At 41.6% G+C, this 62,297-nt stretch overlaps 1 protein-coding gene across 1 annotated transcript; it reads right to left on the bottom strand.

Moving 5' to 3' along the window:
* Positions 1-2,227: 2,227 nt before the first annotated feature.
* On the bottom strand, positions 2,228-53,547 carry LOC119913363 (NACHT and WD repeat domain-containing protein 2). The gene is made up of 7 exons (XM_038732774.1): positions 53,287-53,547; positions 44,521-44,609; positions 33,664-33,780; positions 22,080-22,283; positions 21,181-21,331; positions 16,023-16,612; positions 2,228-8,893 (listed from the first exon to the last, which is right to left on the bottom strand). Exons 1-7 carry the CDS (start codon positions 53,435-53,437, stop codon positions 4,997-4,999), a joined length of 5,199 nt encoding a protein of 1,732 aa, XP_038588702.1. The 5' UTR covers positions 53,438-53,547; the 3' UTR covers positions 2,228-4,996.
* Between the last annotated feature and the right edge of the window lie 8,750 nt (positions 53,548-62,297).

Genomic DNA, 62,297 nt, shown 5'->3' with positions numbered 1-62,297 from the left:
ATGATCTTCATCATCAGATGGAGTTTGCCAAATCACTAAATTGTAGCTATTAAAAAGTCTTCTGGTTCCTGTTTATGTTGGCTTGGATGGTGAAGCTCAAAGTTTGACTGAAAGCTCCAGAGTAGCTACTAAATGGACCTTGTGGTTTGGTTGTTTTCTGTTTCTGTTTTCTGTTTCCAAGAGTTGAACTTTCTAAAAAAAAGTTTACAGCTAAATAAATGTTATGTGATCAGGGATAAAGGGGATCATTGAAAACAACAAGCAACAGTTTTCATGGGCGTGTAATCAGAGCAAATCCTGTTTGCCACCTTTGTCACTTTAATGACTCTTCATACCAAAAAAAAGCCCGGCCTTTAATTCAGTGTCAGACATTGTTGAATATCCTCATTATTGGCATTCAGTGGTGACGTGTCAGTCGGCAGAAAAATAAATGGACTTTGGTCTGCACTGAGTCATTGCTGGACCGGTGCCATTGAAAATGGTCTCACTCTCTAAAAATAGAAATAAAAATAACTTATTTAATGTGTAGTTAAGGATAATACATTGGATCAAACATTTTAAGCTATTGTCTGCAACCCTCATCAGTGTCATGTCCTCCACAGTCCTGCGCGCACAGACAAAAAATATAAACGCAGCAGCGCAGAGTGGACGCTGTAATCTCTTCAACCTATCAGAGGCAAACAGCTCTTTTAACATCTCCCATCTCCCACTGTTCACCTGAAATCAAAATAGAGCAACAGAGTCAGAGAAGGCAGCCTTCACATATCAGTGTCTCTCCTCCCAGCATGCTTCAGAGGAATTGGGTCAGGGCTTGTTGTTAGCTATCTTTCCAAACCGGGGTCTATAGTGTGGAGACAGTGGGGAAATGTGGGGAACGAATGAGAGATGAAAGGGATGAAATGAGCCCTGATCTTTAGCTGTTGTGTTCCAGCGATTGAATTTGTTACACCTCGCCTCACAGACTCATAGGCACTTTGTCTTTGGGCGGCCCGTAATTGGTGTGATTTCCCTGTGCAAACACGCCATATTTGGTGAAAGGCTTTTAGTTAGTCAAACACAGGCACTCAAACAGGAGGATTTGGGGTATTTTTTTTGAGCTTATACTGGGCAGGGTTTTGCTTCTACTTAAATTTCAGCTGCCAATAAGGTTAAAGCGTTTAGTCGTGGCTGGTTTATCTGGTCTGCCAGAGAGTAGAACAGGGAGGGAGATACATATGGGTGACTTATAGGCTTCCCCACTGCTGAAAATAGAGGCTACAGTTGACAAAATACAAGGATGACAAAAGGAGGGCCCTGGCTTATAAGGTAAACGCAGCTGACAACCAAGAGGCTATTTTAAGACTGAGAAAATAAGAGGCAATGTCATACTGTACCTACTGTAGGAAACACACACACACACACACATACACACACACACACTGCATGACCTGTGGAGACCTCCTTTTCAACAAACATGTGGTGTAATTATATGCCTGCATGGCACTGCAGGTGGAATGTGCTAGCGATAGTCAAGCCCTTGTTGTCATAAGGACTGGAAGCAGCCCCAATAGCCAACAGACATGAGCTCATCATCATTACAATGAGAGGCGTGGCCAAGCCCTTCGCTGCTGTGGACCTGATGTTGCCGTGGAGACAGGACACACACACACACACACAAACTTGCACACACAGTGACACCACTGGGAAATTAAAATGGTAGCCCAAAGCAACAGGCTTTTATTGGCCAATCACAGCTTGATCCTGGATGTGTTTGCCTTGCAAGTTTGTGTGTGTGTGTGTGTGTGTGTGGGTTTGGTGCAGGGCTCCACACAGGTGCACAGCACAAGCATTGCCTAATTATAATGACAATGTCAGCCAGTGTTGGAGAAATATTCACCACGCTTGTCTTGCATTCGGCATCAAGAGCACAAGAGCAATTACTGGCCTATCAAATCATTTTACAGCTCTGTTGTGTGTGTGTGTGTGTGTGTGTGTGAGAGAGAGAGAGGTTGTCAGCACTATCAGTGTTTTCTGACTCTGGGTAACAAGACAAAGAAAGCCCCATGAATTACATGTCTCACATGCTGCTCCGCAACTTATAGCTACCGGTACGTCAGGAGTCATCTGTCATTGTCTTCTCTAGAATCAAAGGCTGTAAAAAAAAAACTTTTGTGTGTAAAAGCAGAAACATGATCACAATGTCTTGTAGCAGCCTCTAATTACAGTGAAAAGCCTGAGGCGGTGCAGCGGAGGCAAAAAGTGAACCATTTTATTACATTAAAATGTTTCATACAAACAACGCATACACACTAGTTTCATATTGCTTCAGACATACGTTGCTTTTCTGTTTGAATTCCAGTTAAACAACTCTGTAACAAAATGTAAGTACAACATTTATGAAAATATAAATCTCTAAACAGTTAAGTCAGTCCTGACAATACAAAGAATACCATAGAAACATTCATTATACCAGTATGTCAACTATAAGTTGCAAACATTTAAGTTATTAAAAGTCATTCAAGTTACTTAACATACAATAATACCAATTACTGGCTTCCATATGGACACATTCAAATATACTCTTTATCTGGCATTCCAATATATTTTGTAAGAGGACTCTTTTTAAACTTTTTAGCAAAGATAGCACATTTTTCTCTATCATAAACATACACAGTTGAACACTGAAACAGTTTGGTAACAATATAATTACAGTACAAGCCCAAAAAAACAAATGAGACAGTCAACATAATGAAACACAAACTATAATCAGGACTTTGGCAATTACATAGTAGATTTTTTTTTAATTTAGAAACTCGAGTTGTAGGGAAATAAAGTATTTTAAAGCTTGGTGCTGCTAGCCGGTTTGAAATTATCCAAGGGCCATTGTCTCAACAGTTCAGAACTAGTAAACATACAATAAGATGGAATAGCCCTTAAAAAGTATATGTCAGTGTGTGGTTTTCAATCATGCCTGGCAGATGATTGGTCTTGTCATAGCTCCAAACAGCGTTTTAGGTTATTACAGACATGCTTAAAAAGGCGATCACGGTACCTGCAAGGTGCAACATCATAGAATAGCTCATACATAACTCTACTATTCTTTTAGACTGTCAGCAATCCAGATCATAACAGCTTTTATTTAAGCCTGACACAATGTTACCAGAGTCAGATTTCTGGGAGATCACAAAAGGGTCAAAACGATTTAGAGCTTGTGAAATAATGTTACGAAAGAATTTCAAACCCTGCGGCTGTATGAAAGCCATGGGAGCGTAAAACACTGCCTGAGAAATTCAAATGTTTGAATGTAAAAAGATTTGTATTTGTAGAAAAAAAACTCTGAATGTCTGAATAAGATTTGTGCAAAAATAATATAGTTAACTCAAAGACTAAGAAAAAAGAACTGCTTTTGTGAACATCTTAGTGCAGATTCAAAGTAGAAAGATTAAAGACAAGTAAATCTGAAAAAAAGTAAAAGTGTAAAGTTTGACCATGATTCTGTCTGTAAAAGCAGGGCCAAAATTCATATTTGTAACTTAAACGTCAGTTAATCTGTAATTTTTTGTTTTGACCATTATCTGCTTTTCCGCTGATACAATTTGTGGGCGCATTTTTTTTGGTCTCAGATTTTCTTTGTAACTACTTTTTTTCCTGCACATTCAGAATCTTGACTTTTTCTTTAAGTTTTTCACATGTTTACAAAAGCTGATATACAACCAAATGTTTTTAAATTAATATTTCACAAGCTCAAAAACGTATAGATCCTTATTTAATCTTTGCTGCAAGTTGTTAAAATGACGACATCTTAATTAAGTACTGACACCAGGTGTATATAGAGACTGAAGCGTTCAAGTGAGTTAGCTGTAGCCTGCAAGTACCTGGATGGCCCTGTGTATTTTTGTAGGCAAATCCAACACCTATTATAAGACAACTCTAAATTAGACTTTAAACAATTTATACAATGTTTCATATGAATACATCTACTAATTTCTCACAAACCACCCATAAAGTGCTTCCACCTACAGTCTAAACCTCTAAATAAATTCACATGGCCACGTTGTTTCAATGAAACACTGGGCTAATCACTCTGCCCTTTTCTACTGGAACGTTTGAACCATTAAATCCTAAAGCAAGTACACTGGTTAAGGCGTGAATGTGTATGGTGCTATGCTACACTGTATGCTCAATAGTGGTGTTTCCCTTAACACAAACAACACACACATTGATGGAACGGCAGGTAAATTCACGTAAACTGTTTCAAAAAATTTCAACGACTATCATTGCAACATCAGAGCAATGCCATCGACCTCCCGTGTTGTTGACTGGATTTCAGTGCACTGATCGTTAAGATCAACGCAAGTATCATGTTACTGTGTGTATACTGTGTTTACAAATTCCCTGCATTTTCACAAATCTGCACATAAAGAACATTTTAAATTCCAGGCACTCACTTTGATTGCATTAAGCACAACATAACATTTTTAAGGAGTTGCACAAATTGCAGCAGCCAAGAAAGGGTTATGTACATATGTTCATAGTTCATCCTTTTTGTACAGTACCGACTGATGTTGAAACAAACATAAATACACTCTTTTTTTAAAGAACAACATTATGGCTTAATGTGAACAATGTAAATAAAGATAGTGTACAATGAAAACATCACTGGAATGGCTTTGAGAATGTTTGACCAAGACATTTGAATAATAACTTTGTTCTTCAAATGCAAAAGGACACATAATGGCAAACTAATACCTCACAGAATTTTTCTTTCTTTTCAAAAACAGTATTTTTCTAACAGTCTTTGTGTGTAAAACAAAGAGACACTATATCATAAGTTGGAAGTAAGTAATACATCATTGGAGTGCAGCGTTAAAATGGTCGGCCCGTTAACTACCCAGAGGGCTGACATCTGCAGCTGAATCACGTGGCTGTAAACAAGAATCAACTGCGACCCCAGAGATTCGTCACCTTTCTTCACCTGCCTCTCGTAACTCCTACCCCCATCTCTGATCTCCAACTATCACTGCAGCAGTTCAGTCTTTTTCGTAGGTGTGGTCGACTCACCTTCACCAGAGTCAGACACGTTGATAGGGCTGTCCCTGGAGAAGACCTCTGTTGACTCCCTCCAAATGCAGTCGGCGACGCTCTTAAAGGAATGGTTGCCACATTTGGGCCGCACCTTCTGCGAGGCATTGTTGACAATCTGTCGGCTGTTGGAGGTGGCTATCTTTATCTTGAGGGCAGCATCCACCCGATCCACTACTGTGTAAGTGCCGATGCTGCCGTCTTCAAAGCCAATGATGATGTTTAGTGCTCGCTGGCAGAGAGACAGGTAGGTGGGTGTCTTGTATAGGGAGCATGTGCCGATGCTCTTACCATCAGCGAGCCGCATCACGATCAGATTGGACACAACACCAGCCTCGTCGTCTTCATCAGAGTTCCGGAAACAGATATACACTAGATAACGTCCATCTCTTGATAACTTCTGACGCCAAATGATACCAGCAGCATGGACAAGCCTCAGCTTCCCACTGTGAAGATCCAGGACATTAATATTTTCGTCACCTTTGGAGACAATTCCTAGTTTCCCATTGGGTGAGATCTGGAAGTCCTCTAGATTTTTGAGGAAGTTGGTTGGCAGCTGGACTCGCCTGCAAACTGACTCATCTGCCACACTCCAGATGAAGACAGTCTCTGTGGAGGTGATAAACACCACACAGTCAGGGCAGTCAGGAATGAGCTTGAAGTTGACGATGCTAATGCCATCATCACAGACAAACTTCTTGGATACACTGCCTGACCACAGGCTGACAGCAAGGAGCTTGTTTTTGGTGGTTCCCACAAGGAAAGTGTTTGCTGTGGTGATCAATGCACTCTGGAGGGTGACTAAAATGTTGCACACTTTGTGCCCAGTCGCGAGCCTCCAGACTCTGGAGGCATTTTGCTCACAGAGGGACACCACAAACTGGTCATTGTGGGTGATAAGCAGCTGTGATATTTTCTGTCCATTGATGCGGAAGATATTTTCTCCAGTAGTAGTTTGCCAGATGTACTGACTGGACTTGTCATCTGAAGTCACCATGAGATCCCCTGAGGAGGTTAGGACACAGTTCTCCACTATGCCCTCGTGCTTAAAGACTGTCTCAATAAAGCCAGTGCTGAAGTTCCACTTGTGAACAGCTTCTGAACCGTCCATGGTAAACACATAATCTTCTCGGCCAGACAGCTGCAAGATCTGGATCTTCTTCCCTGTTTTGTCAATATTGGACATGGCGGTGATAATATCAATGTCCCAAACAGACAGGACTCCACTGCTGGCAACAGAAAGGAGCAGGTTGTGATGGGCTGATTTAATGAGTTTGACGATAGCCCCTGAGATCTCAATCAGGCTAGCCATGCACTGTCCACTGTCCCTCCTCCATACAAAGATGGAGGAGGTGTTCTCCATGGAGGCCACGATGCTTTGTCCATTCTTGGAGAGAACAGCAGCCACAAAGCGTTCAGTACGTTTGGCTTTGAACTTCTCGACCATTTTCCATACTTTAGTGTCGAGAACCTCAATGCTTCTGGCTTTGCAAAGGAGAATGGAGCGCTGGTCTTCAGATAACTCAATGCCCACCACTTCACTATCATCCCCTCTACAATCATAATCCTCCATCAGCCGTGGGTTGGTGATCTCTTTGGTGTTCCACACTGACAAACTGCCTTCATTGTCAATCATCACCATTTGGTTAAGAGTGTCCAGAACTAGAATGGACTTTACAAATCCCCCCGAAAACTCGGAGGTCACAGTGGCCAACTTGTCCCCATTTCCCAGATGAAAGATGGATGCAGTGTTGAGGTACTGGCCACAGAAGGCATACATTCCATCTGGAGAGCACTGGACACAAGTCACCTCATACCAGCAATGGAACTGGTAAAGGGGCCAACCGTAGAGAAGGTCAATAACGTTGACATCTTTACTAGCCTCAAGCCAAGCCAAAGCATGGTGGGTGGACAAAGTAAAGCCATTGATGAAGGTCACCCCACCAGTGACACCACCATGCTTGGACCCCTTGATTTCAACCTCAGATAAAAGGCAGGACTTGTGATTATCATATATGAGCAGCGTGTTTTTGGTTGTGGCCACTACCAGATACTTTTCATCGGTGGTTAGCCTGATTCCCAGCACGACGGATCTGGCTGTGTCAATCTGTCTTAGAAGTTGTCTGCTCTCTACATCCCAGGTGCTAACAGACCCATCTTCCAGGGCTACAAGGACTATGTTTGGAGCTAAAGTAGGCAGGATCTCCACAATTTGCATGTAGCTGGAGCACAGAGGAAGCCTCTCTGGACTGTAGGTGACGTCCATAGAGGAGTGGAGAGGCACAATGGAGCAGTACTTCGGGCCATCTTTGTCACACTCCAAGAGGAGGTGTCTGAGCTTGGGAAGGGAGGTGACAACTGGCAGAAGCCTTTGCTGCAGTTCTGCAGACAGCGATGCTGGGTTCTTTAGCACTTTGACCTTGATGCTACGAAGAGTGGCGGCCAGGAACTTCAGTTCTTTTTCCTGGGTGTAGCTGTAAGCTAGATCAATGTCTGTTAAAGCCTTTTCAAACTGGCCAATCTTGATCATTGTGTACAGCCAGCTGAAGTTCATGATGACACCAAACATGAGGTCATCAGTGCGCCCACTCCTGGTTAGGTGGTACACCAGCTCTGTCATCTTCCTGTGGTTGACAAAGAAAATGTCGGGCTCCAAAAGGTTGCACTGGAACACCCAAGGCTGTTCAGGAGTCTGCCTGTCATACGAGTACTTGTCAGAGGACGTTTTTTCATGGCCTTGCTGTTGGTGGGGATTTTTGTGATGAGATATATTCAGGGAGGTGAAATGGTTGTTATCGTAAGTGAAGATCTTCTTCCTGCCACCTGACCATGCCCCCAGGAAGTACTCAGCTAGGAGGCTGTGCATTTGATGGACGTCCTCCTCATTGCTAAGATATAGCTTCTGAGCAATGAGATGCAGGTGTCTGTTGGCCCAGACCATCAAGGTGACGTTGCGTACCTGACGTTCCACCAGATAACCATCCAGCTCCTCTTTGAGCCTGGCAACTAAATCATAAGAGATCCTCAAGGGGTTTTTGAGGTAGGTTGCCACAATGACATCACCGAGGACTATATTATCAAGGGACAGAATATCTTCCAGTTCGACCTCAGTTAGCCCAGCCTTGGCCATGGTGATATAACCTAAGGCTCTGAAGACAAATCGTTGGCCCAACTTGTTCTCCACTGAGTAGAACAGCTGTTCTATGCTTTCATGCACTGTGGAGCACAGGGACCTGTCATCCACATCTTTGTGAGACCTCCAATGAACTACTTCTCTGTAGATGAGGTTGACAAACATTGGCAACGTACACTTAGCAAGTGCCTCATTGACATAGATCTGCTGGCCTGAGGTGACCTTTCTCTTCACCCCCAGCAACTGCTGTTTTAATGTTTGGCTGCAGACCTTGCGATCCCTCTGGACTAATTCGACATAATACCTCTCATCATGGATGAGGTGTCTAAGCTTCTGCAGGATGCCATGTTTATTGGGTAATGTTGAGACTACAATGCGGACTGTCCGAGGCAGGTGTATGGGGAGCCACCACAGCTTGCGAACGTCATCGCCATCTGAGAGCTGCTCCAGGGCATCCAGGACAATTACCAAGGGCCTGTGGAATGAAGATTCCCCTAGAAGGTTGATCAACAGTTCCTTCATCTCCTGGATCTTGTTAGGCAAAAAGTGAATCAGGCAGCGGTAGTTTAGTGCAATCTGTTCACAAATGCTCTGGAGGAGGGTGCGTAGGTCTATGGAGAGCGGGCTGGAGCCAATAAAACGGACAATGACCACTGGGTCGGTTTCAGGGCCCATTTCTTTCTGCAGCCATGTGTAGGCCTGAAAAACAGCATTGAGAGATGATTGTTAGAATATATAGAGCACAGTTTGGAAATTGAAATGTTCTTTAAACAGTCCATATTGTATCGACACATAGGGTTATAAACTGAATCAAATCAAAAACAAATTGTAAAATAAAAACATTTTCAGACAATTGTTTATATTTACTGAGTGAAATGTACTTTTTCTATTCTGTTTGGTCTGGTCAGAGAAACACAGTCCAACAACAAAAATAACCAAAGCTCTAGAGTGGAGGTCAGAGGGATTTAATTAATTGTTATTCAGTAACAAATTGAGCACTAGCACAGCAACAAGGAGATGTTTACTACATTTTTACCTCATGACAAGATATCAAATTTCAAACTTTTATTAGACAAAGAACAACTGCAGTTATTCTATGTCTAAGATGTCTAATACAGTTCATTTTGAATGCCCTCAAAGATTCAACATGCATAGTCATATATGAAAACTTTCTTCATGAGAGACATTCTATGAATGAGGAGTACTCCAAAATTGAGGCTTTGTTGTTATAATAATTAATTCATAAATTCATGAAATGGCCCAGCTGAGATTTTGGGAGACATCAAGATGTTATTTGACACTTTTAGGGCAGTGATGACGCCTACTCCGCATTTAGCTGTGTGTGAGAGAGAGAGAGAAAGAGAGAGACACGGAATCTGTCTGTAGAGTATTTACAATGTTAATGGGTTTTTTTTGTGTGTATGACTGAAATTATAAAACTCTATGAATATTAAAGACCATAAACTGTCACTGCTACTGTACTATAATACATCACATGTTAGACTGAATACAGCTGGAGAACAGGAAGGTAAGGATCAGAGATATACACTGCTCAAAAAAATAAAGGGAACACTAAAATAACACATCCTAGATCTGAATGAATGAAATAATCTCATTAAATACTCCTTTCTTTACATAGTTGAATGTGCTGACAACAAAATCACACAAAAATTATCAATGGAAATCAACCCATGGAGGTCTGGATTTGGAGTCACACTCAAAATCAAAGTGGAAAACCACACTACAGGCCGATCCAACTTTGATGTAATGTCCTTAAAACAAGTCAAAATGAGGCTCAGTAGAGTGTGTGGCCTCCACGTGCCTGTATGACCTCCCTACAACGCCTGGGCATGCTCCTGATGAGGTGGCGGATGGTCTCCTGAGGGATCTCCTCCCAGAACTGGACTAAAGCATCCGCCAACTCCTGGACAGTCTGTTGTGCAACATGGCGTTGGTGGATGGAGCGAGACATGATGTCCCAGATGTGCTCAATTGGATTCCGGTCTGGGGAACGGGCGGGCCAGTCCATAGCATCAATGGCTTCCTCTTGCAGGAACGGCTGACACACTCCAGCCACATGAGGTCTAGTATTGTCTCGCATTAGGAGGAACCCAGGGTCAACCGTACCAGCATATGGTCTCACAAGGGGTCTGAGGATCTCATCTCGGTACCTAATGGCAGTCAGGCTACCTCTGGCGAGCACATGGAGGGCTGTGCTGCCCCCCAAAGAAATGCCACCCCACACCATTACTGACCCACCGCCAAACTGGTCATGCTGGAGGATGTTGCAGGCAGCAGAACGTTCTCCACGGCGTCTCCAGACTCTGTCACGTCTGTCACATGTGCTCAGTGTGAACCTGCTTTCATCTGTGAAGAGTGGCAAATTTGCCAATCTTGGTGTTCTCTGGCAAATGCCAAACGTCCTGCACAGTGTTGGGCTGTAAGCACAACCCCCACTTGTGGACGTCGAGCCCTCATACCACCCTTATGGAATCTGTTTCTGACCGTTTGAGCAGACACATGCACATTTGTGGCTTGCTGGAGGTCATTTTGCAGGGCTCTGGCAGTGCTCCTCCTGCTCCTCCTTGCACAAAGGTGGAGGTAGCGGTACTACTGCTGGGTTGTTGCCCTCCTACGGCCTCCTCCATGTCTCCTGATGTACTGTCTCCTGGTAGCGCCTCCATGCTCTGGACACTACGCTGACAGACACTGCAAACCTTCTTGCCACAGCTCGCATTGATGTGCCATCCTGGATGAGCTGCACTCCTGGATGAGCTGCACTACCTGAGCCACTTGTGTGGGTTGTAGACTCCGTCTCATGCTGCCAGTAGAGTGAACAGCACTACCAGCATTCAAAAGTGACCAAAACATCAGCCAGGAAGCATAGGAACTGAGAAGTGGTCTGTGGTCACCACCTGCAGAACCACTCCTTTATTGGGGGTGTCTTGCTAATTGCCTATAATTTCCACCTGTTGTCTATTCCATTTGCACAACAGCATGTGAAATTGATTGTCAATCAGTGTTGCTTCCTAAGTGGACAGTTTGATTTCACAGGAGTGTGATTGACTTGGAATTACATTGTGTTGTTTAAGTGTTCCCTTTATTTTTTTGAGCAGTGTATTATATTTAGACAAAAATGTCCAGGTTGCATTTGTGAATCTGTATGCACAGGCCTGTCGCACTTTGCTCCTCTGACCCTCTCTTCAGCCACAGTCTCATCAGGACATATTCTTTCCCTTAACTTTCCCAGACCTGCCATCCTCAAGCTGTCCACCAGATGCCCTCCGACTCTAACTGACTGACTGCCCCGCCCATCTACACACCTGTCCCCACTTCTCTCCTCAGCCCTGCAGTTACCTGCCTTACTCCACCCACTCATTACCTGCAACGCATTCCCTCATGAGCCACTCACCATATATACCAGTTCACGTCCCTTCTTCATTGCCAGTTTATTGAAGTTGCCATGCTGCGAACTCATTTTGGTCATATAAATAAACTGCATCTGTCTGTCTGTTTTGTGCATTTGGATCCAATCCCTGTAGTCCCGGCAAACCCACCACCCAGGCCTAATACCCACTATTACCATGAACCAAAATGAAAGTCTATATAAGTTTAATTAACCTGATTCTTGCATAGAGTAAATACCAGCCATTTTCATGGGCCAGAGTCTCAGAAGCCTCATTCCTGCATAGGAAATATTCTCTAATTATGCCAAAGCACCCATTGCACTGTTAGGAACCCATTACAGCCAGCTGTATTTCATGTTGTAATTGTATATTTAACAACCAGTGTAATCAATCCATCATTTGATATGTTCTTTTGCAACTGTGGATTATTTGCAACCTTACGCACCTGATTTTAATCACAAAACCCTACTACACTAGTTAATTCAAGAGGTTAAATCTCCAAATAAAAAATCTCCATAATTCCCTTGACATTATTCTTCTCTTTGCCACTTTGTTATATATATATATATAATGTGGGAATGTGCAATCTCTTTTTATAAATCCAGTTTTGTCAGAAAGATGTGAAAGTATAGTTCTTTGTTAGACATAAACAGGTTTGTTTCTTGCTTGAATCCAAGTTTTAGACTGAGGCTCTGAGGCCCTAAGTCCCACACAGGTAAGACATTTTGACCTGGATTCCTCTCGTCTCAGTGGACTGGACTTAAATTTTAGTGTTTTGCGCATGTTTGTATGCGCAAAACACTACTATGCTACTCCAATGATAATATTAATTTCTAATGTCACATAATCACATTTTCAGGTTTGCCTCACAGGTAATTACTATGTGCACAAATTATAGTTACCTATACTTGCATACGTTTTCTCTGCCAGATACACTATTTGCACATGTAACCACGGGCTTTTCTTAATCATAGATACAAGAAATAGAAGGATATAATACTTCCTGTACTATTGCACGACGAGGAAAATGGCAGCTATGATCAAAAGATTACTAAAGATGAATTTGTCCAATTTTTAGCTTTAATTTGCACATATCTGCATCAGAGAAACTGCGGTGTTCTCTTTTGTGTTACACTACAAACAACCGCAGCTCAGTCCACTCAGGAATACAGGACCTTTTTGTTTTCCGTGTAGTCTGAGCTCAAAAGTGAAAATACTCCAGGGGTTAGGTGTGAATTACACCTTGTGGACTCGAGCACAGAGCAGTGGCACAGTGGCCCCAGAACACTTCTGTCTGTATTCTGCACCTCTACGACTGGTTTTCCTAAACTACGACTGTCGTACTAAAGCTGTGATCACATCAAGCACCTGAGTGATACTACATCTATTTAGCTCTTGGAACACATTTTATGGTCCAATCCTCTTTCAGCCTTTAACTAAATAATTAGGTGTACAGTTTCAACACCGCTGAAACACAGGCAGAACACATGTGAACAGGACACACATAATACTCGTGCCATTGCATGGTGTGATAAATCAGTAGGTTAATCTGTGTGGACAGTAATAGTTTAAAAATACTGTATGTTATTTGTGATGAAATCTGTACAATCATTTAAATGAATAGGCAAATCCTCCAATTATTTCACTTTGAGAATTACTAGTCAGTGTTAAGCAGTTAAAAGTTGATATCTAGCTTTTTGTGAATTTCTAAAAACTTTTCTTATGATTTAAGGAAGCAGATTTTCGCTTTTCTGTTTCCAAAGCAAACAAACACACAAAAGCTTGTTTTCACTTGAGGACACAGTGCGGCTGTCATCGAAGCTTGTGAAGGATCCGCCTGGTATTGAAAACATGAAAGAACAAAGATGTTTGAAAATGTTGTGGCACAGAAATCAGGACAGGCTCTAAGAAAACAGGTAAACTCCCCTGATGGAGACTAGACACATGGTTCTAATGCAGTGAAGCAGCAGGATTCATTTGCAGCAGACATGACAACTACAACTAACAATCAACTTTGCGTTTTTGCAATTATCTCGAAAATGGCTTTTTGTTTAGAGTTTCTTTTCTCTAAAACCTATTTTTGGCCCAGACGGTTTCACCAATCGACCTGAAACTTTGGTTGATTGATACGTCAATCTGTTTTTTTTTTTCATAAATTTTTACTTTTGTGTCTTTATGTACAATTTTACATAAATGCCCGTAAATCAAAATTGGCTTAAGCTATTGTAACCAAACTCGACACGTCTGTTAAGATACTTGGCCCGAGCTCTTCCACTAGGTGGCGCTACACTTGCAAAAAGTTTATACCTCGCAGTTCACTGGATGTATTCGTACGAAATTTGGTTTGTACGATCTTGCGTCCCTACTCAGTAGATGTAAAAAATTTGGTTATGATTGCGCAAAGTGGGCGTGGCTTATTACAAGAAATGTAGATTTATTAGACATTTCTCATTCCTAACTTCAAAAAATCTAAGAAAATCATCTGTATGTCCTAGAGAGCTGAAATCTTTTCAGCACATCCACTAATTGTGCTGTGTGATGGAACTGTACATTTTCGAGTGGCCTTTTATTGTGGCCAGTCTAAGGCACACCTGCGCAATACCCAGGCTGTCTGATCAGCATCTTGATATGCCACACCTGTGAGGTGGATGGATTATCTCGGCAAAGGAGAAGTCCTCACTAACACAGATTCTGACAGATTTGTGAACAATATTTGAGAGAAATAGGCCTTTTGTGTACATAGAGAAAGTCTTAGATCTTTGAGTTTAGCTCACGATGAATGGGGGCAAAAACAAAAGTGTTGCGTTTTTCAATATGTTCAGTGTATATCTGAATGAGAGAAGAGTGAAATAGTTTAGTGACCAAATAAGTTGTGGGAAATTAATTTAAGGTATTTCTTTGATACGTGTGTTGAAAGTAATTAACAGAAAATTATTTTGTTAACTTTCAATCAATAAACTGAATTGAAAGATCTCTGCTAGTGGTTTTTCCTTTATTGGGAAGTTGCAAACCTCCTCCAAAAACAACAGTCACAAGTAGAAGTCTGTTTAAACTAGTCACTTAACTACACTAAAGACTAACAAACAGAGGAAAAGAGAGGGTGCAGCCCAGCCGATCAAACCAACTACATCTGATATCAGCTGCAGCCACAGGCTCCGTGAGGTGATCGCTGTTGCTCAACAAAAGCTTTTAATTAATGTGATGGAACGCAGAGATCGAACAGTGACAAGTGATGAATAGCAAATAAAAATGTACAGAGAAGTGTTAAATGATAGCAGAAGATGAAACCAACGGAAAGCCAAGCTTGTGGTGATAAAATTGCAGCAGTGACGAACATGCTTGAGACTGTAGCCGAAGGTGAGCAGTTGTTAAAATCACGCATGGGCTCCGCGTGCAGGCATTTTTTTATACCGTCTAAGGTGCAGGCACATAAGGAAAAAGGCGTGCTCTTCTCTTTCTTTCTGTGTGTTGTTTGGCTGCAAGCAAAACCATACAAATTAATTTTTTGCCGTGATCAGGTTGCAAAAAGTATGCCTAGGTATCAATTGAAGTACTGGTTTGACTGGAGACTTTTTTATTTTACTCAATACCGGGCTGTTTCAGTCGATACCATAAAAGGTATCGAGTAGCGATACCCATCCCTTATGGACCTTTTTATGGAGCCACAAGTTTCATATTCTTTTCTTACATCAACCCCTGTAATCTTTAACACTAAATTTTAGGCTTTAATCATTCATTTGTTGCTGTTTTATAGCACTTTGTAACATTTTTATTCCACTGTACACTGAACTTGGATGATATGAATGGCGCTTAGAATAAATGAGTGTGTCAATGTGACAGTTATTTGCAATGGTTGGACATGAGGAGTAGATCTGTGGGTGTGTGCTGTGTGATCTTGGCTATGGTGTGAGCCTAACGTAGCTGGGCGGCCAGATGGCACGCACAAAGAGAGTGAACAGAGGATATGGTGTGTGTGTGTGTGTGCGCAAAAACACAGACCCGCATGCACACACATTTCACTTTAGGACACAAACCTACGAATGTTCATACATGCTAAAAAAAGCAGACCAATGCACGCCTATAAAAGTCATATGAGTGTACAGGTGCACACACACACACACATACACACGGTTTCACAGGAAATTAGAGACATGTGCAGGGAAATGAACTGCTTCTTGGCAGACACACAGATGGTCAAGCAAGTGCTTGATGAGAAGAGACAAACAGTTGCACGCCCCCTCGTACTCTGTCGTACAAAGATGGACACATGCTCAGATCAGACAGACAAATGAGCATGAGCGTGAACACGCTGCGAGAGCCGGCCAAAATGAGCGGCCAAAATGAGAGAGAAAGAGGGGCGGGGATGACACAAAAGGAGAAAGATAACACCATACATTTTTAAACTATCTCTCACATCTCACCTGTTTGGCCACCTCAGACAGCAGCAGTGTCTTCCCAGTGCAAGGTCCCCCGTACACCACCAGAGGGCTCGTTCTGCTCCCCTTGGATGGCAGAAGATACTCCTGTATGTAATCCAACGACTCGGTCTTGAACTCGTAAAGCGTTGCGTAGCTTTTACAGAGGGACAGGTGCTGCAGGATCTCATCGTACAGCGGGTCGCTTTCCGTGTCAAAGTTCTGCTGGACCGTGGCTTGGATGATATCCACCATGTCCTCGTAGAACTGTTTACACAGACCTTCTACATAGTGGCTCTCCACTTCTTGGGAGTAGCCCGACTTCATGTCGCAGTGGGTGACTGAAGAGTAGACACGGAGGTTGGAGGCAGCGACGACTGTGGGGATGAATTCGTCCCGGACCTTCAGAAGGCGTTCGTAGGCTTCCTGGTTGCGCATGACGCGATCACCACTAACCACGATGTCCATATATCGGCCCATATCAGGGAGTTTGGCGAAGCGGTCAAAGTTGGAGATCTTGCGAATGTAGCAGACACATTTCCTGAGAAAGGCCGGAGTTTGTTTCCCAAGGGCAAAGTCTAATTCATCCTCCAAGGCTGCAATAAAAGAAAAACACAACATTTGTTAGGTGATCAGTAAGAAGTCTTCCTCAGCTTCGTATAACTTTTAAAAGCTTCAATTATAGCATTGTGTTTGGTACGTGCTAAAATGGCATAATGTTGATAAGGACCACCGCTGGATTAAACTGTACAACTTGCAAAGATAAGCGTCTAACAGATTTCTGTCAGGAAGCTGAACAGATTTTAGAAGCCTTTAGCCTCTGATTATACAGATTTCTCTTGAGCCTTATTTAAGAAGATACAAAGTTGATAAAATCACATAAGCCAGCACCACTGAACTGTGTCACAGGCTCCCCACAAAGCTGACTGAATTTCTGCCAGCATCTCCTGTGTAGTTCTGCTCACACGGTCGCCTACTAATTAGGTGGGAGAGAGAAAAGTGTGAAAGGAAAGTTGGGAGTTCCAGGAGACGGCACAACTTCCTCTATACCGCAAAATCAAGCACCGCTTAAAGCCCATTGTGCTCAATTAAAGAGCAGGAAAACTGCAGTTTCCTGACACAAAAGAGGTGCTTCCTCCTTTTCATTTGAAGTTATAAAATTTGAATGTCAGTTTCTTAATTAGCCTGTATTATTCTTTATTTCCACCTTTAAAAAGGATAAAATGCTCTTCTGCCTGTAGAAGGGCTATAAAACAAGCACTTGTCATCAGATCCCGATAGCATATTGCTCATATCATTTCTCTCAATGGGAAATGAAAAAGAGATGTCTTGAAAGATTAATTCAGCGCTGTCCAAACAATTTAGTAATAACTGGCTGATTCCCGAATGGAGAGTCTTTTACACACAGGAACTGATATGGAGCACACTGGACCAATTGGCAGGTTGAAAATAAACAGTATGAGGAATTGTTCAAATGTCAGAGTTGTACCTTTAGCTTTTACCTTTTACAGCAGAGTTATAAATAACATAGCTCTTTGTTTGTTTGTTTTTACTTGATACTGTTCTGATGTTTGATCTCAATAGGAAGGCTCAGATTGCCCCCTTTGATGAAGAACACTTAGTATTTTCAAGAACCACATTAAATGGCAAATTGTGGTTTTGTGATTAACACAATATGCAGCACAGTTACTCAATAATTAGCCAGATAATCACTGAAAAAATTGCACAGTACAAACACATGATGAAGAGTAAAGTAAATCCTGGCAGAGAAAATGTTTTTTGTTCTTACCTGACTCTGCAACACACTGTTACGACGAATTACCGTGAGGTGAACATGCAATGTGATCGATCCATCACTGTCATCTGCTGAGCTGTGTCTGACGGATCCTGATTGCATCTCATCTCTTATAAATTTAGTTACGATATGACGGCCTGAACAACAGCCTCACTCATTAAATATATGGCCTTTGCCATGTGATTTTTTCTCCCATGAAGGAGAAAGTTGTTTTCTTCACATTTATTATGTTATCTCAGGCTAAATGGTCTCTGCTATAGCAAACTGTGGGGAACCATGGCATGTAAATATTACATATTACATTATCAGACATACTGGTTATGAAAAGGTTTGATTTGTTTGATTTTCTAGAACAAATAAGCCAATTATTATTTTCACGATTGATTAATCTCCTGAATATTTTCTTGATTAATCAATTGAATGTTTTTGCCAAAGGTCAAGTTACCTTGTATAAATTGTTTGTTTTGTCCAAAAAACAGTCCATGAAGATATTCAGTTTACCAACACAGACGTCTAAAATTCAGTGAATATTTGGCATTTCTGCCTAAAAATTGACACTAATTACAATTAAGTGATTATCAAAACATCAAAACATTAACAAAAGACGTAGAATGATAACGTCATGGGATCATGGGAGTTGTTTAACCAGCACCATTGTCGCTTAAAATCTATGTGATGTGACTCAGGCAGAAAACATGTATTAATGTTTTATTCACGTTATGTTAAGTCAGGTTTGCTGACTTCCTCCATCACTCTCTGATGTATCCTGTGTTTCCCTGGAAGTTATAGCAACTAGAGCAGGTAAAGGAGATATGACTAGTGGTCGACCGATATGGGTTTTTCTGTGGCCGATACCGATATTTAGAGAGCAGGGCGGCAATATCAAAATAAAGAAAAGAAAAGTCAAGCATAATTGTGTTATTTCTTTCAGATCCAATCTAATATACATGTTTATATTAGCCAGTAAGTTGTTGTTTGAGGAGATTTGAGGTGAACCCTGTTCTCCATGGTCAACAACATACTACGACCACCGGACTCTCTCGCACCTCATCTGCTTACTGTAACTCCTTAATGTCATTTTTTAATTCCAAAGTGCACAAGATTCACCAGCAACTGACTATTAATACCTCTCACAGTCTGTCTTTTTCAGTTCTCCCAACACCTTTTTCTTGTTCATTTTCAAGTTTCTCACTTTCCTCTGTTGCTGAAATATTGGACATTATTAGAAATTTGAAATCAGCTACTTGTCAGCTTGACCCTCTTCCTACCGTCTTAGTAAAAGCCTGCCTACCCTCTCTCTTTTCCCAAATAACTACCATTATACATTCCTCTCTACCTCTCTAACCTCTGGTATTGTTCCCTCGTCTCTAAAATCAGCTGCAATAACTCCTATACTTAAGAAACCTGGTGCAGACCCCAACAATTTCAACAACTTCCGTCCTATTTCTAACCTACCCTTTCTTTCTACAATTCTTGAAAAAACAGTCTCATATCAGGTCCATGCACACATGTCTGACAATAACCTCTATGAACAATTCCAATCTGGTTTCCGTCCCTGCCATAGCACAGAAACAGCGCTGGTAAAAATCACCAATGATCTTCTCATGGCAGCTGATTCCGGACTGCTAACTATTCTCATCCTCCTTGATCTGAGTGCAGCCTTTGACACGATCTCTCATAACATCCTCCTTGACAGATTAGTCTCTACTGGTTTCACTGACACACCCTTGGACTGGTTTAAATCATATCTCTTTGGCCGCACTCAGTTCATCCAACTCAAACATTTCAAATCAGAGCTATCCCCTGTCACTACCGGTGTTCCCCAGGGCTCTGTTCTGGGGCCCCTTCTGTTCATCATCTATCTATCTTCCTCTTGGCCATATCTTTCTAAATTTAACATCCATTTCCACTGCTATGCACCAAATCCACTTTGACTAAATTTGACAGTTTTTCTCTTACCATTGACAACTCCACAGTTTTCCCCTCCCCTCAGGTCAAGAGTCTGGGTGTGATCCTCGACAGCACACTTTCATTTCAAGCTCACATTAATAATATCACTCGGTCTGCATACTTCCATTTACGTAACGTTAATGGCCTCCGACCGTCTCTCTCACCCACTAGTACAGCCATTCTCATTCACACACTGGTCACATCCCGCATTGATTATTGTTATTCTCTTCTCATTGGTTTTCCTCTCAAATCCATACATAAACTTCAACTGGTTCAGAACTCTGCTGCCCGGATCATCACCAGAAACCCTTCTATTAATCATATTACTCCTGTCCTTCAGCAGCTTCATTGGCTTCCAGTTAAATACCGCATTGATTTCAAAACTCTGCTCCTGACCTTCAAGGCCATTCATAACCTCGCTCCTCTGTACCTCACTGACCTCCTTCATATTAACACACCACCCGTGCTCTTAGGTCTTCTTCTTCTATTCACCTCACTGTTCCTCCTGCTCGTTTGACCACCACATCTTTTTAAACTGGCATATCCCACGTGATCACTATTTATCAGGTCACAGCAATCTTTGTTTCCAGTTATGTACCCAGATTTTATGCACTTAATTATAGATGTTAATTTTATCGATTATTGCTGTACTGTTTTATTGTGTTTTGTGAGGTGACCTTGAGTGTTCAGAAAGGCGCCTATAAATAAAATGTATTATTATTATTATTTTTGTATTATTTTTTGTTTTTTTAATTATTAATTATTGAAATAGAAAAATACATTGTGTTCATCTGTAGATTTCAGATCGGTGTTAAAGGGAGAATACAGTTTGTCAGAAGTGACGTCATTCAATTACATTATCCTCTACAGTATAACAATATATATTAACGCTGGCCAGTAATGGTAAAAAGAAAAGTGTTAACATTTAGAAAAGATGATGGTGACTGAGGACATTTAGAGCTCAAAACTAACTTTTTCACCAACTTCCCAAAACTCACAAGAGGGTTAGCATCGTTCCCCAGCAGCCGCACTGACCAGGCTGCCTGCAGACATGTTATGTTTTTTTTATGTGGACATTTTCATGCGCAATTGTTACATATTGTAGCCCAATAAATAATTTACATGATGCACTATTCTAAATGTGACCCAACATCATGTAGATTTCAGAGGTTGTCATTTTCCATAAAATTCAATCCTTTTACATTGAGCTTGACAATTGTGTCATCTTATTAAAGCTGAAGCTATTTATTTTTACTGTAAAAATAAATACCGTAATTTCAAAAAACAAAATGGAAACCGAGAGAGATAGAAGTGAGCTACCCATCAGACAGTAAGACACGTTCCAACTTGAAGAGAAGTTGTCAAGAGATGTGACGTGAAAAGATGAAAAAGGAAGAAAAAAAACGAACTGAAACTAACCAGAGCAAAGGAATTTCTTGGCCTGAGCGCTCTTCATGGTCCCCTTCTCCTGAAGCTGCAGCACCGCTGTTCGGAAGATCCTCTTGATCTCCTCCGACACATTCCTCCAGGCCTTGTCATTCTTGGTCTTGGCTGCGCTGCTCGACTCCATCTAAGCGGGACAGGGGGAGCAGGGAGAGGACAGTCTGACGTTGCTGTTTAGACGGAGGACTCTCATCATGTACTGGGGGAATGTGGTTATTTATGCACAAGGACCGTCCAGAAGAATACAGTAACAAAGGGAATATTGTTCCATGTTTCAGGTGGCTGAATTGCTTGAGAAATGTGTTCACCTGGTAAAATATTTACTGGTACGATTGATGTTTGAGTGATTCTGCTATCTGGTGAAGAGTATAAAACGTTCATATCTGAATGCTTTTAGCATACTAAAGTGTCTTGAAGCGCTACACTGGCCAACAATGTACAGTTGTCAAGTGAAACTCGAGGCAACTTTATCATGCAGTTTTAACAAAACTTTGCCAGACATTTTATTACCTCTACAAAGGCCTGGTTCAAGATAAGAGGGTGGAACTGAGACGCTAAACACTCTTATTTAAGTATACTTTCTTTGGCAAACAGTGAAGCACAGGACTGCAGAAGCAAGCTGTCATAGGTGAAAAACTTTGCTCACAAACTCTAAAAAAGCTCCTTTTCTTTTCTGTATGTGCATATAAAACATGTTCCTCAAGTAGAATTAAATTCATGAACCACAGGGCTGAAAGATAAGAATCCATTATCAGCACTGTTAAAGCCTCTATTTTGTAACATCCAGGTGGGTAAAATTACATATCAAGAAGACCAACAACCTCCAACAAATCCCTTTTCTGCCCCAGTAATGGTAGCATGTTAGCTGGACTTACTGAGTTCTGATAGTTCTTAAGCATTTGGGCTTTGGGTTTGAGGTAGTATGCGGGTGGCACAGAGTTTTCGTCCCTGCAGTACCACTCTTCCAAGATGTGTGTGTCCAGCCCCGCCTCCACAGCTGCATCCAAGATCATCTCAAACTCCGCTGATTCCACCTCCCCCGGCACTCGGATGCTGCCGTACTTTTCTCCCACCAGACCCTGGAAGGGAGGAAAATGGGGTGGGATAGAGGGCAGGGAAGGTGAAAAAGAGAGAGAGAGGAACAGGAAATGTGTATCATGGTGATCCTTCAAACTGTTTTAGGGCTCTATTTTATGGTTTAGTGGCGCAGGATGAATGGTGGAGTCAATGATGCAGACAGGGCGACTTATTTAAGGCAACTTCAAAGCCACAGGTGCAACTGTGGTGCATTTGGAACATCCACCAGCCAACTGCAATGACATCGGGGAGGTAGCAGCCACCACAATGCCCACTCTGTGTGCGCTGTGCTGCATACTGACTCTTCTATCGAGGATGGATATTACTTTACATCAGAGCCACATAGTATAGTGTACAGATTAAACAGTGCACCCCTCTTTTCACATGGAAACATTCATGTTTCTGTTCAAAATAACAATTGTGAGAAAAGTGAGAAAAAAGCATCTCATTACAGAGTTTTGATATGAAATGTATAACACAAGCCATTTGCCTTGATAAAAGAATCAAAAGCTGGAAAAATTATGATTTAAATGAGGAAAAAACAGATAAAGAAAGTTTTCAGTACTTATCTGGTGCCATGGACAAATTTTGGTCACTGTCACAAAAGTGCTGAGTTTCAATACTGAGCCCTGCTCATAAGGAATTGTTTTCAGTAAGAAAAAGCAGAACAAATCTGGTTTGAATGACACACTGTTATGTAGAACACACAATCTTGGCTAATGCTCAGTAATCAGTGCTATTAAGGAAAAGGAACAGATTTGCTTTATATATATATAGAACAGATGGGACTGTTTGAAATGAAAGGAAATTAATGCATCAATTAAAGGGAGGTAGATAGATTTGTGAGTATAGAATCTGTGCCAGTGGTAACGCTATTATCCACACAACCACTGTTGTCATCATCATCATCATTATCGTCTTATACACTAAAGCCAACAAACTGGCAATCAATCACTGCAATCCTTTTAGTCAGAAACCAGAAAACTCACCACAAAGCTGCATAATTAGGCATCATCAAATTAAGTAGTGTCCTTTTAATCCCACTATTATCTCCAACTCCACATGGCGTATCTACTGTAAGCTCCACCAAGTCTCCCTTCTTCCCCTCTGCATCTATGCACATGCTTTGGAGTGGCAGCCGATTCAATATCATCGGAAATGATTAGGGCCATTTCCTGGCACGTTCTTTGATGTGCAGTCACGTTCGAGGACACTGAATAACTGGAAACCCTCCGCTCCATGACCAGCTGATCTTTACTCTATGTGTTGTAATTCACATGCAGCGAAAGCCTCAAGGCGAAAGGCGCAGAGCGAGTGAGGGACAAGCCAAATGACTGTGAGCTCCGATGAGCAGGAAAGAACCACGTTGGTGCGCTCACGGCAATGACGCTTCAAAGCCGTTCCATGTTGGACTCCTCGTTCCCTTGGCATTCGCAGTGGGAACAGATGCAGAGAACAAGCAGAATCAGATGATGGCATGTGGCATGGTGTGTAGGACGGCCTACTCTCAAAACCCACAAATGCCCTCAGTAGATTCATTTATATTTGTGCAGTTTTCTGGCCATGTTGCAAAGGTTCATTTTGTATTTAGAAGATAATTTCCATGTATGGTATCAGTTGTTTTGGAAGTCATTTTCAAGGTTGGGTATTGTGTTTTGGATCCAAACCCATCATTTGCATTATATAAACATTTAGCTGACCCACTTATCCAATGAAACAGCAGATTACATGCATGTATCCTACACCAGAGGGCGAAAAACAACAGGAAAAGTTTTTTTTTTTTTTAATCCTATGAATATTAAAGCATTTGCAATAAAACAAAAAATGATGCCAGATGATGAAAAAATGAACCCTCCTGGGACTGTAATGTTCGACTACATCCAATAAAGCAAGATCCCTAATTAAAAAAATAGTGCTAATTTAAGTACAGACCACAAGGCAAGCATCCCTGTAAGAGAGAAAATACCAAATATAGGGAGAAAGGAGAGGGATTCCCTCTTGTGTGCAACTCTCTGTGCTCTCTTGCTGCCAAAACAAAGAGTTTTATAGATAACTAGGGCAGGCTGCTCTCTATCTTCAGTTGTGATTGACGGGAAAGGTCACACGAGCCGGCGCCGCATTCAAGCCCAAAATGTTTCAAGTGACAGGTGCACATTTTAGCTCAGGGTACTTAAAAAGACCTAATTAACTGCACTACTGTTTCATTAATTTGCTCTCCAAAATCCTTAAAGACCATTTTCAGTTTTGCTTTTCTCACCAGAGATGTGAACCCAACACACAACCTGAGATCTCACTGAGATAAATTTGATTATTAGACGATTATTTTGCTTTTTAACTGGGCAACTGATGGACTGGCGACCTGTCCAGGTTGTACCCCGCCTTTCGCCCGATGTCAGCTGGGATCGGCTCCAGCCCCACGCGACCCTGTACTCAGGATAAGGGGTTGACGATGGATAATGGAGGGATGGATGGATGGAAAAAGGGGAACTGTTAGTAATAGTTCTGTAGCGTTGCATCAGCAGCAGGTTACAGTCATAACATCTGCAGATTTACCATCAAAATTCATTGTAATTTTTGAAACAATGGGCTCTTGATCTCAGCCAGATGTAGACAAAAGCAGGTTTCTCATTTCTAGTTGGTAATCATCGATTTTGCTGGCTGAAATGACAAGTGTTGCCACCAGATCAACTGTAGCTAGCTAGCTTGCTAATTAAGCTAACATTCTCTCTATTCAAAATTGGTTGAATCTGTCTCAGGTAACATTGGCTTGGTCACGTGAGTACAAACTTCCCCAAATCAAATAAAGAGCATACACTCTGGGTAGCATCCACCACAAAATTATGGACTTGAAAGGTACTGTGTTTGGTAGTAAGCTAGTATCCCTGACATGCTAACGTTAGCAGCTTACATTAGAGCGGGCAAACTTGTGTTTGTGTTTTTGGTTTTGGAAAGGTCTCATACTGCAGTTCTGTGCACACCACTTTGCCATGTGGAGAAGTACAAAGACGGAGAGGACCTGCTTTGTATTTGATCTATTGTATGGTGACATGAGTTAATCAGGTTTTCCATACGGGTGATCTAGTGGGCATTGAATACTTTGATCCAGCCATTTTTAATGTAATATTAAAATTGAGCTGTTTTTAGCCACGAGAGCCTACAAACAAGTAACACGTGGCTGTTTAGAGACGCCTCGGATCAGCTAAGGAGCAGTGATGGGACAGATTCTCAAACCGCAGGGCTGACCCCGCTGGTCACCTCATCCATCCCTCTATGACTCACAGTGCTGCAGTGATGTGTCAGTAGGGGATGGAGGCACTGGGCTGATCTACAGTAATGCTGAGAGAGAGAGACATATAGTGTGTGTGAAAGAGTGAAAGAGAGAGAGTGAGAGAGAGAGGGGAGGAAGTTGCTGACAAAGTCTCTGTCAGCTTGCCTCGCGGTGATATAGCGGGATGAATGGAGTGTGATTGTGTGCGTGGAAATGGAGATGGAGATTAGGATGAACCCAACTGGTGTTTCCGATTAAAATGACAAAATCAGGTGTTTAAATGCTAACACATGAGCACACACACACATTCACACCACTCCACCCTTGCGTGTAATCTACTGTCACTTCTGTCACCCACTCAACTTACCAAAGCCAAACTGTAAGAAATAAATATTTGGCGGGTGGTTGTAACGCTGCTGTCTTAGCCAGAGAGCGGGTCTGGAATGAGGCCATCCAAAGTGGATTACAGCATGGCAGCTGACAAACTAGGACTGCACTCCTCCTCTCTCTCTGTCCGTGTGTGTGTGTGTACATGTACAGTATGTGTGTATCTCTCTTTTGAGCTGGTGTCATAGGGTTGCAGTAGTTCTTACTACACTTAAGCAGACACACGTGCAAGAAACGCACTAAAGTGACAATAGCAAAGTGGATAGGGGCCAATTGCAATTCCAGTTTTAGCCACACTCCTCTGCCTCCCTCCCCTCTCTGGTTTTTCATTCTTGGAAGTGGTTTTATACTCTGGCTAAGTGCACTTTATCTGATGAGCCAGTTGAGAGAGGCGGCTAAGATACTGTGCACAGCTACAGCATGAATCGACAAATCAATCACACCGGCGGTCAATCAATCAATGAAACACACAGCCAACTGTTCTGATATTTGCTGCATAAGCTTTGGCACTGCGGATGATCTGATCAGAGAAATATTTAATTTTCAGTGACATGTACACTCACCCATAGAGTGGAACTGGCTCACAGCTGAGTTACACAGTATACAAGAAACCAATGTAGGTTATAATTGTGTGCTAACGTGAAACAATGTGATTTATTGTTGCCACCTCAGTCTGATACAGCTTATTCATTTGTACCACAGACCTATATTGTTGTCAAAAAACTATTAAAAACACATCAAAGAACGACACTGTCGCACCGTTGACATTTCGTGATGAACACGCACACTGCAGTTCATTTTGAGTCTATCCACACACACAGTCTTATCGCTGTAAATACTCACAAGATAGTGATGTTTATTAATCCGCTGCTAAAATTAGCCCCCAAAATTAGCCACATATATATATATATAGAGAGAGAGAGAGAGAGAGAGAGAGCGAGAGAGACAGAGAGAGAGAGAGAGAGCGAGAGAGACAGAGAGAGAGAGAGAGAGAGAGAGAGACAATTCAAAGAGACAAGGACTATTGTCTGAATTGTAGCTATATAAATAAAACTGAATTGAATAGATAGGATGTTGATTAGTGGTTGTACTTAATATATTTCCTGAGTGACATATATATGTCCACTTCTCACTTTTATGGTATGACAGATAGTTACCATGAATGGTAACATTATAATTATGACAGTTTCAGTTAAAAGCAGTGATATTTTTAGTTACTTACATATTCAGTCGGTCCTCTATTGTCTGCTACGCTTTTTCTCGCTGTTTTAATACTGCGGCCGTGTATCTTTTTTAAAAATATTATGTGCATTTTTTTAAACCTTTATTTGCTGTTACTCACTGTATAAAGTATGCTGCACATGTCTTTTCCATTTCAGCATCAATAAATCTGTGATCGACCGTGTGGTCTCTTGAAGAAAGCTGTTGATGCACATTTATCTGAATTACTTACACCTGGCTTGACATAGTCGCTCCTCCTCAGCCTGGTTTGGCCTTGAACTGATAAACAAGCCAGCCGCCATAACCATAACTTCGCCACACAATCCACTCCTCCACCTGCCAACCCTGGATTCCCTTCAAACCCCACTAACTTTCCATACTATCAGTTTGTAAATGAACTCTTTTCGTAACACTTTGACAGCAAGTCTGTGTCGAACATATGAGTAACTGTTTTCGTTGTGCATTTTATTGTGGGACAAGGGTCATCAGCAGCACACATGAAAATCAAGTGGATTTAGTATGCAAAACTGATTTTATTAAACCTTGCGTAGTATGAGTGAGTTGTACGGAATTTGCAACAAAGCTTAAGACTGGCAGACAAAGACAAAATACGTTTGTTTTAGAACAGTCTTTTCACAAGCATACACACTTATACACAATTCCAACATCAAACTAGTGGGTCTTGTATTCAAGTGCTTGCAGGCTACTATTCGCTTTGTGTAATGGAGGAGAAGCACAGAGAAAATAAGAGCTACAGTATTCTCAACATCCCTCTTATGGGCAGTAGAAAAACTGGATGAGTGGCTTCATGCTGTTTGCAGATACGCATCCTTGAGGCATTTATCAAGTACTAGTGGTTTTTTACACAAGGGAATTTGAGACTGTTGGAGAGCAAAACAGACGAGTGTAAAGAAGAAGAAGAAGAAAAAAAAACAAACAGATGTAGCTCATTGTCACGCTTAATCTCCAGGTCAGCGACACCATCACCATGCCAACCCCTGTGATCGCCATGGAAACCGGCTTATTGCATCGACAGGTTAGAGAAAAGCCCCCCGCCCCACCACCTCACCCAGGTGAAGTTTGTGTGTGTGTGTTTAACAACCCTGCACTGCCACCTGTCTTGTGTTCAGATGTGCCCTTTAAAAGACACTTGCTGCAATTGATTCTTACTCATAAAGAATGACTGACATGTCCAATAAAAACGCGGATTATATAACAGCAGACTCTCTCTCTTGCTCTCTCTCTTATGAGCCCAGTCAAGTCTCACTAGCCCACTAAATGAAAAGAACTTTGTTGTTTTTAACGATTTCACGCAAGAGCCATTTTCCCATGGCTTGTCATTAGATGAACAACAATTTTTAAGTGATCGGGTTGATATGAGGACTGGGATTAAGTCTGCCTTTACGTGGCTGTTAAAAAGCAGAACTACATGAAGGAGATAAGGAGGTTGGACTACATATAAAGGTCATTATTTTGATTCTGCAGTACAGCAGAGCACAGAATGATTCGTTGAGAGGTGCATGGGCAAAACAGTACAGTAGTTGCACAGATCCTCTGTGGCAGCAAGAAACACACCTACACTACGCACGTCAATCCTGCTTCCCTGTTTCCTCTGTAGTGTTTCCAGGGAACCTGCTATTCTCTCTTTGAGCTCACCACCCTGCCATTATCTGCAACTGGAACACATTCCACCCGCTTCTATTTTCTTTCACATCAAAAATCAATGCAGATGTAATTGAACTTCCTCTGTCTTCGTCCTTTCTTCTGTTCACCCCCACCCCACTCACCTCTCTCATCCATGCACTGGGCTCTGTGACAGTTGTTCTGAGCTGCAGACCCCCCAGATCAGCTCCTCTTTGAAGTCTCCTCTTATAGCCATGTGGCTGTGCGGGTAAAAATGTGTGTGTGTGTGTGTTATATTGGGGTGACACTAGGGCAGCAGCATTTGACATAGTGGAGTAAAGGTGATGACAATTGTGTGTAGAAGCCTTGGGTGCGTGTGATTTTGAAAGGGACAAAGGAAAAGGAAGGAAATGAGAGAAATGAAAAGAGATGGCACAGTGACACGCACATATGTACACAAACGCACACAAACACACTTGCATGGTTTGAAACCTACTGTATGTGGCTGCAGAAACAACAAGACCCTAAATTCTGGTGACGTTTTCCCCTTCCTCACACATATATATATATATATATATATATATATATATGTGTAAAAATAGACAACGGTACTCCAGAGATGGCCCAGACAACCCAGAACTGTCACAAATGAAGATCCAAGACCCTGATCAAAGGACCTGAAGCCGCTCGGAGCTCCCCAGTCCTGGAAAGGGGGCCGGCCAGCGTGTGTGGAAGCGGCTGCGGGGACTGCAGCAGCTGGCTCTGACAAGTGTGAACGGGACTAAATTCTGTAGAGCTATTATGGGCTCCTCGCCATAAAACCCTTCATTCACTACAGAGAGCAGACCACTAGAATATGCCATTAAAGATTTAACTAGCCAGATGGGGAGGACGTGCACTATAGATGCTTATGTGTGTGTGTGTGTGCGTGTCTGTAAAAGTCTGTATCACCCAGAGTTAGAGTACACCCCGACTGATTCTCAATCTCATGACTGAGAAAATGCCTTGGGTCAAGATGCTCTGTTTGAATGTGCCTGTGTGGGTGTGTGTTTTAAAGCAGGAGACAGGAAGAAAGGGGGATCAGAGTAAAGAGCTGTGTGTGTGTGTGTGTGTGTGTATGTGTGTGTGTGTGTGTGTGTGTTCGTACCTGAGTTTGTGTGCCTGCTTCCCCTCAGTCTGTTGTGCAGTACTGCTTAGGGGCCAGTTGGGGTTAAGATGGTGAAATTGCAGCAGAGACAGAGGGCGGCCAGGCTGATGGGAATGAATGAAATCGGTGCGGCATGTACAACACCACACCAAACACCAAGCCATCAGCAGGAAAAGGGAGTGTGCGTTACGTCTATTCAACTCTGATGTGGTTGTTTCAGTCCAGTTTAGTCTGACTAAGCTTGCACTGTACAGCTCAATATCGCATACAATGTCACAAGGCGGTCTAAACTTTAGCACACAAGGATAAAAAAAGTAACCAGCAGAACAATCTTAAACTCAGAGACTGCCAATATTAACAGCAACCAACTTTTCAAAGTGCAGGGGTCGATACTAAACTACTCAGTTAATATTTGTAACAGATACTTCTATATTGTTGCAGGGCAATTTAAGAAAAAAAGCGTGTGGACATAAAGTAGAGTAGATGGAGAGAAAATGTTGCATGACATGTTGTTCTTTGCAATATGTAATAACGGTATTTAATAGGGGCGTGTCACAAGATCTCGCAAGATTAAAACATGACAGTATTTCTGGTCAGGGGAAAACCTGTCTTGCGAGACTCATGCAATTGACACTTTTCACACGCTGTCACGCCACACATCAATTTTCTCACGCAGTGAAAAGCCAAATGTCTAAGCGATAACTTAAGTGAACCCCCCCCTTTCATGTTGTGAGTCGCAAACAGTTTGTGACCGAGTGGTGACCGAGTGGTAACATAACTGGTAGAGTTTTGTAATATAAACATCTAAAAACTGAGGCTTTTGTTTGATTGGGACTGTGGGCAGCTCTTGTCAGATGTGCTGAAGTTAATGTGTGTGTGTGGATTTGTGGTGAGATTTCTGCCTGATCACAAGTCTTTTCATTTAGTTTTGGTTTTCCACCTCCTTGTTTCATCCTAACATACAGTACCAAACAGGGTTGTGTGTCTGGCAGATGGTCTCAAAGGGATACTACCATACCAGCAGGGCAAGAACGTAATGCACAGCAGAGTATAGGGCAGGTAGACTTAAAAAATATTATGAATTCTCATTAAATGGTGATGTTAATCTCGTAATATAACAACTTTCTGGACATGTCAGAGAACAAAGATGTGAGAGAGATTCTGAATGTGCAGAAGGTTTTGAACATGAGCAGAAAACTTGCTGAAACACAGGAGCTATTAAAGTCCAGGAGTTTATAACTGAATTAAAATAAATTAATTTCTCATTGAGGTGAAAAGGTGCCACAATCACATTTAAAGAGGTTACTTCCCCAAACAAAGACACAAAGAGGAGGGAAGACTAAATCATGCCTGCAGGTGTGCAGACTCAGCAGGGATGATATTACATGAGAAGAGTTGATATACAGGAGAAACAGATCTGAAAGCAACACAGAATGCCTGAGAGCTGCACTGCATTATATTCTGTAATAGTTTTAGATTTTGAGTTCTAAACCTGCCACCTGAATTTTGTGTTTCCCTTTCTATAAATAAAGACATTTCCATCATAAATTGGTGCAGAACAGTTTAATTTTCAAATAATTCAGCATTGAAAAATATTGTTAAAATCTTGTATCGTCTAGATCTTGTGAACCTAATATTGTGTCTCGTTTTGTGAGTTAAGTGTCTCGTCACACCCAGTATTTAACAATATAGAAATATATATATATATTGTATAGCCTGAAAACTGTTGTGGTTCAGGCAAACAAATCAGGCTGCAGCATATATCCAACGCACGCTTTGGTAGAGGACATTTTATTGCCGCTGGCTGCCGTTTGTTATATCTGCTCTGGACAAGAGACGTAATTTCAAGCCAGATGTGTGGTTTTCCTATCTGTGATGTTAAATCTTTGTTTTTGTTTTTTTTTTACTAAAACTGTGCCGCAACCAAACAAATCAACCTTTTTTAAACTTTGTAAAGTTGTTCAAGAAGATACTGTGATACAAACAGTGTAATAAGTTTTACCTGAATGTTCCTGGAACAAGTGATACTGGTCTAATATGAAGTTTCCCGGAGACCCGGGCTCCTGTCTTACCCATAATGCATTACCACTCCTTGTGATCTCTCACCTCAATTTAAACCTCTAGAAACTGATTTGTTCCATTTGAATAATTCACCGTTCATTTTTCTTCCCGTCGTCTTCCTCTCCTCACTCCTGTCTTCGTCGTTTTCCTTCCTTGTGCCTGACTTTTCCCCCCTTCTTTAAAATGGTCTAAAATTATCTAAAAAGGATCACTGAAATGTCAGCCGTAATTAAGCGTCATGCCACTCTCCCTCTCCTCTTGCAGAGATGTTCACATAACTCATTCATACAAGTGTAATTTTAGCACGCATGGATTTTCAGTATTTCTAATATGCTTGCCCAAGATACTTTCTGACATACCTTCTCCTCATTTGGCCTCGTTTGCACTGTTTTTGTGCAGTGAAAATATCATCTACCTATCAGGTAACATGGATGCAAATCTAACAAACCCGGTCAAGTAGTTACAAAAAACTGTAGATGTGTTAATAAAGAGATATAAAAGGATTCTCTATCATAGATGCATCTGCTACTAAACAGAATAGACACACACATTCCTTGGACACACATGTCGTGCATCAAAAGCTAGACTTCTACTGTAATCTACTGCAAGTCTTCTCATCTTTCAAATGCGGCCATGCCACAACAAATAAGAAGAAAGGTAAGACTTCACTCTTACTAGGTATTTTCGCTCTGTTATTAGATCTTCAAAAGCACATAGCCTGGGAACAATCCGGTCTTACTGCCGTATCACAGCCATGTAATGAGATAGAGAGGGATGGAACTGAAGCAGACACTGATTTAACAGACTTTCAGCCTATTACGTAAAGTGTGGACACGCAGAGATGTGAACTTGGATAACATCCAAACAGACTTATAAAATCCATTACATTTCAAACTGAACTGTAACCCGCGTGTGATACGTTCTAGACTTGGGTGGTGTATATTTTTCACACCTTCATACTTCCTAAAGGTGTGTGATGGTATCTGTGTGTAAAAGCTGAGCTGCTTGTGATAGAAGTCAATGTAGCACGTATGACGCTGCCAAGCCTACGACGCTGTGTGTCTAATATGCAATTAGCCTACTTAGACAAGTCTTGCTGGGTTTAAATACTCATAGCCCATAGAATATTGAAAAGAAAGGAAATAAGCGCCCTTCTTTGATAGATTCTTGCTGGAAGACCTGAAGTCACTTCTTGCTCTGGCAGATACCGACACATCAGTGGGCTGCACAGAGATGATGTGCACACAGCTTCATCCATGCTGGCTGGCTCACCTTTATCAATTAAACATAATATACTCAAACAGGGGCAGAGGCATCGTTTACTAGTCCTGCAACGTTTTCCCTACCACTCGCAGTCACTGACGAGTCGCTCCCCTTTCTGTTATAGTGAGTGTGTGGTTGAAGCAGTGAAAAAGACCAAGCAGCAGGTGAATTCAGTGGAGCAGAGGGAAAAGTTTAAGGGTAAATTTACCGTGTAGGTTACAGGTAAAGCTCCAGTGTGTGTTGTTCATCAACTGCTGGAAAAGTATAGGGGGTGTCGCGTTGTAGACGATGATGTCTGGCAGTTTAAGGCGGCGTCGCCCGCCTACGTTAAGGACGTACACTACAATACATCACCTCAATACAGCATCTCTGTATCTGTGATACCATGATACAGCCCAAGACTAATACTTACAACAAAACATGGTCCCGCTGAGGTTTTAAGACATTCCTCCAGGAGCTTCATTCGGAGTCGCTGCAGCTCTGGGCTGTCCCACTCTTCTGGGTCCACACCCCAGTACAGGTCCACCACCTGAAACCACACAAACAAGGGCCAAGAGTCATGTTACTGTGCTGTAATTAGAGCAAAAAGACAGTTTCATCACAAACCACCTTCCTAAGCTCACAAAAGAACGGGTAAATGATAGATTGTTTTTTTTTAAAAATAGGGTCATATACTTTTTTTTATACTGAGCAGATTTTTATAGTCATTAATAAACTTGAAAACATATTGTGGTTTCATTACAGCCATTAACAGGGTGGTCAGTTTACATGCACACACTGAAATGTAACAAGGTTAGTTGTGGAAAAAAGAGAACAAAAACATTTAAGCAGAGAAGCACTGTATATAAGGGAATTTGAGGAAGACCAATGCCAAGTCTTCGGTTTTTACAAAATGAAACAAAGCAAAACAGCTCAAATGAGGATCAGTAGGCTTAAACCAAGACATTACTGTTTACACACACACACACCTGCTGTGTCACTGCACCACTCTGAGCATTAGAGACCCAGCAGGGAGGATCGAACACACACACAAGCCACAGGCTCAAAGGGGGTCTCCCTCAACAAATTCGTCCCAAGTTTCAAGGCAGCTCAGACAATAGTGTAAACATGACACAGGGGGGAATCTCCCACCAGAAGAGAGACGGGGGAGGAAACACCTATAAATGTGTGACAAAAAGCCAGCAGCTCTCTGGGTCTCTGATTTTTAGCCTGCTGGCTGGGGCCTGACATGTGGCTTCCAACAAGACACACTGCTCCTGATGGCCTCTGCTGCTCGGAAGATCAGTCCCTAAAATGCCTAAAGATGCACGATCGCATAATTCTCCTCTTTTTTCTCTCTCTTGTGGCTATCGATTCTGCTGGTCTGCCTCCCTAACGGCAGTGTTTGAGGAGTAAAAAGTAGAAGGCAGAGCAGGGGGCTGAGGCGGAGCCAAAGTGATTCAGCAGCCTTCCTTCATGCTCTGCTGCACCCCAGACTAGCTAGCTCAAATGAGTTTAGCCTGGCATAATGACTGACACATCCGCAGTGTGGCAGAGAACAGCAGTGACTGGCAGCCCTGTATAACCGCTCGGCACTGAGATTGAGAGTGTGGGACTTTACTTTGACAGTCTGGGAGATATTCGCCTCTCCCATTAATGGTAGGTGCAGCAGGAGGACTGGAGCTACACCTCAGCTCATCTGCTTGATGGTTGTTGTGCACCTGTGAGCAGCTGTGTTACTGTGGAAAGAGCCTTGGGCTGCAACTAACAAATATTTTCATTGGCAATTACCCACCTCTGTGGCTTGTAACACCTTAAAACAAAGCTATGTGTAGTTGCGACCCCCATTAATCTCTCTATTATTATTTACAGTTTTTTACTTTTGTAGTCTATTAAATGTCCTGAATTAATTTTTTCCGACCAAAAGTCCAAATATATAAAATTTCTAAGGCTGCAACTAACAATTATTTTCATTATAAATAATATAAATAATGGACATCTTAGTGAATGGAAAACATCTTGGGCAGACATCTTCTGGCTGCTTGTTTTACCGACCAACAGTCCGAAACCCAAAGATATTCAGTTTGCTATCATATGAGATAAAGAATAACAGGAATAATCACAAATGAAAGGCTTGGCTCTTGGGATCTTCTGACGTTTTGCTTGAAAAATTAATGTAATTATTGATTATCATAACAGTTCCAGAGTACTTTTCTGCTGACCAACTAATAAATTAATCTACTAATTGTTTTAGCTCAAAATTATTAAAAATGAGAAGTAGCACATCCTCACATTTGAGAAGCTAGAACCAGAGAAGATCTTTAAATGAATAAATGACTCTGCAGTACTACAGACAGAGAGATACATGAGATAAGAGTGGATGAGGGACAGAAATATTACAACTGGGCTTATTAGAGTCACAAGCCTCTTTCCATTATTCTGAACCACTAAAGGCTTTTACTATGGAAAAAACTCCCACTCACATGATAAGCATCCCTCACGTTGGCCTGTTGTTGAAAACTCATTGCTTAGCACCTCAGTCACTGTGTATCAGTGTCACTAATCTACTTCCAACTTCCAACGCAAATGTGTGGGAGACCGCAATCGGCTCTGTGTTGACAAGGACCGGAGGGTGGTGGCAAGGAGGGTGAAGCGAGATGAGCGCCCCCGATTACGATAGTTTTCTACTGTGTTTCAGCAGGTGATTGGGAGGATGCATGGTAATTAAAAGCTAAATGAAGACATTAGTCATATCTACTCATGTGTGTGCATGTGCGTGGGGAGGATTTACTGATTAAATGTGCCCCGTCACCCGCAGCGCTTCACTGGACTATGGAGGGATGGGAGGATGGATAAAGGAGGAAAGGGGAGAACAGACAGAAGACGGAAGAATGTTTATCCAAAATAGGCAAGGACACATAAATGAAGTTAAGAGGGAAGGTATTTGGACAGGGGATTAGCTAAGGGAGGTTTTTTAACGAAGTTATTTGAACAGAGGACTCCTCTGGGACAGGCTTTGGCTGGAACTATTTCACAGTTTCCTTGTGTCTTTTCACCCTCCTTCTCTCTTTCTCTTTCATGCCAGCTTCTCCTTCGTCTTCGCTGCTCCTCTCTCTGATTACTTTCCTTCTCCTTCTCCACTCCTAAACGGGTGGTGGTAGTCGGGGTGCCATTGCTTACGTAAGAGCCGAAGCAGCTTCTGCTAAGCAGCTTTCTAATGCCCTTGGAAGGCATTTGCCCATGGCGGGTCAAGTGCAGGAGAAGGCTTTTTCATTTATTGAATGTTAGACTATTAGACTTTGGGATTATGCCCAAGATGCCCAGGAAGAAAGGGCATGAAATCAGGCGGGAAAAAAAGGCGGAAAAACCCCACCAACAGAAAGACTCAGGCAAAAAACAACAGTAAAAATAGATACCGTGCCAACATAAATATATCTTAAGCCCTCCACTGTGGGCAATTTTATCAGGAACATGTAGTAAATCTCTAAGAATGTTTGATTAATACAGCTTTCTTAGTGCTCAAGGAAAGTGAAGGTTTTAGCAGCAAATCCATGGCCAAATGCGACATTTTCGCAGTCATATGAAATACAAACACAAAACTGTTTGCAAAAAGCAGGCACAGACAGACCACAGGAAGGGATGTTAAGAAGGGATATAGCCTTTAAGGTTAGTTCCCTTAATGTTATGTTTTACTTCCAACGTGATAAGAGGTCAAATTTAATTTCATGAATCTAACACAGTTTATTCGGGTTGTCAATATTGAGTGCAGAGAGCAATTTTTACATGCTTGCCTTCCAGAAAATCTCTCAAGCTCTGACACACTGAGGTAATTATGGCACAGTGTTTCAGAAGTTGCAACTCAACCATGGCCACTCAAAGACATGAGGTAATGAGATCACATGACTTGCGAGTAACGAGGCACCAGCAGAGGAGGGAGCAGGCAAGATTTTTCATAGTAACTACGGCAGGCAGTGCTCTTAAATGAAAAGCAAATTCGGTGCGTTTCCTTTTAAGAGGCTGTTGAACACAGCTATGGGACTAGCATTCTTAATGTTGAGGTCAAGGTCTGTGCGTTTAATGGCACACACGCCAAATGGAGGTGCTTGGGAGCGAAATGGTAGCAGACACAACTTGGAAACTCCTGAAATGAATAAGTAAAGGCCCAAAGGGAGAACTAATAACAACAGTGTTGACCAATGCGGGTGTAGCAAACAGGGCATCGATTTATTTGCTGGCCAGCCAGAACACAGCGATCGAGAATAATTAGGCTTCTAAACTGCAAACACTCCTAAAACGTCTTTGAGAGTGCACTGCCAGCACTCTCCTCTTCAACGAGGCTCAGAGAACATATATCTCAACCATAATAAAGCACAAAAAGTTCAATAAAACGACTTAAAATTCAATTGTTCCCATTTTTTCTGCAGCTAATACTGCCTGTGGGACATTCAGTCGTTAGACTTTGATTGTGAAGTCAGGATACCTTCCAGATTCGATAAAATAGTCTCTTAAAATTCACAGGAACCAGTATATACTAGTATGAATAGAGTAAAAGTGTCAAAACACCTTCTCCATATTGTAGATTTCAGAAAGAGCCCAACATCACCCAGGACGAAAAAGGACCAAGAAAGCCAACCAAGAAATTTAACCTGCGTAGGACCATGATGGTGTACTTTTACACCACCATTACTCCATCCTCACCATTTCAATCACCATCTGGTACGCTGCTGCCACTGCCAATGAGAAAGGCACACTGCCGCGTATCATTTGGTCCGGAGAGAAGGTGATTGGTGATTGTTTCAGACGCTCCTAGGAGGCAAGAGGCTGCAGTGCTTCAGGACCAAAACCTCATGCCACAAGAACAGTTTCTTCCCATCCGTAGCTGGCCTCATCAACAAGGCCCGGGACTCCCACTGACACTGATTCTCATGCCCCCCCCCCTCAAAACAATGTGAACTATTCAGCATTTTATAAGTACGCTTTAAGATGATTGATGTTGCCTACATTTCTGAATGATTTTTCCAATTTTTGAACATCTCTCAACATTAACAAACAGGTCTCTGTGTTTTACTTTTGTAGTTGTGGATAAAAACAAAATAAAAATATGCTCAGATATCCTGAAAGGTGAGGTGAAAATATAACCATAACGATGACAGTAACGAGACAGAATGAATTGTTTTCTCATACAATGTAGCTGAAGCCTTAGACATTTCCAATGTTTGATTTTTGATTATTTTTGCTGATTGTCAGTATCTTTCCCATGGAGGGAGTTGGCAAGTTGCTGTGTTTCTGTGGAGACAGAACAGAGAAAACAGTCTTGGAGCAGGACAGTGAATGGAGATGGTGGCGTGTCGCCAAGGAGCGAAAAAAACAGACTGAGAGAAGAATGAGAGACACAAAACGAGAAATATGGCAGCCAGGTAAACAGATGAACGAGCGATGAATAAACAGGGTTCGTGCCACATTACATGCTTTGAACAGTTTCTCCTTCTGAGGTTTTTCATCTTCTATGGACCTAGAGAGCTGGAGAAGAACTCCTCTGTAACACTTTTTTTTCTCCTTCACATGGTTATTTATGTTTTTAGCTAAAAAGAACTTTGTTCACAAGAAAAAGCATTTAACTTACATATTCACCCAGACACTTGTACAAAATGTGAGAAACACATCGAAAAAAATTAATTATAACCTTTTAAAGCTGTAAGTGGGTAATATATTCTGCTTCTGAAGCCAAATTGACAAGCGTATTTCCCTTATTTCAAAAGTGCAAGCATAACAGACTACATGAATAGGCTTTTTTAAAATCATTGTCATCTCGTCTCCCATCTTGCTGCTCGCGTTGTGAGCTGTAAAACGTCTGAGTGACAGAATCGCACAGCCGTGGCCAGGAAACTTTTACTGTAATTGCCCTGTCTGATTGTGTGTGTGTGTGTGTGTGTGTGTGTGTGTGTGTGTTGGCGTGCTGGCCAGTGAGTTTGGCAGCCATAAAGAGGTCCGACCACATTATTAACCGAGCTGCTTCCAGTAACGCCAAGTTTCAGTTTATCTCCTGCATGAGGGAGGAAGTGAATGTAGTGTAACACTATGATTTATGAGTCTAAGAAACGCAAGATGCGTTACAATGATGGATGGGAAACTGACAGTCCAAGCATATGCACAACAATAAAAAACTGGACTGAGGAGTGAATCTATAGACTAATTCGGGTTGTAGGTGGAAGTAAAGCATACACCATTACTGCGGTGGCATTTCACTTGTAAAGCCACGCTGTAGTTTATATTAGGGATTTCCATTTTAACCACTTTGGTACTGCTTTTTGCAAGAACTATGTCTTGGAGATCTTGTGGAACCTGCTACATATAGTTATCAAAATGTAATTGAAACAACATTTGTATGTAATTTAGACAAACGTTAACTTTTCAACAGACTTTTTTTTCAAACCAGGTTTTAACAGATACCTTGGTGTCTGTTCAGCTGCACATCACCAAAACCAGCTGAATGGGCTGTGCCGGTATCAGGTGCTCTAACAACAAACTCAGTCTCAGGCTCAGTCTACCACCTAACTCTCTCCACAGTGACAAATAACAAAAAAAGTCATGAGAGACAAACAGCATCAACAACAATAGTAACATTAACACAGAAACACATATTCCATGTTGCCCAGGAGCCCGCCTAACCACTGAATTGAGAAACAATGTATCAAATACAATCGATCCATGCATTAGGAATTTCATTAAATATCATTTGCTTCCTGTCTCGAGTCAGGCTAGGTCCACTTTAAAAATAATCTAGTGTGGTAACAGACACGCTGAACCCCGATCCTCTGTTTGTCTTTGGCATCCCTCCTCTGTTTCCACACTGCATCTTTGTGTGTGTCTGTTTTGTGTAATTTATAAAAAGAAAAAAAAAGTAAGCATGCAAATAAGCAATGAAAGAGAGGAAGGAAGAGTAGGAAACATATCAGAAAAGCCTGCTCCCCTCGCCGCCGCTGCTGCCGCTGCTGTGCACTGACTGAATGAGGACGCAGCCCTCGGCCCCTGGGCTGGATTTTTGGATTTCCTCTTTCTCCCTCTATCCCTCCTCTCTCGTCTCCTGAGATCCCTCTCCATCCTCGTAAGGGAACGTTCTGGATTGGAAACTGAGTCAAGTGATGAGGGACCTGGGGAGAACTGGGTTTCATCGGCTTGGCATATGTGTGTCAGTGTGTGCCAGCGGATGTGTATGAGAGACAGAGCGTGTGTGTGTGAAAAGAGAGGTGGTATCGCACATAAATTTCATATCAAAATCTTTTGAAAAAATTAATGCAACTAGAAAAAGAATCCACCCGGGCCACAAGACCACAGGAATCGTACGTAATTTCACACCGTTAAAATGATTCATAACCAAACCGTTAACTGACACATACTAGCACAAGTCAATATTGAGCTCCAGTAAACTGGGTTCTAGCCAAGGTGCCAATCCTCACATTGCGTGGGTGAGGATGAGGAGTCGGGGGGTTCAGATAGAGGAGGAGGGAGAGCGGAGTAAGTGAGTCATAATATTAACTCCCAGGCCTTGTGCATAATCATTTCAGCTCACGCTTCGTCACAGCGAGCTGAATCACCAGACAGACACGTGGCCACAGATACCGGAGTCAAAAACGTCTCTGCCTGGCTTTCCTTGCATTGTCTTGCACTTCTCCGTGGCACACAGACATCGGAGACGTTCAGGAATGATCAGATCTTTCTGTCCGGTTACCACGTCACTGACCCCTGATGCCCGTCAGAGTTGCAATCTATGTTAATTCACACAGAGATAATCACCTGTGGTGGTTCATTTGGGCGTCAAGTCTGTGGAGAGTCTGCCTGTGGTGGGCACGTACATTCCTTTGGCGCTATACACTGAATGGTACATTACTCATTTTATTCAACTTGCCTCCTTACAAAACAATTTCTGTGTAGAAACAAAAATCCGTGTATGGTTCGCTCTTTCATTATTTTGTTTCAAAACCAAATTGGAAAAACCAAAAAACAACTTTGTTTTTTGTTTTTTCTGTTTTAAAACCAAAACAGAAAAATGGAAAAAAGTTAAACAAAAAAACAGACATCTGTTTTTCTGTTTTAAACCCATAACGGAAAACAACAGAGCTGGGTTTTGTTCTATCTTCGACCGGTGTTGTATCCCTACAACCCGTTCTCACTCCCCGACTCGTCACATCTCAGGGTTTTAACGCACTGGGGATCCCTATAGTGTCATAGGTCAACGCAGTGGGGGAAGCCCTGTAGCTTCAATTTGTGACAGTAAAGGCAGGTATATGATGGAACAGACTGAATAAGAACATGGTTGGAGTGAAAGGGGGTCCTTTGAATCAGGAGACTTGTGTTTGTGCCCTGTGTGAAACATAAAGTCAATATTAGGCTACATATTTTTATATTTAATTTTATATAAGGCTATTTCTCATATCAACTGTGGCGAATATGAGTGTAGAAGTGAGCACTATATTACAACCACATTCAAAAATCAGAAATTAAAGAAAATGTAGGCTACTTGTTTTGCAAGATCGCGTCAAGCTGGCTTCGAACTCATTAGAGCAAAAACTCCTTGTTGTGGCGAATTGATTTGTCTAGGAGAAACTCAAACACTCTAAATTCTCCAATTTTTAGCTTAAGTACGTCAGCATCAAGGAAGCAGGAACCGGCGCACGTGACGGTCTGTGGTCGTTCCCTCTGGCTGGATGAAGTCTGACACTCCTGATTTTACGCATAATCCATGTGTTACTGCAGCTGGAGGCTCTCCGCAGCGCTGCGCAACTTTCTAAATTCTTCCATCTCACAAAGAAAATAAAGCTTAGGTAAACAGAAATCTTAAAAAACGGAGGATTCTCAGGAAAGCGTTCCTGTTCCAGTTGCTAGTGAGTTACAAACTGAACGTTGAGCCAATATTATATAGCCGCAGCCTCCGGTACTGCGGCTATATAATATTGTCCTGTTTTTCTTACTAAAAACCCACCTATGTTGATGCTCAAACTCTTCTTAATTACATTTAATCTCCCAAGTGTTTCTGCTGCAGGTTTATCAAGTGTCACACACAAAGCTACACAAATCGACACACATCACCTTAAATTTAAAAATCACTATTTTCCCGTTTTAAAACGGAAAAACCAAAAAACTACATGGTATTTTGGTTTTTCCGATTTGGTTTTGAAATGAAATAATGAAAGAACGAACCATACACGGATTTAACAACGTCCATGATTTGGTATCAATAATGATGTATGCAGACGATTTGGTAATTCTTGGTTCATGTAGTGCTGGCCTTCAACAGTTACTGAGAGTTTGCTCTCAATATGGCTCCGACTTTGACATTAAATATAACGCAAAGAAGAGTAATATTATGACTGTTAGGAGTAGAGAGGACAGGAAACTGTCATTTCTCTCTGTCTGTACTGTCCTTAGTAATAAGTGATGAGGCTAAATATTATATTATAGGGACATTTACAGACAGTATCGTGTGATGTATGCACACGCTAATAGGGTTGATTCGCAAATTTAGTATGTGCTCAGTATCTGTGAAGACTACCGTTTTTAGAACAAATTGTACTCCTATGTATACTGCCCATTGGTGGCGGTGATACAGAAAGATTAGTATGCAGAAACTCAGTCTGGTGATGATGCTATCAGTCTGCTACTTAAGGTGCCACGATGGAGCAGTGCAAGCCAAATGTTTGTCACTGTTGGCATGGCCACCTGCTCTGCTGTGCTGTGCTACGTAATCTCATGTACAGATGTATGCAGAGGTTACCAACCTGGCACTAAGTTTAGTCAGGTTCTTTTCCAAGATATGGAGTTATTTTAGCCTATTTGTATGTTGGGGACTTTTGTTTATTTTGTGTCTGTCAGTTTTTATTGTATGTTTTTTGGAACGGGTGTGTGTCCTTAATAATAAAAGCTTTGAATCGCTTTTGAATTTAAACCATTTTCATATTTCTAGCGGTTCGGTTTCACTTAGACAGGCCTCCCACTTACATCATCAGTTAACCAAGAGTCCACAGACGTGTAGTTTTTGGTAGACAGTGAAATGTGTTGATTGCACAAAAACCTTAATGCAAGCAAAGAAATGTGAATGTGTCTAACATAAACAAGTTTATGTGTAACATGTTGAACAAGTCTACAAATTCCTGCTGCATGGTATACAAATGTACCACGTTTGATATCCCCAGTTGGAGTGCCCCCAAATTAGCTGCTAGAATCAGAGTAAAACGGGGAACATTCAACTTGAATATTTATGTTTTTCTATATTTTACCACACAACCCTCATCCCACATCACTCCTTCACAACTCATTCCAAGTCCTCCAATCAGGCCACCATTATAAGAGCCCTCGGCCCACGGACAAATATATTCAAAAACTCATCTGACTGCCATTCGGACTTATTTGCGCCTTGCTATTTCCTGTACAGCACATACTCGGTGTATTTTTACTTGTGAGCCACATCAAGACACATTTCCATTGGTTTCTGATGGACAATAATGTTTATGTCTAATTTATAACATATGCCTGTTAATGGCAACTTGAGTCTGCTGAAAAATAAGTGTGGTTTTGCTTTCGTCAAAGTAAAGAACCAGAGTCGACAATCACTCAAATCTGAACTACAGCAAACCCTGTAAATGACGGGTTTTGTCTACAGTACCTACAGTATTGTTGTAACACCTTTAGATGGCTTGTGCTTGGAGCTGTTTATGAGCCAAACATTCTTAGCATGAAATGAGAATTAGCTGCTGACACCCTGCTGAGCTTTACCAAACAACTCAGGGGCCACAAGTCGTCTGGAATAATTCTCCTCAAATTCTTCCAGGAACAATCTATGGCAGAAATCTGCTCCTGACTCCAGGGCTCTCCTGGATTTGTTAAACTAACAAAACTCTGATAGCAATCTTTCCGTGTACGCTGATGCTGATTTGCAATGCAAATCATCTTGATCAGTGGACACCACCGGGAGAATGCCGCAGTTCCCCCGACAACAATAAAGGGAAAGCCCTCACATCACGTTGCCTTATCCACAGCTAGATTTGTGTCCAGCCTTCACCAATGGAAGCCTTATCTCTTCTGGCCTTCTGTCCGCTTAAAGCGACAGGGACCTCTGCGTGCAGCCCTGGGGGGGGGGCCCTCCAGGCACTGACGGCTGTGTAAGCCATGATGTAGATTTGGATGCACTTAACAGTCAGCACTGGCAACCCACAGCTCTGGAAGTTACAGGTCCCTCGAGCAGGAGGAAGGTAGGAAGAAATGAAGGTAGAAAAAAGCCAAAGCGGCCAGTTACCTGGAATTCAATCCCATAGTTCTCCCTGCAGAAGTCTCGTAGTTTGGGGTAGACGTGCTCTTTCAGTGCGTTCCTCTCCGCCTCTGTGTCTGGAGACAAAAGAAAGAGGGCATCCTGAAGTGTTAAACTAACACAAACATTAAAGCACTCGTGTATAGAAGCAGAAGACACATGTAAATTGTAGTAAAAGCTTTATTTATATGGCCAGTTCAATTAAAGAGAGAACATTTCTGCAAAGATATAATACGCTTATTCACTTTCTTCCGAGATCGATACCACTCTGATGTCTCTGCATTAAGTACAGAGCTGGAGCCAGGGGACTCTTAATTTAGTTTAACATAGCATAAAGCATAAAGCTTGTCTGGCTCTCTCCAAAGTTCAAAAACACACCTACTGGCGCGTCTAAAGCCCTCTCATCCTCAACGCACACACAAGAGTAGTACTGAGATGTCTTTTTCAAAAATGTTGAAGCATTCCTTTAAAAAGCAGACCGGTTTTGACCTTTGTAGGTCTTTCTCAGGGTTAAAATGCAGGCAGAAATACCACAGTTCTACCGTTTTATATCTTCATTCAACATGGGATGTTTCCTAATTGGATAATTTTCAAATATTTGCTCCAGATTTCTGCTTTTCAGTACAAAATGAAAGTAAAGTTGAGATTCTCCGTGTGCATTGTTGCAAGGAAGCTTGCTTCCTCATTTTAACAATTTGAAAGTCAATTCGACATCATTTCGGGGCCATGACTCATGGTCATCTGCCTTTTTTTTAACCGATTGGTCATTTTGTCATTATAACATCAGAAAACAGATATACGCCCCTAAGCATTTCCCAGAGTCTTCAACTCGCTTGTTTTGTTCGACCAACAGTTCAAACCCCCAAAACATTCATTTAATTATCATACGTGACCGAGAACAGCAGCAAATTGTTACACACAAGCAGCTGGAACGAGAAAATGTTTGGCCTTTTTTTTAACCTTGAAAATTGACTGAAATCGCTAATCACAATAATTGACGATAATGACTAATGGTTTCACCTCTAATATAATCAATGTATATGTATATTATTTTTGAATCTATGACCCCGCCCTTTTTACACCCATTAAAAACCTGATTACCTAGAAGACCGACACACACTGCTGACACAGCACTGATCATATTGGACAGTCGAAGTGTCACAGAGTGAGAACCCACGGCTTGTTGTTGTGTGTCCCACTTTCTTTCCTCCTCTCCTCTCTTTTTCACTGTCTTCCAAACGGTTAGTGTAATGTATTCGGACAGGCCCAGTCTCTTTCTCCCTCTCCTTTTTTTCTGAAGGGTGTGCGGATGGATAGTTAAAAACAGAACATGCCCAACAGAGAGGCCGCGTTTGACCAAGGCGCTGACTTGCACATGCACACATATGCGCGCCCACAGAACGCACATGGCAGACGACGCACAAACAGCCGCTAACCGTGTCATACGCGCCGTGAGTGGAAGAGCCCACAAATTTAGTCTGACGTATCGTCCTCTCATCTATCTTTAGTAAGGCTTTAGGCCGCGACCGTACATGTATCTGCCTACAGCTAGCTGAGCAAAATATCAAATCAAAACCAAACGGCTGTAATAGTATGGAAATGAAATAAATGGCAGTTGCTGCATCAGTGGAGATCTCATCCCATCAGAAATTTATTATAATACAACAAACGTGTCTCACGGTCATACAGGTGACATCATAACGGCAAATAACAGCGTTTATGGAATTTAGATTAAACCTGTTTGTGTGTTTGGGAAGTGGTGAAAGGTAGAAAAGAAGCGCTTCTCGCCGTATTGTGCCTCAATGTGACCTGACAGACTAAACTGTGTTGTTTGTATTGTGCTGATAACAGCAAGACGCCTCTCTCTCTCTCTCTCTTTTTTGTGGGATGATGATGAGTTATGGCAGCCTGACGTATGTGTGTCTGCTGTGTACACACCCACACGCAAGGAACAAAGACTGCATGTTGCATTCGCCCTCTTTCTCGCTGTGTGTCCCTCCCTCCAATTTTCCAATCTGTTTATTTCACTAGTACGGACCGATCTATCTTTTCTTTTCAGATATGTCCTGTCAGCTCTCTTTTTTTCTTTCACACTTTCTTTTCTTTTCTCTCTTTGTCCCTCATTGTTTAAGGAACTCATGGCCAGTAAATTGAACACAGAAATGCAGATAAATGTGCTTCGTTCTTTTCATTTTTTAGATTTTTTTTTGATACACAGGGCTGCTGACCATTGACTGTATAAAAGAAGTGGACCTAGCCGCTGTGAAGTCACCCATTAGTGTGTGTACTAGCGTTTGAAGCCTATTGCGTATTGCTACGGCTCTATCATCTATTTTCCAATGAAAAATGGAACCATAGTTTATTAAATGAACATAATGCTGTATTGAAGAACACTTGATTGAGACCTGAGGTAATAAATCGGACTATAGACTTCTATACAATCTGATTTCGTTCTGTAAGCAGTGGATTGGCCCCCTGCTGGCCATTAGAAATAATGCAGCTTTAATGAACTTCCGCATTAGCTTCACTTTTCAGACCTGGAGGTCTCGGCTTGGCTGCAACTAACAATTATTTTCATAAATTATTTCACATTAATTGTTTAGTCTTTAATAGGTGTAAATAGTAACTAATGCCCATCAGAGTCCAAGATCTTCATATTGCTTGTTTATCAAACCAACAGTCCAAAAGATCTTAGAGTTATGAAACTGAGAAAAACTGCAACCAGGGATTGTTTTGGATTTTTGCTTGATAAAAGACTTAAACATCAACCACACCATCTCAGCAGACCTTAATACTAAAGTAACTCTGGTTAACAAGTCAAAAAGCTAAACCAAAAGTATTATAACACTACAAATTTAATTATACTGACATTTCTTCAGCTGGTCCTTCATTACTCTAGATAGTGGTCACTCCACAGCTGCCCTCTCAGAGTCTCATCAACAAGGATCTGACAAAGCAATCACTCTGCTCTTATCAAGCTACACCAACTGACACTCCAGAGGCACTTGGTATGCACAACTGCTTAGAGATATCTGATTAAGAGTGAGAGAGAGAGAGCAAGCAAAGTCTACAAGATAAGTGTCTTAGCAAATTGAATAACGCTGTGACACAGTGGTCAAACCTGCAGCGTTCACGCTCTCACTTGTCTTGTCGAATCTCATCACTGCATATTTCTCAATAAATCATAAATGTATTGAGAAATAAAAACAAAGTCTACAATACGTCAGAGGAGACCAAACAACACCACAAACATTTAAGCACAACATGCCTCAGTACACACATTACTGTTGCTCTAAACCGTTCATGTCATTTAATGTACCGCGCAAACTCTCTTATGTGCAGATCTGAACCTGAACCGCAATGATGCAAACGCACAGTCAGTGAGCAAATCGATACCGAATGACCTGGAAGAAGCAGAAGGCAAATTGTGGCTGTGTAAATCAGCCATCCATAAAGGCCAGATGTTGCTGCATTTCCTGAGCACAAGGAGACCCTACAGGTTATATGAGAAACACTGAATCAGGATGAAGGAAATCCACTGGAGGTTACTGAGCCACCGCACATGTTGTTAAGCATCGAGGGAAAACAACAATGTACAGCTAAATGAGGTAACACAGGGCTGGATGTAACAGTGATAGGGACTTCCCCGTCTCTCTGCACGACTGCATGAAGAACAAGTGTTAGTCTACCGAACTTTAAAATGTACTATAAAAGGTTCATTGAATAACAACTGTGCTGGCAGCCTCAAAAGCCACTAGTGTCATGAAATACTCACATTTATGCCACGAGCACATTTTAAATTTTATGTATGAATGTACTCCTGTAGTTTGAGCTGGACACTAACACTGCATCAACATATATTACCGTAAAACTTCAATTAAGCTTTAATTTGCTTCAGTCACTGAACTATATATGGGACAGGACTTTAAATCCTTTACCATGTCAGTAAATCTAAATGACTAATACTTTAGTGCTCACTGTTTCTGCAAAATGAGCTAAACGATTGAATTGTGGAAAATCAAACTGACCTAACGATGTGCATGTCCATATTGACAAAAGTTTCAAGTTTAAACATTTATATTTGTATGTGCAGTCTGAGCAGCTTAGAGCTCAAGCAGGTTTTAAGACGTTTTATACATCCAAAAAACTTTCATGAATACCAGAGCAGGCTTCTAATTGAACGTGTAACCACACCAGGCCTGTAAAAGGACACTTGAATACTTCAGGTTTTACGGTAATTAAGGGTATGATGCCACACTTTTCAAAATAAAAAGAACTTAGCTACTGTGTCCTTACTTTCCCTTCAACTCTTTGATTGGGCACATAGGCGTAGATTAGGGTATGGACTGGGTTGTCAAAAATATTTAATACATATCAATTCTGAATATTTCAAATGGTTAATTTTAACATTAATTTTCCACAGTCTCGAACCTGAAAATGCGCTTCTCTTCTCCCCTACAGCGAGCTGATACACACAGCCCCGCCTCCTGTCACTCACAGCGCTTTCTTCTCGTCTCGTTCGCTCCGTTTGAATCGCGTATCAAGAAGTCCCGCCCAACTGTGCTGTGATTGGCTAGTACTCGTCACTTGTGATTGGATGCTGGCAAAGGATACAAGCAAGCTCATATGAAAGTGACAGTCCAGAAGAACCACAGGTGAGGTTTTAAAATGAATTACAGCACATGGTTAGTTCAAACAGAGCAGAATAAAGTTGAGTTGATATTTCAAATACTAATTAGATTTTTTTGTAACCTGAGCAGGCTCCTTTTGATATAGTTGTGTAATCAAATTCAAAACTAGCAGGTTCTCTTCCGTTTTTGTAGACTTTGTTTATCGTGTTTATTTTATGGTGCCTCACTAGGAAACTCATAACCAGATCATCACATTTTATTTTATAATCCACAGTATTAAATTTGAATCTTGGAAACTGTCCTTTTTGGATAATAAACCTTTGCATGAAATTTTTTCTTTTTGTCGGTGTCTGTCGGAAGTGAAGAGAATTAGTATTATATTCCAAGGAGAATTTAAGTGTGAGAGATGTGTTAAATATTCATGTGATTTTTGAAGCGAAGAAGCTTCCCCTCAGTTTGGAGATTTCATAAACCTTTTCACAATTAAATATATTCTGCAAAAACCTCTTACAAATTCAATGAATAAAAATGTGTTGGAAGCAAAAGAAGATGTATACAGATAACACCTTTGATGTAGCAACATTTTGATGCACAAAGAAAACAGTCAAGAGACAGTGTTTGGTAAGACTTGAAACCTTACCACTTTTTATTATGGTTACTTTAAATGATGCCAAAAATAGTGATCGGTTTCTAAAATTAATATATCTTCCAAGAACACACTTACTGAAACATTCATTGGAGATTACTGGTAAGATTTTGTTCATTTTCAATCTCAATTATATCAGTATTAAGCCCCCAAACTCTCCCTCATCAGAGTCCTTGATGTGCACATAAAATAAAAATCCCATTAGTTATAAACCACCTGCAGACCACACCAGTTTCCTCTAGGTTAATTCTGTTGGTTGTAAGTGGATAATGACTATGTAATTTTACTCAGGAGTATCTAGCGGGCTGCTTGCTATCATCGCCATCGTTCTCTAATGAAATGCTTTTACAGTATGTTCCACAAAATGGTCTGAACACCCAGGGAGTTGGACGAGTGTGCGAGGGCAACTGCTGAATTTGTCAGAGTGAAGCCCTGGGGGTACAGAATTGCTCCACAGCACTCTGGAAAACTCAGAGAGGTCACTAAAAGCTGCTGCCAAACTAATCAGAGTGAGCTTCAGGAGAAGAGCAAGAGGCAAGGAGGCAGCGGACAATACAAGAGACAGAGAAATAAGCTCGCTAGCGCGCGTCATAAACTCCACACTGCCGCAGAACGTGGCCGCACTCGTCCAAAAAAACCTGGCACTGACCAGCCCCTGAGAAGCAATTTATTAAACAAAGGCCACCCTTGACACAGTCTCTCCACCTGCCACCTCTCCCTCTGTCCTCCCTGCCATCCATCCCACTCTCTCCTTTGTTCTCTTTCACCAGACTCAATGCCAATGGTTATTAGGGAGAGAGTTGTTTTTTAAAGGGAAAAGACACTGAATTACGGAAATCTGAGCTAAAAACCTTCAACGCAGGTTGAAAAAGAATACTGGGATAATTGTGGGGTGAAATGTATTGTAATCAGCGGTCTCCATGGTGACTATACTATGGCCTTGATGACGGTGCGTTGAGAGTGGTAGATTTCATGCATTACATCCCTAGGCCTCGTGCTTTTATCAACTTTAAACAGATTAAGTGATAGCTTGCATACAAGTAGCTGCCCGTTGCACCGAAGCAATGCCAGAGCCCCTAAGGTAACTGCATCAAGGTAATGGAGGTGTCTTGATATTCTTGTATGGATTGCCACAAACACACCCACACACACACACACACACACACACACACACACTGACAGATGAGACAGCCTCCATAATGCACTGAGAGGTACGCACAAAAATAAATCACGTTAGGCTATTCTCTTGTTTGCTGCTGCCGTCTGGCTACTGGCAAGAACAGATAGCCGGGTTTTTAATTGATCAACTGTGGCTGCACACACACACACACACACACACACACACACACACACACACACTATCCACCTGAGCCAAGAACTTGAGTGATTCATTAACATCATGGAAGGAGGACGTAAATCCACTCAAATTAGTTGTTTGGCTTACATTTTGGCCAACACTTTGGAATACCTTTAGATACTCTACATCACTGCATTGTGGAGTGAACGTTTCTGCAGGCTGCGCTGGCATCTCAAACCACTCGTCTCTTCTATCAACTTCTTCTGAGAAACACAGTGTACTTGTTCTAAACTGTTGTTCAAACTGAGCGCCAAGAGGTCCGTGGGGGTGACTACAGCAGGAGGAGTGTGTTGCGGTCGCCTCTGGCTTTTGATTAAGGGCATTAGGGTCAGTGTATTCAGCAGAGCAACGCTATAACCAGAGAGCAAGTAAAACGCTTGGCACCGTACATCAAAGCAGAGAGCAGACGCACTAAAATAAAACAGTGCAGTTATGCTGTTGCAATATACTGCAGATGCCATTGTTCATCTTTCTAGTGTCTGGTATTACAAATAGTGAAATGGCACTTTTATGTGTAACAGTTTTTTGTTAACTGTTCTCAAGGCAAGTTTGTCAAAGGAAGGGTGATCACGCATGGCTTTCACTACTCCACTACTTTACTATTTGTACAGTAGGGGTTTAAATCAAAATGTTGATGCTGAAGCAGAGAGAGGCTCTCTTATTGTGACTGGGTACCATCAATATATGAATTGCATCTATGTGAGCCATGTTATTGATTGCTTGTCTGATTTGACCACGTTCTACAGTACATGTACAGTAAGGTGAATAAGTGCATGGATAGCCCCCTCTAGTGAATAATGGAGAAACAAGGTTCTTCAGCAGGATTGAGGGCAGACAGGGGTTACAGTATAGAATAACTGTATTTCTGTATGTGGATGTTGAACCAGAACATCAGGTTTTGCATATATAGGAAACATTTCTGCAGTTTCAACAGCTGCAGCCGAAATACTGTGAGGGAGTGGACTCAACTGATAGTCCTAAAGAGATCAAAACAAATGCAAAGAATGCCTTGCTGTATCTGACCGAGGTGATCATGCAGGCAGGGTTTCTCCGCTACTGTGTGAGACAGCTCAATGGCTTCATTACTAGGATATGGCACTGAATACCAGCACCTCGCTTCACTGGAAACAGCAGTCCATAATTAGCTCTTTTCACAGCTGAGATGTGTGTCTTTCCATTTGTGCTCACGGTTTTTCCATCCACGTGTAGATTGGAGCATTAAATTCATGCTGTGACGGGATGGTCTGAATGACTGAGTCAGCTACAGGTGGCTAAACAACACCAGACTTTTCACTGTCTACTGCGGGCCATAACAGCGCAATGATGTGAGGTCAACTCATTCTATCTCTTTTTTTGGGGGGGGCCATAGGAATTCGCTCAGTGAGGGCCAGCAAATGACAGTGATATATCGACAAAAGCAACCTCCCTTTTAAATCCTGGCGTGCACCCATCTCTCTCTCCCTCGCTCTCTCCTAGCCTACTCCACTTCCCTTGCCTTGTTTACTCCAGTTTTACTGAGCCTATTTTTATCCCCTTGCCCGGAGGGCATATTCAAATACAGAGCTGCAACTGGGTGTCTCCTTCACGACCCAACTGTCTTGCACTCTGCTCACACCATGCACACTGTCGAAAGCAATCTGTTGTTTCATTGTTTTATTGGAATAAAAGTGCACCAATTTGTTCTTGTTTTGTTCAGTGAAGTTGTCAAAATTTAACATATTTTACAGTTGTGCTATTATGTTAAGTGGACCTTTTGAATGTAGCAGCTCAATGCCAAACCTTAATATATGGATTTTCCTTCAAAATGGGCCTAAATCTGTATTTTATTTATTTATTTATTTTTATTTTTTTACAGCACTAGTAGGTAATAGCTGTAATTTGTTTTGTGATTATTCCTCAAGAACTGTCTACACAAGTTACATTTCATGAACCATGCTACTTAACCATGTTGACTTCCACTGCAGACAAGTCTACTAAAATCCTAAAAAGTCTGGACATCAAATATGGGTAAGCTATTTCTTTATTAGTGAAATGACTCAAAATAAGCAGTTTCTTGTGTTATCTGAGAGTCTGCAGGCTTGAAGAGGGTGTGAGGGGATGTGTGTCAGCCTGACTCCTACCGTCTGGGTTGGAACAGATGAAGACCCGGACGCTGCGGCCGGTGGGAACGCTGTTCGGCGGCAGGGCGTTGATGTTGCCGCTGATGGCCGCCCTGCGCAGCGCTGACTCCCGCGGGCAGGGCTGCCTGCTCCCCACTCCCGACGGCCACATGGGGGGCGACTTCCAGCGTGGCTGCACACACGCACACACACAGAAGGGGCATGTTAGCGCACAGTGGCGCACACGCAGGCACACGGACAGACGTGCAGATTCCCCTGATCCATCCACACACATGGGGCGTTTATTATGGCAAAGACATGGAGCTGCATTTAATATGTGTTAATTTGCTGCTAACTTTGGACACATTTACAGGCATCTACTGAATCCCTGAGGACAAAACTATGTTTAAGACTTGCAAAGCACATGTCAACATTTGGTCCAAAAAGCTCCATTTGTTAAATAACTGACTTTTCATACATGTGATTATAAAAAATAAGTAATGTTTGATAGATTCTACCCCAGGTTTGTGCGTGGCAATAGTCTACCTTGCCATACTCGTAACGCCCATGCTACACACACATCACACACGACAGTCAAGTTAGGATGGATCTGCCAAATCTTCTCCAAACACAGGAATGAGATTGAATGTGTTTGTTATTGCATTCATGTGGTAGGGATATAATAATAGGATATTACGCACAGCCTACTACCGTCATGGTGCATGCGTAATTTGTATAGTACATGTCCTTGGACGCATTCATGAATTTTCATGCCACTGTGGGACAAACAGACAAACAGAACGAGACGAGACAAAACTCGAACAGACGAGCAAAGGCAAGCATCAGTCGTATTCCCACCCCAGAGAAGATGCTTGTAAAGGCGAATAACCGCTAAGATTGGTTATTCCGCCGGGAGGAGCTGTCAAGTCGCTGGTTTTCCGGAGTTGGTCTATCCTGAAATATTTGTTTCAAAGACGGAAAACCTCGAAAAAGACAACAAAAAGCAGGGGGAAAGTTGGGTAGTCCACTACTGAACACTAAATAAAATCCTCTGAAAACAGACAACAACACATCACTGAGGCACCGCATCCACAGAGAGGGACTCGACTACTAGTGATGCTGGAGACAGGCACAACAGGACACTTCTTGTTGCTCACATTCATTCGCTTCATTTCGTGGTTTCCGAAAATATCCAAGCGTCGAGGACGGTAAACGGAAGATAAAAACGCCCATCAGAGTCGCTGTGGCCGAGAGACGACGCCGGGAGACGGTAAAACGGACGCCGTGTGCCGGAGTGCTCCCCTTGGCATCCTGCTGTCTCTACGAGCCGACCGAGCTCTGAGAGACGGAGAGGGTGAAGCCTGACAAAATAAAAGCGCCACTACCGGCTGGAATCTTCAAAATAAAACACTCAGTTAAGCATACACGTTGCTACACTCTCATCGTTCAGGCTACATAAGCTTAAAAGAGAAAACGAAGAATTGGTATCGAGAGTAATTCACATTTTGAGCATTTAACAATAACATGCTTTTCGTTCAAGCAGTGTGTTTTACAGCCTAAAGCCCCGTATACTCACATAGTTTGTAATAACAAGCTGCGCCTTTTACGTTGAAAGGTACGGGCTTATTCCGGTCGTGCTGTAGCTTTCTCTGTCTTGACGGATGTGACACAGGAGCTCTGGATGCTTTTAATGACTTTCCCTCCTGTCTGTCTCTCTCCTCTGTGATGGACCTAGTCCCTATTAAAACCCAGTCCTTTATAAAATTGCACTGGACAGCGAAGTCAGCAGTGTAGTCAACAGTCGTAAATTACTCAGTTAAGTTACTCTTACCGACCACGAACAAAGTAACGGTCAGCTACGTTACCACCGTTACGTTACGTTACGGTAGCTAACCGTCGAGTAAAGTTAAACGTATCCACATAAAAGTTAACGTTAAAATATCCTAAATATTTTCACTTTACTGGGTTTGTGTTAACCTAAATTAACGACAGGCCTTTCAGACAACTGTGGCTGTGAGCTAACGTTTGCTAAAATGAGAAAAAACAGATAATTAGCTTAATTATTAGTTATTGTTCATGTGTGACAATTTTCAATCTAGAAACGCATGGCTCCCAAATGTTCAAACAACCTGCAGCTCAGTGACACTTTTCATCTAAGTAACATGTAATGCCTTGCTCTTTTTTGAGTAACTTTAATACCTGTATGACAGCAGCTCTGGCCTGAAGAAGGGGGGAGGAGGAGGAGTTTGAATTAATTGCTTTATCGATAAATGTACCTCTGCTCTGCAGCTTCTGGTTATTCGCGCTGGAAGTTTAAGTGCATTGGATTTGTACTAAACGGAATTGATTACTGTGCTGTTCTTGTGAGGGGAAACGCTGAACCATATATTTCCACCCCCTCTCAGTCTCAGCGTTTAAAAGCGGACAGCAGCAAGCATTTCTCTGAATCTGATGAGGACAGTGTGTCTGTCGCCTGAACTTTAACTTCAGAATCTGCACCAATGCTTTTAAGTTATGATCTTATAAAAGATGAATCAAACCTATGGATGCATAAGGTCCCTGGCTAATATTTCAGAAACGCTTTTTGGCATGTTGCTTATGAAACTAAGCTTTTTACATCAAGTTTTTACAGCCACAGCTCTCTGACTTTCACATATCCAGGTCTTAGACGGAGGTAAAGGAAAAAAAAACTTCCATGTTAGAGATCAAAACATTTTATATGAATAATGGAATATAGTGTTATTGAAAATAGTGACCTCGTTTGCAAATAGTATGTGAGATTTTATATAATTGAGATCAATAAGCACCATAAATAACCACTGACTACTGCAAAAACCTACAGGCTGCTATTTTCAAATTTCATTCACCACATTTCAGCAGCTCCTGCACCAAATGCACAACTATATTCAAATAGAACTTATCTAACTTATTCCCTGTCAGATTTGAAAGTCTAGAGGACACATTACCATGACCACAAATGCCAAATTTAACACAGTATTTACGTAAGATAACATAATTAGGCACTAGATGACTTACTGTTGTGCTGCAGGTCTTGAGGATGATTCTAGGGCTCTGCAGGCTCACGCCGCCCCATTTAAGGCAGCCTGCAGGGCCACCAGCTCACACCGAACAAAATTCAGACGACTCCGGAAAAGCTCAAGCGGAGCACCGGGGACCGGAGCCTTGTTCCCAACAGTGGTCCTGACCTTTCTTTACTTGATTGTTCCGCTCTATCTCATAATCCCCAGTCAATTAATCATGACTGCACCTGCACAGGATTAGAGCACCACAGTCTTACGAAATGATGCATTTTACACATCTTGTTGGCATTATGTGATGTGGTAAACCAAAAGTGTGCTTGTGCATTTGTGTGTGAGCAGGGGTGCTGCCAGAGTTGCTGTGCCCGCTGAAAATAGCTCAGGGGGGCTTTAAAACAGTAATAATTTATAACCCCCCATGAATTCATTTAGCATCTCTCTCCAGTTTGGTGCCCCTAAGTGTGACAAAACACCTTTGGCTAAGTGTTACAGTATGTGTGTGCATTCAAGCGTGTTTGTAGTAATTGCAAGTTGTTGGTTTTATTGGCATATATGCATGTGTTCCTGTCCCCTAAACCCTGGACCACTCAGGGCGAATGTGAGTCAGCGTGGTGACATGATGTGATGTGTCACCTGGGAGACTCACAGACACAAAGGACAGACACTAGCTGTTCACTTGGCATACGTCCACATACACACATAGGTATGCACACAAACACAGACCTCACGAATGGTTGGTGATGGATGGCTGTTTCTGCAAAACAGCTGGAAAGGAATGGAGGGAGTCGGGGTAGACAGCTGGGAATGTCATATTCTGCGTGCTGTGTGAGCTTTGAGCTAAATGCTAACGTCAGCATGCTAACATGTAGCCCACACAGTGACAGTGCTAACACAGATGACGTTCAGTATCCATTACATGGATGTATAAACAGGGTGTCCGCGGGGTCTTAAAAAGTCTTAAAAGGTAATAAATACATTTTGCGAAAATTAAGGCCATTAAAAAGTATTAAAAAGTCTTAATCGCCATTTAACAAGGTATTACATTTTGAAGATATGTTTGTCAATGTAAAAATCCTGTTTGTCCAAAGAGTTTGTTTGCTAAAAGTGTAGGTGAACGTATTTATTTATAATGCTTAGCCAAAAATACTAGACAGGCAGTGAACTAGACTGTGTGAATCGTTTCTGTAACGTTAGGCGCAGGGATCTTCTGTGCGCCTATTTCACTCTTAAACACACCAAAAAAATAGATCTGTGCAAACCAGTAAATGATTTACGAGTACAACCGATCGAAATCTCCCACCCCACCGGACCCTCAATGCTAATTGTCCAAAACATAGTCGGAGTGGTGATCAGCAGTAACGGGATTAACCCGGTTGGCCGGTTGCTCTATGGCCACTATGGGACATTGTACAGCCCCGTTCCTCAAAAACAAGAGCGAGATGCGCTGCCAGCAGCTGTATCGGTACGACAGAAGACAACAGGGAAAAATCAAGGAGCGTGTATGTTTGGCTACTGTTAGCTGGCTATTTAGCTAAATCCTTTTATTGAAACACATTCAACTTTTCATAAAGCCGATGCTCTCGTCAGTGTCAGTTTTTGTGAACAGATCAATCACAGCCTGAATGGAGAGTGATTTTTAAAAAAGTTTGATGTGCTACAACAACTGAACTCAATGTTCTGCATGGGTATGATTATTGACAGTTAGTAGCCTGCCCAAAATCAAGGTTGGAGACTATCATGTAGCCTAGAGCATTTTTCTTGCACAAAGTAAATGAATGAAAAACAACCCCGAACTGAAACAGCTGTACTTTGAATTAATATTACATTAGTGGTAAGTTATATACTATTATATGATAGTAAGTCTTACATTTAATATAGTAACATAATGAATATATTAATTTCAAACTTACAGTTTACTATTGAATTAACAATATACTTTTAATTTAATGTTATAATATTATACTAATACAGTCATTTAGACTAGCTCCTCCTCCAGGTCGTGCCTGTGCTACACCGCCTACACTACTTACGTTATTCATCACTCAGTTTATTCTCTTCATCTTTGTTCCCTCCTGGCCTATTTGAATTTTGTTGTATTGATCAAGTGGTCGATGAAGGTTATCACACATATCATTGCAGGCAAGCTCACATTATCTAGTTTAAACCAACTAAATCACAAAATTACACTGTGTTTCACATGATTTGCTGTAATGTTGCATACATAAACGTCATAGCTTATGTAAGACAGTTGCTTTTCGCAGGAAATCTGACCAGTCCTTCACATAGAAAACAGTTGGCTCATACAGGCTGTTATAGGCAACTGAGAAAGTTGGTGAATGCCTCAATTTTTAGGTGGCGTTACAACCTGATGACATATAGGCAACAAATATGTTATAAATACATTTAAATTCCTTTTAAAAACTCAAATATGTCCCTTTTAAAGGTGTGTGGCTGATTTAATGGGTTACAGCTCAAAGTGGCGCAGCAGTCTTAAAATATGTTGACAAAGTCTTGAAAAAGGTCTTAAAAAGGTATTGAATTTTACTTCAGGATTCCTGTATATACCCTGATAAAGAGAAGTGGATACAGCATTGGAGGCGGGCCCTGTTCATTCCTTTGAAGTTGCTCAGTGGTACATAAAGCCAAAAAAGTTTGAGTTCTGTTGTAGAAAATTCTGTTGTGCAGCCCATAGGACAAGCGCACATCCTGTTAAAAATGATGTAATGGATCAAAATCTAATGGTGAAACAAATTATTTTGCGGCAGTTGTGACTCTCAAAAAAATATCTACTATGGACCCAGAAGCTCTAATTACACGGTATGGCTGCTTGGTCAAATTGGCTTCAAAGCACAGCGCACTTCCTGGGGGCTATGAGCTGTGATGCTCAGCGTGTTCACATGCTAGCATTTGCTTATTAACAGTAAGCACGCTACAGCTAAGGCTGGTGGGAATGTCATTAGTTTTGCAGGTATTGGGTACTGGACAAATTGTGATCTGATGGTGGGGCTAGATGAAAAGTCAAAGGATCACAAAAGCAATTATAATTCACCCTAGGAGAAAGATAAATGTGTGCAGCAAATTTCATGGCAATCCATCCAACAGTTGTTGAGATTTTTACCCAAAGCCACAAATGCTAACCTCATGGTGGCGCCTGGGAAAAAGTCATGGGATCACCAAAGTCATTTGGTTCTATCCTCTGGTTAGAAAAAAAATGACTGGGTAAATGCATGGCGATCCAACAGTGAACAGAAGAAATTTCCGTCCAAAGTGGTGGACCGACAGCCAGCTAAAACATTAGTAGGGTATACAGTGTATGTTATACTCAAGTGCTGTTTGGTATGTGATCATACTTCAACACGTCCTTGAATCCCAACCCACTCCTGGGACATCGCTCTAGCGTGACCAAGGACTCTGACTTCACCACCTTTGTTCTCTAGTAGCTAGCTGGGGCAATTTGTTGACGTAGTCAACGTAATCGATTATTTAAACACGTCGACTCGCAATATGTACATTAAAGCATCGCTGCATCCGGTGTTAGCAGGGATTGACAAGCTCCAGCTACAAGACTTCGCCTTTGACCTTAAACCTAAAGTTTGGGACTATTTTAGACAGACACTCAACAACGTGCTGCTCTGTGAGCTTCACTGCAGCACAACTGCGGTCCACGAATACGGAAAGCAGCGTGAATATGTGAAGCGAAATTATCCAATATCTCAATATTGAAATAAATCCATGTCAGAAATATTTAAAGTTTGAAGTAAAGTAGCCTAAGTAATACATCAGTGAGGAGGAAATTGGATTCATTTTAAGATATGCTGCTATTGTCATTATTCTAATGTGCTTCATCAGGATGATAAAATATTGATTTATTGATTAGACATGTTTTTGATATTTATTTTGGATGAATTGCTATGTTATTCGAGTAAAAACTTCTTTTCTTTAGAATACAAAATTAGTCGTGACTGACGTTATGTGCAGCCCTATCCTCTAGTGTTAATTTCCATAGATCACTGAATAATTCTGTATTGCCTAACATCACTGATTGCTAATGTGATCACAGGTCCCTTCACACCGTCTCAAAAATGTATGCTGTTGCTATTATACAATGTTTGTTATATGGACTGGCAGTTTGGCTTGTGTGTGTTGGTGTTGATGTTGATATTGACCAACTGTTCTTGTTTTTATGTTGGTCTTCTCAATTTTTTTAGACATTTATAGCCAATTTATACTTAAAAATAAATATTGGGCTTAATCTGTATGTACTATTTTCATCTTTTTAGGTGTGACATATTACAATCTGTCCAGGGACAGCAGATGTAAAATAGCCTTTTGGCTGATTCTGGCACATTATACATTTATTTATGTATTATTAGTAATTATTATTAGAGTGCATTGTCCCTGTTAAATAAACCTTAAATAAATAATAGAAATAAAGTAAATAAAACCATGACACCATCACATCCATGTCTTATTTGCCTCAAAACAAAAACATTTTTATAAATACATTTACATGTTCAGGTTAATAAGTAGCGAATGAATAATTAGGTAGTTCTGATTTCCTGACTTCCATTTTAAGGTTGTGTAAGGAACAGATGCTGCTTACCAATTTATTTATGCAAAGTAGATTAAGTTTGGCACCTTGCAAATCACTGGGTTTATTCATGAGTGAAAAAGAGCAGTTCTTCCTGCTTTGACTGGGATGTGTAAAAATGATTCGGCCACTTTGAGTATTAGGTATTTTTCTATAAACGCATCTGTCCTCCTCCACATTTCCTCCAGACATTGTTTACATTCACACATCCGACAACACTACTCATAACAAAACCCAGGAGATACCCTGGCTATAACTGAATAAAAACCTGGCAGTGCAGGCTTAGGGGGACTCAAACATAATCCTGCTATTAGCCGAGGCAGGATTCCAATCAGAGCTCTACAACAACACTTTACCTCGCTCTTTCACTATTTCACCAGCAAAACACAGGATTAAGAGGTGACAGGCAACGTCCTACCACCCACATGGGATCGGAGCAAGCATAAACCTGGTTTAAAAAACAGGTGTCAGTGACACCATCAAGTCAGTGCCAAGTTAAGACAAATATATTTGTCTTGATGTTTAAGGAAAAAAAGACTGGCAACATCATATCTAAATAGTACACACTGAATGTAAAACAGGATCTCACAGTGGAAAATATTATATTTGGTGCCATGGTCAGCTGACAACATGGACAACATCACTTGCTTCTACGCATATGTTTTTAATAAATAGGTACGTTTGTAACCATGCAAATGCCAGAAATTGGGAAAACATCTTATATTGCAAAATGTTTGTACACTCTACTGAGGTGGATGCTGCCACTCACTGAGACATGTCTCCACTTCACCAGAAATCCCCCCCCAAAAATGATTAAGTAGACTAGGAGTCTATAACCAGGCTAACTGCCCTGAGGCTGTATTTAGGCACAGCAGTGCTTTGAGCTACATGCTAACATTAGCATGGTTACATGCTAATTGCTGTGGTGTCCAGCAGGCATGTTTACTATGTTCACCACCTTAGATTACAGTGTAACGCTTTGGCTACACTGAACACCAAACATATGCGAACCGGATGTACATTGGGCTGTATTTTTTTACTGGTTACACCTGCAGTGCTCAGACAGCATAGGGTTGTGTAAGTCACAGGCAAAACAAGACAGTAAGCTTTCATTTGGGGATTGTGTCTTTAGTTTTTGGACCCAGCACAGCACCATTAAATGTCTTTTTCATCGAGTTTGTGTAATATGGATAAATCTACAGACTACAGTAGACTATGTAAGGGATTAAGTTAAATAAGCCTATTATCAAAGGGTGCCAGTCACAGGAAACAATAAAATAATAACTGTCAGAACCAGACTGGAAATGTTACATGTTTACATGTAGCCACAATATTAGCTTGCTAATATTGTTAACTATCATGAAACACAAAGTACACCTGAGGCTGATAGGAAATTAATTCGC

This window comes from Micropterus salmoides, unplaced genomic scaffold (genome assembly GCF_014851395.1).
Source record: "Micropterus salmoides isolate LMB-PRFRI ecotype aquatic unplaced genomic scaffold, ASM1485139v1 Ms_hic_scaffold_2, whole genome shotgun sequence".
NCBI lineage: Eukaryota > Metazoa > Chordata > Actinopteri > Centrarchiformes > Centrarchidae > Micropterus > Micropterus salmoides.
Note: the sequence above shows the minus strand (reverse complement) of the source record. Positions and strands in the feature narration are given on the sequence as shown.

Excerpts from the sequence above, each read along its gene's own strand:
- LOC119913363 (XM_038732774.1), bottom strand. The coding sequence starts at position 53,437 with ATGTGGCCGTCGGGAGTGGGGAGCAGGCAGCCCTGCCCGCGGGAGTCA. Across the intron at positions 33,781-44,520 it reads ACTATGGGATTGAATTCCAG|GTGGTGGACCTGTACTGGGG; the intron begins GTAACTGGCCGC and ends GTGTGGTTTCAG. Across the intron at positions 8,894-16,022 it reads TGTCTGAGGTGGCCAAACAG|GCCTACACATGGCTGCAGAA; the intron begins GTGAGATGTGAG and ends GCTGTTTTTCAG.